This window comes from Phaseolus vulgaris, chromosome 5 (assembly GCF_000499845.2).
Source record: "Phaseolus vulgaris cultivar G19833 chromosome 5, P. vulgaris v2.0, whole genome shotgun sequence".
Classification (NCBI taxonomy): domain Eukaryota; kingdom Viridiplantae; phylum Streptophyta; class Magnoliopsida; order Fabales; family Fabaceae; genus Phaseolus; species Phaseolus vulgaris.
The window spans coordinates 13,518,874-13,590,962 of record NC_023755.2 but is presented as its reverse complement, the minus strand read 5'-3'; the positions used below and the strand labels follow the sequence as shown (position 1 = coordinate 13,590,962).

The 72,089-nt window shown below is 36.7% G+C and overlaps 3 protein-coding genes and 1 pseudogene across 6 annotated transcripts; 2 read left to right on the top strand and 2 right to left on the bottom strand.

The window, feature by feature from the left end:
- The first annotated feature begins 6,001 nt into the window (after positions 1-6,001).
- On the top strand, positions 6,002-12,998 carry LOC137835195 (uncharacterized). 4 transcript variants are annotated; one of them, XM_068643582.1, is made up of 2 exons: positions 6,002-6,140; positions 6,318-7,270. In XM_068643582.1, the coding sequence occupies exon 2, from the start codon at positions 6,398-6,400 to the stop codon at positions 7,043-7,045; it is 648 nt and encodes a 215-aa protein (XP_068499683.1). In that variant the 5' UTR covers positions 6,002-6,140; positions 6,318-6,397; the 3' UTR covers positions 7,046-7,270. The 4 variants fall into 4 exon arrangements, with proteins under 4 accessions (XP_068499683.1, XP_068499681.1, XP_068499682.1 ...); XM_068643580.1 differs by adding an exon at positions 12,738-12,998 and having other exon boundaries at positions 6,047-7,046; XM_068643581.1 differs by adding an exon at positions 12,690-12,998 and having other exon boundaries at positions 6,063-7,046.
- A 20,397-nt stretch (positions 12,999-33,395) lies between these two features.
- On the top strand, positions 33,396-33,501 carry LOC137836284 (small nucleolar RNA R71; annotated as a pseudogene).
- A 9,370-nt stretch (positions 33,502-42,871) lies between these two features.
- On the bottom strand, positions 42,872-43,600 carry LOC137833988 (uncharacterized). Its single transcript, XM_068642056.1, has one exon. The coding sequence runs from the start codon at positions 43,598-43,600 to the stop codon at positions 42,872-42,874; it is 729 nt and encodes a 242-aa protein (XP_068498157.1).
- Positions 43,601-48,791: 5,191 nt separating this feature from the next.
- Positions 48,792-49,811, bottom strand: LOC137835193 (ethylene-responsive transcription factor 4-like). The gene has a single exon (XM_068643579.1). The coding sequence runs from the start codon at positions 49,707-49,709 to the stop codon at positions 49,128-49,130; it is 582 nt and encodes a 193-aa protein (XP_068499680.1). The 5' UTR covers positions 49,710-49,811; the 3' UTR covers positions 48,792-49,127.
- Positions 49,812-72,089: the final 22,278 nt, after the last annotated feature.

Below are 72,089 nucleotides of genomic sequence, written 5' to 3'. Positions count from 1 at the left end.
TTGTTGTTGGAGAGAATAGTAGAGGTAGAGTTTATGGCACTACATATTTGGCTACTAACTTTCGTCATAGTGCCTCATCCCTCACTCAAGCCTCTATATTAGCTTCTAGTATTGATCGTGATGACCAACTAGTTGAGAATGCACAACTTAGACAACAAATCTTTGAAGCAATTGAAAAAGCAAACTAGGCTAATCAAAGGAATGCACAATTGGAGGACACAATGAGATTGATGCAACAACAATTAGCTATGATGATGGGAAGACATGTTGCAGACACTTCAACAGGTACCAGTCAGGCCCACCCCTACTATGCCGAAGACTTTGATGATCACCTCGTTCTTTGATTACCATTTCTAGTGTAAGTTAAATTACTTGATCGTTGTGTTCTATATTTCTACTTCCTTCAATTTATCTATAAATATAGTTTTTATTTCATTTTAACTATTGTTATTTTTTGGTATAATTACCTTATTTGTCGCTACATTTATGGTCAATATTCAATTTAGTATAGTGGTTTTTAAAAAAATCAATTTGGTCCCTATGTTTTTTAAAACGTATACAAATTGGTCCTTTCCGTTAAATTGCAGCTTACGACGTCAAATGTTGCTTACGTGGCAGAGAGATGAAATTGAAAGATGTGACGTGTAAAAATAAAATGTTGACATGCCAGTTAAAACTTTGAAATTGGGATTGGAACTCATTGACCACCAATTTTCTCCACCTTCCCCCACCACCCTTTTCCATTTTTCCCTCTCTCCTCCACCTTTCACCTCCACCTTCCACCTTCCAGTGCGAAAAACATTGGGCAGTGAAACACCGAGAGAGAAATCAGTGAAGCATCTCTGATCTTTGCTCGGCAAAAACTTGCATCAATTCATGATGCACGACGCTCTTGTGACAGCGAGTTCACTTGCAGCAACGTGAACAATGATCCTCCTGAAGTGTTTGGTGTGGCCGACACCGAAGCCGTCATTGGCGTCCCTGACTCCGATTTCGACGATGTAGGCACCGGGCATCGCGATGGTGGCGGGGCCGTCGACAAGCTCGCAAGCGGCAACGCAAAGGATGGGGCACACACATTTACCGCTAGCGGAGGGAGTAGCGCATGACCTTGTGGATTCGCAGCGGCTCGCAAAGCGGAACGACGTCATCGAGCGCCTACACGACGTTGGCTTTGTGGAGCATGTAGGACTTGAAGTTGAAGGCCGACTTTTCTTCCATCTGAAGCGTCTTCTCTTTGGTGAGAAGTATAGAGAGCGTGGAAGATGTGGTGGATGAATAAGGCTTATGTCTTGGTCGTTTGGTAACTGTGATGGAGGGTATGGGAATGGGAATGGGAATGGGGAAAAATAGAAAAGTTGGGGATCTGGATTTGGTGAAGCTCGAGTGTAGCCATGCGTTGAAATTAAGGGCAGTCATGGTGGGGTTTTTGAGAATCTGTTTGGTTTGGAAAGTTAGATTGGAAGGTTTGGGCTTTAGGTAAGAGGTATGTACGAGAGTTTATGCCATTACATGATTAGTGAGTGTTGGAGGAAAAGCAAAATGAATGAATGTGGTGAAAAGCCGAAACGAAGAGCGATCTAGATTTTGGAAGCACTTCCTTTATCGCCACCATGGTTGTGCCCCAGAAGAAGAATGGTGAAACCAACACCGTCCATTCCCACAGTGCTTCTGCGAGACACAAAATCGACAATGTTCAACAACCACATCAGCACCTGATTTTGACACATCATATTTCTCAATCCCACCTCTCTGCCACATAAGCATCATTTAACGTCGTAAGCTGCAACTTAACGAAAAGGACCAATTTGTATACGTTTTAAAAAACATAGGGACCAAATTGATTTTTTTAAAAACCACTATACTAAATTGAATATTGACCCTAAATGTAAGGACGAATAAGGTAATTACACCTTATTTTTTTTATAGGTACTTTCCATTGTTCCTATTGCTCGCTCACTATTATGCTTTAGGAAATATTATATCTGTTAAAGACTATTTTTCCTAATTATGTAATATTCACATAATATTCATACTTTCTTTCATTAGCACATTGACTTTAGCGCTATTACATTTTAATAATTACTTCTTATGTTTGGTATTTTTAATTTTTATATGTTTGTTTTCAGATTAATTTATGGATTTCAATTTGAACTTTTATTTTGATTAGAAAATACCAATTGCAATTACTCTCCAAGATTGGAATTCAACGATTGGATGATTGAAAATGCATAATTATGTTGGATGATATATGAAAATGTTTGGATGAATGATATTTGAAAATGTGGATGAAATCTAAAGATGTAGGTGATTCTGACATGGATGTGATTATGGGATTCTAAAGAGAAGAAACAACTTTTTTTTTCTATTATGCTTGGTCTTAGCAAGGGCCAAACCTTTAACCAAGTTAGGACTTAACCCTCGCTATATGCTTCTACATTAAGGCTAATCGAGGTTAATGTAGAGCATGAGAGCTTTGATGTTTCAAATCCATGATGAAGGTTGAAGCTGTGCTGCTTTTGGTTTGGGTTTAGTCTAGGGTGTTTATGTTAGAATGTTTTGCTTTAAATTAGAGGGGGTGAATGGTTTAAAGGGGGTTTTCGCAAACTTTTTAGGATAGAATAAAATTCTTTGCAAGAAACCAGATTTAGGAATTCAGTTTGCTAAGAACAAAGCTCAAAACAGAAAAACAATCGGTTGTTTCGCAGAAACAATCGGTTGTTTATACCAGTAAAATAGCAACAACTGAAATTAAAGAGTTTAAGGAAGAGAGAATTGCACAAACAGTTTATACTGGTTCACTCTTAACCCAAGAGCTACATCCAGTTTCTCAGAAACCACTGGGGAATCCACTAGGTAATCAAATCCAGATTACATACACACACCACAAAGAAGTGACCTTGATCCCCTCAAGACACACTTCCTTTGGCTCAGCACATACACCACCAAGAATGTTGATCTTGACAACCTCAAGAGCACACAACCCTTCTTGGCTTTACAACACCAGAATTACACTGTTACAGAGTCAACTGAAATCAATACAGAGTAATCCTATTCCACTTCTCTCTTGAATAACCAAAGCTCAAAGTTTTAAACTCAAATGCTTCAAAAAACTCTTTGAAAAACTCAAATATGTTTTTCTTTCTTGTTCTTTGTTATAAAACATTAACAAACTATTTATAGTATTCAAATCTTGGTCAAAGCATTTAAAGCAAGAGCGTATTCAGTTATGAAATCAATTAAAACTCTTTTAAAAAAATAAAACTATTTCTGTTAGGATTTCAAACAAACAATCGGTTGAAATAGCGAATCAATCGGTTGTTTGGGTTTGACAGCAAGTCAACCATCCAAAACAGTTTTCAAACTTTTTCAAAAACACCTAAGTATAAAACAATCGGTTGTTTCGACAAAACAACAAGTTGTTTTTCACTTAGTTTGAAAAACACTTTAATCTTAAAAGATTTGAAAACACTTAAGCTTTAGATTCAACAAAGAGTGAATTACAAATATAATCTACCCCAGATCCTATTCTAAAGCACCTCAGCAACAACAAGCACATCTAGCCTTCCATCAAACACAAAGGATTTAGATTCTTCAAAGCTTGAACACACTTGATTCAACAGTTTAGAATCTTTGTAAAGATCTTTCCTAGTCCCTTGCACAAGCTTGCTTAATCTGTTTTAAAAGAGAAAAGTATTTTTCTAAGCAAAGAGAAAAACAACCGGTTGAATCCTCAAAATAATCGGTTGTTTGTCACTTGACTTGTTTGAAGGTTTTAAAACTATTTTTGACTTGGTTAAATAACTGCCTAACCAATTCAACCGGTTAAAATGTCTTTTCAACCTGTTGATTGTGACATTTCATAACAGTTTTTTGAGAACTTGTTAATCTGTTTTGGAAGTGAATCAAAACTGTTTTGGCTCATAAATGCTGTCTTGAACGACTAGTTTTGAGTGCTATAAATATGGTTTTTCTTTTAAAACAAAACAAAAAAGTTTGATATCAAATACAGTGAGATTGAGATTGGTTTTGAAAGAAGTTTTTTCAAAAGTTTGCAAGATTGTTGAATAACTGTGCAAGTGGTTCAAGGTCTGATCATACAAGCTTTCTGATTCCTGTAAACTCAGGTGTAATTTGTTCCTTTCATGATTCTTGTGTTTGTTCTTTCATAAACTTGTAAGTGTGTGGAAATCCTGTAGAGTCAGAGGGTGTCAGAGGGTGTTCTGACTAGAGGTGTGTGTTTGCAAAGAGGGTGAGTGGTTCTTGTGGTTTCAAGATTACTTCTTTGTGGTTGTGTAAATTGTAATTTGTGAGTGATTACTAGTGGAACCCAGTGGTTGTTCTGGGAAATGGATGTAGCTCAAGGTTGAGTGAACCAATATAAAATTGGTTGAGTACATCTCTCTCTCACACTCCTTATAAACTGTTTGTTTTAATTCTGCTTTTGTTGTTGCTATAAACAACCGGTTAAAACGAAGTTTCAACCGATTGGAATTCTACAAACAGTTTTTTAATCATTGTTTGGTTGCTTTCCTTGACTGCTCAATCTGTGAATTGTGCTAAAACTTCATTCTCATTCAATCTTTGTGAAAATATTTTATAAACAATTCAGCCCCTCTTGTTTAAGCCAATAATTCTAACAGTTAACCCTCTATGGGTTAGAGTGAGCTGAGGTTAGCCCTTGTTAGGTTGCTTTTTTCATTATTTTTAGTTAAGGCTTGACCCTCTCTAAGTTAGATCAAAAGCTTCATTTAACCCACTAGTTAGGGCTCGACCCTCACATTTAGTTTCCAATAAGCAAGAGCTTAGACTTCGCTCTTAACTTTCTTTTAGAAGGATAAACTTGTACTAATAACTATAGACCTACACAAAAATATTAGTTTTCAACATTTAATGTACACCTTAATTGAATCTCCACACTATTTTGCATGTAACGTCTCTTTCTATACATGTTACGTTTGTGTATGGTCCACGTTAAAACATACATTCTTGTAGTGTTTTCATCCATCTCTTATTATATATACATTAATTATACTTGTATAAATTTATCTTTAAACACATGAAGGAAAAGAAAATAAAAAGGAGATTCTCCTTTTTATTACATAAAATCTCTTTTTTATTTTCTTCTCCTTCATGTGTTTAAAGATAAATTTATACAAATATAATTAATGTATATATAATAAGAGATGGATGAAAAACACTACAAGAAATATATGTTTTAAAGTGGACCATACACAAACGTAACATGCATAAAAAGAGACGTTACATGCAAAATAGTGTGGAGCTTAGCATTCAAGTAAGATGTACATTAAATGTTGAAAACTAATATTTTTTGTGTGTAGGTCTATAATTATAAGTACAAGTTTATCCTTCTAAAAGAAAGTTAAGAGCGAAGTCTAAGCCCTTGCTTATTAGAAGCTAAAAGTGAGGGTTGAGTCCTAACTAGTAGGTTAAAAAAAAGTTGTTAGTGTTAAATGTTTGCCTAACAATCCAAAATAACAAGAAAGGAGTTGAGAAAACGATTTCTTCCATTAACTCCATCTCTTTCTTTTAGTAACTCTGATTTTTTTTTCTTTTACTTTATACTTCATGCTTTAAAAAATATTCAAATTATTCAATGATATAATCCAAAATTTGTGATTTTTTTATTTTGACGATCTAAAATATAAAATTTGTAATTCAAAACGTACAATTATAATTTAAAATATGTATTTTTGGATTATATAATTCAAAATACAAGTTTTTTATTTTAAATTACATGAATTGTAAGTTATTATATTTTAAATTACACGAATTATATGAAATGAAAATTTGATATTCTAGATTATACCATTCAAATATAATTTTTTATATTTTAGATTATAAAATTCAAAATATCTTTTTTTATTTTAGATCATACAATCCAAATGGATATCTTCGGGTGCAGGAAGATATCATGGAGGTGCAGGAAGAAATTGCCAATGGAGAAACACTAAAACCCTAATACGACCCAACCCACTAGTCAACACGAAGAAACACGAATAAATCATGGAGGTGCAAGAAGAAATGGCAATGGAAAAACACTAAAACCCTAATACGACCCAACCCACTAATCAAACGCGAAACCTGAACAACCACTGAACCACGAAATTGTTACCCAGGTGCGTTCTGCTTTAATCTTGACCTAGAAACTAATAATTCCAGTGTCGTTTTTTGATCCAACCATGCGAGTGAACTAGGTTGGAGGATGTGGGAACGTAAGTTTATCCAAACGGGTCGTACAATGTTTCAAAAATCTTTACAAACTCAAGTTTCAGTTCTGTTTTTTCTGCTTTCAGGCTAAATTTATTTATTGGATTGGGAGATTACAATGGGTGTTAAACTAGATTGATTTGGCATTCTGAGAGACTGTATCACAATGAGTTTGCTTTCAAGAATAAGGCATTATTTACCTCATGGTTTGTGTAGACTAACTTTTCATCCAACAGTAGTGCGGCTTAACTCTAGTAACATAAATGCATTTTTAAGAAATTTTGGTCAATCTGCAAGGAAAGAGGAGGAGGATGTAGAGGAAGTGGAAATTGACCAAAGAAGTCTCCCTGCTGATTTTGACCCTGTTACATTTGATCCCAATGATCATCGAGGCCCTCCATCAGAAAGAGTTTTCCGGCTTGTCGATGAAATTGCATCGCTTACAGTAGCTGAAGCTGCAGAATTGGGTCTTGTTCTGATGAAGAAAATGGGAGTGAAGGAGTTACCCAATGTGGGATTTATGAAAGCAGGAGCGGGAAATTTGGCTGGAATGGCAGCGAAAGCACCAGCTGTGGCCAAGGAGGAGCAAAAGCCGGAAAAAACTGTGTTTGAATTGAAATTGGAGTCCTACGAAGCGGCTTCCAAAATTAAAATCATCAAGGAGGTTCGGGGCTTTACTGATTTAGGTTTGAAGGAGGCGAAGGATTTGGTGGAGAAAACACCTTCTGTTATAAAGAAAGGTGTTTCAAAAGAAGAAGGGGAGAAGATAATGGAGAAACTGAAAGCTCTTGGTGCAAAAGTTGTTATGGAATGATGTATGTTGTTTCTTTTTAGCTGTCTGAAATTTAGAATTTCATAATGATGGCCGAGGACACTGCAAATTTTGCTGGTGTTGTGTTAATTTTTTAGCATGAATTGGAATTTGATTTTATGCAGCTTTGCAACATTATTCTTCTGTTTCTCTTAATGGAATAAATGTTGTATTCCTACTTACAATACTTAACATTACTTAATAAATGTTGTATTCCTACAATACTCACTTCTTACAAATAAATTAGAGTTCTCTAGACCTTTTCTTGTATCAATTGAATTTTGAACCTTCACACTTGGACCATAAATCAGAATCATCAACCAAGGAAAACCTTATCTGAATTGAGTTTAGATAAACAGTAGACAGTTTAGTGTACGTCTGGTTTTCAGTTTGAAGGCCCTAAAGTAGTTGTAAAAGGTAAAGTTGACAAATAAATTAATCTCGTTTGATTTTCATTTTAAACTTAGTTTTACTATCTGCATGTTGATTTTGTTAGAATATGTATTAAATATAGGTAGTAAATCATTGTATTGGAAAACTGCTATATGGGGTACCTATATCTATACCTAGGATGCTAGTTCTGGTTTTTGATCTTTGCTCTTCCCTCTATTCATTCTGTATAAGAACATACGAGAGGTGTGATTAAGCTCTCTCAAATATAGTCTCTTCTATTTATCCCAAGTTGGTATCAGAACAGGTTAATCGGGCTTAGCTAATCTTAGTCTTCGGTGAAGTATTTGCCATTCATTGCTAAGATCATCACCATCCTGTCACAATTTCCTTTGGTAACCATCGGATCTAGAGCGGCTCTCCTAGTGACCGCCAACCTCATTGTTCCCGGAAGCAAAGTCTTCTCCACGTGCCGCCCACGAACACAGTTTTGGTTCGTCGTTGCTAGGCGCTTGACGTCCACATGCCACCTTCCTCTCATCACCAGAATGACATTGCACCTCCTCCACACCTCCTAGTCTCTTTTTCGACCGCTGGTTCTTCATTTCCAGCATGGTTGAAGGTCAAACCTATGGTTCTTTTTTTTCATTTTGCCTATTTTATTCTCTATCGACGAAAATGTTTTTTGGACTTGTTGTCTCCTTCTCTAGAATTCCTACCATTACCTCTGAAAAACTTTACGAAGTGACAATGCCAAAGAGTACTTCTCTAATTTCTCTCCAATTTTAAGTTCACATGGCATTTTCCACCAATCTACTTGTCCTCACACCCCTCAACAAAATGGTATTGCAGAGAGGAAAAATAGACATTTGGTTGAGATTGCTTGTACCTTATTGCTTAGTGCCAATATACCAGTCCATTACTAACACAATGTTATCCTAATTGCTTGTTTTCTTATTAATAGAATGTCATCTTCTTTTCTCAACAATAAGGTTCCTTATTCCATTCTTTTTTCCAAATGATCCTCTTTTTCATGTTTCCCCCTACATGTTTGGTTGTGTATGTTTGTTCATGATTTGTCTCCAGGGTTGTGTAAACTCTTTACCCATACTGTTAAATGTGCCTTCTTGGGCTATTCTCGACTTCAAAAAGGGTATTATTGTTACTCTCTTGAAACCAAGAAGTACTACATGTCTGCCAGTGTCACCTTTTTCTAATAGAATCATTTCTTCTTTTCTTTTGTCCAAGATGTTTCTTCCATCTAGCAGGTCCTCCTTATACCATTAGTTGAGTATGTTGTTCCTAGTGCTCCTAACAATTCCAATCTTGTTCAAAGTCCTCTTGAACCATCATCACCTCCTCTTATTACCTACCAATGCAAGAGTGAAATAACTAGTCCAATTATCCAAGATGATTCCTCTTCATCAAATTCTTTTCAATCGTCACTCAAGACCACGTCTCCTAGTAATGATGATTCAGCTTAGCCCACTGCCCTCCAGAAAGGTACTCGTTCTACCCGTAATCACATCCTATTTATGATTTTCTTAGCTATCACAACACAAGTTGTCTCTCCTTTCTATTGCTTTTTTATATCCATTGTCTTCTATTACTATTCCCAAAATTGTGAATGAAGCACTTGATCATCCTGAATGGCGACCAACCATGATTACAAAGATGCAACCTCTTGACCAAAATAGCACATGGAAATTAGTTCCCCTTCTGCCTGGGAAGAAGACAATTGGATGTCGATGGGTTTATGCCATTAAAATTGGCCCCAATGGTGAAGTTGTTTGTCTTAATGCACGATTAGTTGCTAAATGATACACTCTGGTCTATTGCCTGATTATAGAGACACTTTGTCTCTAGTGGCCAAAATGACTATTGTTTGTCTTTTGTTTGCCACGACAACTATTTGTCACTGGTCACCTCATCAATTTGATATTAAAAATGCTTTTCTTCATGGAGATTTAGAAGAGGAAGTCTTCATGGAACAACCTCTTGGGTTTGTTGCTCTGGAAGGGTCTGGTTTGGTTTGTAAGTAGCAACGCTCTCTCTATGGTCTCAAGCAATCACCACATGTTTGGTTTGAAAATTTAGCCACATTGTTCAAACCTTTGGACTGAAACATAGTGAAGCAGATAATTTAATTTTACTATCATACCTCCCTTGGAAAATGTGTTTACTTGATAGTGTATGTGATGACATAGTCATTACAACTAGAATATCTCAGCTAAAGGAACACTTGTGTAAACATTTTCAAACCAAGGATCTTGGAAGCCTCAAATATTTCTTGGGTATTGAAGTAGCTTAGTCAAAAGGTGTTGTATCTGTCAAAGGAAATATGTTCTAGATCCTAAAAGAGATGTGTATGATTGATTGTAGACCAGTGGATAGTCCTATAAACCCAAATAAGAAATTAATGACATAACAAAGTGAAGCTTTTTTTTGATCCATAAAGATATAGAATATTGGTGATCTTATTATTAGTAGACCTGATGTCTTTTGTAGTTGATGTTGTTAGTCCTATGGACCCAAATCAGAAATTAAGACAAAACAAGGTGAATCTTTCTCTGATCTAGAAAGATATAGAAGACTGGTTGGAAAAGTTATTGTACCGCCCTGGTGGTCGGGTGCGATGACGTGGCACCCTGCTACAGTGTAGGCGTGTTGACAAGGCGCCAGGTTGGCAGTTGGGAAGGAAGTCGGGAGGCACGTGTAGTCGCTGATTGTTAAGTTGGCGTGCTCCGATCTCCAGCTTACCAGAATAGGCGATCGCCAGTTTGAGGATGAAGTCGCCAGACGCAGACTCAGGCGACCAGGCAGTCGGAGATCGCCAGAACAAGCACATCGCCGAAGGTGAAGCAGACTATGAAGGCGGCCGGCGAGACCACAGGGAAGGTGTATGAAGACCCTAACTCGCCAGTTTCAGTAGGGATCGCACTCCTGAGTTAGCTGTGCACTGGGCAGTACCATGCATAGGTAACTTAGCCAAAATGAGAGTAGAAGCAGCGCCAAGTCAGGGAGTCTCCAGATGATGGCACGTGTACAGTTGGATGCGAGCCACGTGTCCAAGTCTGTAACTGCCAGGAGAGAGAAAATCACCAGGTATATAAGAGTTCCTAACAGATTTTCTAAGGTACGCACGTTCAGTTCATACACTTTACGTTTGCGAGTGACAGAGCTGTTTGTGAGAGAGAGATTTTGCACGGCTCCAGTTCTTAGTATTTGGTGATACCGTCACTGACTTGAGCGTCGGAGTGCGATCGGCCGCAGCGGCGCCGTATCGTTTCTTTGCAGGTTCTTGAGATAGATCCAGAGGAGGAACGGAAGTGAGAAGCGGCGCGCACGTCGATCCTTTGACGAGGCATTCTCCAGCGCTCCGGTCAACAGGCAGGATCAGTTATTTATCTTACTATTACTAGACCTGATCTGTCTTTTGCAGTTGGTGTTGTTAGTCAGTCATGAAGGCTCCTTGTATTGGGCATTGGAATGTTATCATTCATATCTTAAGATATCTCAAAAAGGCTTTAGGACAAGGTTTGCTATATGAAGATAAAGAAAACACCCAAATCTCTGGGTATTGTTACGCCAATTGGGCAGGATCTCCTAAACGCTATACTACAATTTATTGTGTTTTCCTTAGAGGAAATATTATTTCTTGGGAAAGTAAGAAGCAAAATGTAGTTGCCCCAATCAACTATTGAAGTTGAATATAGGGCAATGATGTCTCTTACTTGTGAACTTGTATGGGTGAAACAATTCCTTCAAAAACTTAACTTTTGTGATATTCAGCAAATGAAGATGCATTGTGATAACCAATTTTCTCTCCATATTGTTCCAATCCAGTGTTCCATGAGAGGACTAAACACAGAGATTGTCTCCCATCTTATTTGGGAAAGTTTTCAAGAAAAATTGTAATGAGTTTGTCAAATCCAATTATCAACTTGCAAATATGTTAACAAAATCCTTAAGGGAACCTCAAATTGAATTTATTTGTTCAAAGCTTGGTACACACAATTTGTATGCTTCAGCTTGAGGGGGAGTGTCAGAATAAGTATTAAATATAGGTAGCAAGTAGTTGTATTAGAAAACTGCTATATGTTGTACCTATGAGTTGAACCCATATTTGCTCCTGGGACTCTAATTCTTGGTTTTGATCTTTGCTCTTCCCTCTACTCATTGGATCATAATTCTATGAATATAAATATGAGAACATAAGGGAGGTATGATTGAACTCTCTAAAAAATAGTTTCTTCTCTTTATCTCATGTGATTTAAAGTTGCAAAATTGAGCATTCTAATGTATGATCCGTTGATGAAATTTTTGTTGCTACAAATGCTTTTAATCCAAACATGCACAACTTTGTCTTGAAAGAGTCATTAAAGGGGGAGTTGCACTGACAAACTCAGTAGGCAAATAAACTTAAGACAAAAGTTTACAAACTTTTAATCCAATCATAACCTTAATTAAGTTCTTATTGAATATGTACTTATGATTGGATAAGCATTTGGATTTAGGGTGCATTAACCGTGATATATCTCCCATTTTATCCAGAACCAAGGTAATGAGTAACTGGATTTAGAGTTGAATAAACAGTTTAATTAGACTCTTTTATTGGAGAAGTAGTTATTGATAAACAATTTATATTTAGGCTACATTTGGAAAACCACTATGGCTAAGTTTCTTCATACTCAAGGAAGTCAAATTGTTGAACTGTCTAGACATAAGTTCTTCCAAACATTTGTGTAGGTGTTTATCATTATATAAGCTCAAAAAATTTAAGGCTTTGTAGTACTTTTTAAATCTGTTAATTTTGCTATTTTATTATGATTTTTATGCATATTGCTTACACCTTTTACTGATAACTGTTAACATAGGTTTTTTCAGTAATGTAAACATTTTTCATGTAATACTTGACAAACTGAGGGAAATACATAACATAGGAATGAAGACAAAATAATCCTCCTGAATAAAATAGTGATAAAAAAATGGCTTTGCAATTCAAAGTGACTAAAAATGAAGCAATTGTACTACTATTGTGATCTATATTGTCTTTGGATGGAAACTCCTCCAAACTAAAATTATTGAAAGAAAAACAACCTCAAGGGTCTCAAAGATGCAACAAAAATAACCGTAGGTTAGAATCTTTTTTGCATATTTTAGTACTCAAAACTGCATGCTCTATGCTTAATCATTATGTGTTGCTTTTTCTTTGTGTTCACTGTTCTATGAATTAATATTTGACCTGTGTCTGCAGTTTCTTGTCTTGGATGAATCAGATTGAGTCTGGGATGTTTGTTTTCAGGAGGAATTGATATTTATCTTTTAGTGCTTACCTGAAAATGGACAAAACCTGTTCTTTTCTGCGACAACTACAAGTAACTTGTAAAAGTTGCGTGAACATTACCAAGAAAAGATGTATGTATACGAAGCATATGAAGGCTTTAAAACAGTTGAATCACTTAACTAACAGGTGATATTCATCCCTAAAATGCTAAAAAGGTGAAGGATGTATACTTGGTTCATATTCTATATAAGATGGATGATATAGGAATTTGGTCTGCTATGATGTTTATCTCAAAATGCATGTATCTTTCTAGATTGCATATTTGATTTTTTTGTTAGCAATTTTATTTCTGTATTATGGTTTGTTATTCATTTTTCTTCTAGGTCCATAACTATATTTTTATGTTATGCTATTGGAAAATGTTGCTTCGTTTAGCTTAATATATTAAACAACCCCGCCTGCTAATTTATTTGCTTGATACTCTAGTTTGCATTAGCTGGTTTCTGTATTGACAAGTAATACCTAAATGTCCAATATCAAAATTTTGCCTTTGACCACTTTTTTTTCAAGAAATGATTAGGCTGTTTTTTTAACTTCCCCCTCCCCACCTGCTGTGAAGAAAAACGGGTAAAAAATCATTCTCATTCTAATATTGGTATGCTGAAATTTGGCTGTACTAGTTATTGCATTTTTTTCTTGTTTGGACAATTTATAATGGACTTTATAAGTTTCCTTTATCTGATTCTGTAGTACAAAGTAAATTGAAGCTTCTTGTTGTGGAACCTTAGTCTAATTGAATCTGTTTGTAGTCTGTTGGTATAGTTTTGTGCAATGCTCAGTAATAAAAAACATTTGTGGTGTTCGTAAAAAAGTTAGCTTCAGTTTGACATTGAAAATTTGGAATTTGGAATTATATCTTGTTATTTGGCAAATGGTAGGCCTTGATTGTTAGAGAATAGATATTGGACATATATATGATTTCTTAGTTTCTATGGTATGTATGCATTCCATTCAGCCGAAAATGGAGGCAATTATTTAACATTATTAATTTCTGGAATACATTTTCTTAGTTGATGGGTGAACCAGAGCTTTATTATATGTATTTCTTAGGCTTTCCTTCTTACTCATATTAAAGCATATATACTTCTGTTATTTGAATCCAAGTTTTACATATATTGAATTTGTACCTAAGAGGCTTTGTTTGAAAGTTGTTTAATAAATTTGTGAGGGCTTTGATTGCTTATGTAATACTACATTTGAGTGTCCATTTGGCGGCTAAGCTGATTTACTGGAGACATACATTGTTACTCCTGGGTAACAGCTTATCAATAACACATGTAATCCTTCATGATTGATCCGTGGATAGAGGGCACAACACAACCCTCACCTTTGCCCAAAGACGAGATCATAAACATAGTTATCTAATTCAACTGTTAAATTGATAATTTTTTGCATTTGAAAGTTATTAAAGGTGTCATTTTACTAAATTTGACACCGGTTGCCAATTGATCCAGGTGATAAAGAGATGGTGCTAACAATGATCATTACCATCCAAATTTAGCTTACAAGGATTATGAACTCTATCCAATTAAATTATAAAGCAGTTTTTTTGTGTTTTCTCTAAATAACTTGTTTTGGAACTCTCTTTGATTAAGGGCATTTATGTGTATGTGTATGTGTCCTTCCCTCACAATGACACATTTCACCCTTTGCGGGAGTTCTTGAGCTTATAGATCTCAAGGTTTGCCGACGTTATCAACATGATTCTTGTGATATTCTTCACACCGATGAACATTCTCCCCACTGCTGTCTCATTTCAATAACAAAAGAACATAGTCGAGAAACCCATAAAAGTGAAACAGACACCATTGCTGATACCTATGCTTTAGAATAATGAATTCTGCTCCCCTCTTTTTTGGTCTGGATAACACTTTATCCTTTTTGAGTTAGGGGTTTTGTTTACGCTGTTGTAGTATATTGTCTCTTTCATTTTGAACTCAAATAACATATTCTAACTTACTGGGAAAATTGTCTCCTTTGAAAAATAATGGAGGGTTGCCACCATGTAGAATCTGAAAAGAAGACATTTTTTTTCTAAATTCTGGTATAAGGATATTAAACTCTGCCCAAGATAGCCATTTGGGCCATCTCTTTTTCGGAAAAGACATCATAAATATATTTCCAAGTAACTTATTGAGCATTTCAGTTTGATCGTGGTAGACAGTGCTGTACTTTAATTTTCTGTCTATCTATCTGGACAATTCTGTCCGAAAGTGACTAACGAAGATATTGTCTCTATCAATTTGTTGCAAACCCATGTAGTTTGACAATTCCTTTGTTAAATATGTGAGCCACATTCTTGGCTAGGAAAAGAATGTCACAGGAGAAAAAAATTGTATACTTGGAGAACCTATCTATTGTATTAAATAATATATTAGGATAAAAATATTGTTATCTCCATAGTTTTTAGAAAATGATATTTATTTTACATCTGCTCATTTTTCTTTTGTCATTCTCTAAATCAAACCCACCATGAAATTTTACAACTTTTTCTTCGGTTCAATAGTGTCAAATAGAAAAAAAGAATACTTGGAAACTAAAAAAAAATCTATATATAAACAAATTATTCTGTTTATATATTATATTTCTCTTTGTAAGATCCTTTTAATTGATCTATACTTTTTAACAAAATAACTAATACACTATTAATATTATTTGTCAATAATTTATACTATTTTTTTAAAAATTTCTTAATATTTTAAAAAATTATATTTTCCGTGATTGATTATTTCCTATAAATTAAAAAATATTTAGAAAAATAATCATATAATTAATCTTCATGTTTAATAACTTGATGGAAAATAAAGATTTTATCTTTTTGTGGTTTAATACTGATATACCTATATATAAAGAGGATTTTCCTCTTATTATTTCATTTTTTCTAATTTTATTCTTATATTTATATTTTATTTTATTATTTTAAACATATATAAAATGAGATATTTATATTTTGTCAGCAGTTTTAATTTTATATTTTAAAAAAACACTGACCAAACAAATAAAACTATTAAAATAAATATTTGGTCAATTCATAATTCCTCTGGCCATGAAACCGCTCTCAATTTAATTGAAATTTGAAATTTAAATTTGACTTACGCAGCAGTTTCCTATTTCACCATTTTTTACCTTTTTTTCAACGAAACCGCATTTTAATCACGAAACCCCATTTCACCATAATTGATCCCCTCCATTACGCATATTATATACCGATCTTACTATCATTACTTAAAATAAAAGAAAATCATATATTCAAGCATTTAATATAATTACATATTTGCTCTTATATTTACATATGAGCATAATATAAATACTCATAGATAAATATTTACAAAATAGAATAAACAAAACACATGTTCAATAGAATTGGAATTAAAATTCCAAAACACGTGCACCAACCATCTCTCCGTGGTCTAATAGATTAAAGGATCTCCATGGTCCAATAGATTAATTTAAGGGAGTGAAATAAAAAGATAATTTGAATTAAAAGAAAAAAATTGAAAAATGAAAGAAATATGAAAATTTATAAATGATTTGATAGATATAATAACAATAGAATGTTAATTAATAGTTTTAATAATAATAATATATAATAAAAAATAAAATAAAAAATAAAATAACATATTTATAAAATGTTACTTTTATTATTATAAATTAATTTGGATTAAATAAAAATTATAATTTAATTATTATTTAATAATTTTAATTTTATTCCATTTTATTATAATTGGCGGAAACATCGGTGTTCTAGCGTTTGTGTATCCGTATTTTTCTCTTCTACTTAACTTGTACAATGATAGAAATTTAACATATATAGAGAAATAATTTTGGATGAGTTGAAATTAAAAAACAAAAAATAACATATAAAAAAATGATGAATTGATTAATAAACCTTTTTTTTTTCTCCTATGGTTTGAACAAGTTTTTTCTTTTTTCCATTGGTGGTTGTGGGATCGGAGAGAGTGATGATGTTAACATTAAAATTAAAATTAGGATCCACTTGATGGTAGACACAAAAAGAATAATGGTTTTATCAAAGAATAGAGTTGATTGAAATGGGATGGAGAGAGTGATTAGAAATGAAGTGGAGAGAGTGATTGAAGTGGAGAGAGTGATTGGAAATGAAAATTATTTTATTTGATAGGTGAGATTAGGTGTGGAAACCGATTGAGGTTGAGAGTATGCTCTCTTTCTTTATTGTTACCTTAAAATAATAAATTAAGGAAAGAGTTGAGTTAGTTTGCATATAAAAATTGTCCCATAACATTAATTTAAAAACTTAAAAAATAATTTTATTTGTTAAGTAATTCATATGAAATGACAAAATACTTCATTGTACTAATAAAATGAGATATATTAAATAAGGGTAAAATCAGAAAAAATTTGTGTACACAAAAAACGGTTATATATATATATATATATATATATATATATAATTTTTGAGGTTTGATACCAATAAAAATATTAATTTTCATAAATATACAATGATCATTTATATCACGTATTTTTTCTGTAAAATAACTTAATATTATTTTTTAGTAATGATAGAGTATCTAAAATATTTTTTCTTTTTCTCAATAATTAGGATATAACACTACAAGAAAATTGTTAAATAAAAACTAATTTTAGAGACCAAAATAATTAGTCAGTATATTGACTATATTAGAGACATTTTATAAACTAAAAAATTATTAGTATTTAAAGTAGTTTCTATTATTAATAAAAAATTACAAAATAGTTTATAAATTGGTATCTAACTATTAGCTACCAAGGTTTTAGTTACTAACTACTTATGTTCTAAATTAGTCTTTTAGAAACTAATTTAGAATCTAAAATATTAGTAGTTAAAACTTTAGTAGCTAATTTAGATATCAATTTAGAAACTATTTTATAATATTTTATTAATAATAGAAACCACATTAGATAGTAATAATTTTTTAGTCTCTAAATTAGTATAACCATATCTAATTTAGTTAATATAGTAACTAATTATTTTTAGTTTCTAAATTTGGTTACTATTTAATGATTTTTTTTTAATGTAATTAGTAAAATCATGATAATGTAGTTTTAATTTTGAGAGATGCATATAAATAGAAACAAAATTTTGAATAGAAGATTAAAAATTAAAAAAAATAGATATAAGAAATGCGAAAAGTAGTTACTTATTTACGTGTCAATTTGAAAATGTGAGAGTGGGTCCAGTATAATTGTGTTAAGTTTTCACCCAGCAAAAAAATGTGCATAACAAAGAACACAAGAGAAGAAAGGTTTTTTATTAATGGATTAGGGGTCAATATGTAATCAATTAAGGTACAATATATAATCAATTAAGGTCATAACCTTTAGGGGACAATTTTTAATCAATTAAGGGCACAAACCTAATCAATTAAGAGCCAAAATTTAATCAATTATGAGCTTATAATACACTATTTTTCCATGCAAAGCCACACTTACAACCCCAATCCACATAAACATATTAATGGCCAAGAAGAGGTACATTGATAAATGCATAGAATGACCCACTCTTTCCAGGCAAATCACCTCACTTACTAAATATATAGAGTACAACCACTCTTTCCAGGCAAATCACCTCACTTACTAAATATATAGAGTACAACCATTTCTTACTAAAGGATTAAAAAACAAACATAAACATGTGACAATTTTATTAAATGTAAACATTTGAGACTAATACTTATCATACTTATCATACTTATCATAGTATATCTTACAATCATATTATCCATAAATTTTTATCTAACTAGCAACTCACATATGGTAACATATTATATACATGTATGTTGTTGTTATGTAATTGTTTAAGATGACTATTAAAACTTAATTGAACGTGTAAAGACATAAATTGAGAGAAACACTAATCAAACAAAGTACATATAAAATACAATTGGTGAACAGAGTAAGTGTACAAAAGTTCATTCTCTAAAGGTTGTAATGACTATTGTTTTGAAATTTATTCTTCCAATTTAATTGCGAACCTGATGTAATCTTTATATTGAATTATGTTATCATCTCAATAATTAAGAAAAACATATTGACTTGAAATTATTTTTCTAAAGTGTTTGGTTTTCTATATTAGATTCAATGTTTGGTTTTGTTTAGCTTGAGAAGCAAAGTTTAAGTTTAGTATTATAATAATTATCAAATATTGATATATAATAATCCTATTTATGGCTTATATTTGGATACTTATGATTATTTTATGATATCATTTTAGTAGTCTTTTTTTTTTTCAAATTTAGTTTAATATGATATTTTGCTTTTCTTTTCTTTTTTCCTTTTTAACAAGATCAAATCCTGATTCTCGCTTGAGTGAGAGAAATTATAGGGTCCATGAATCGTAAAAGAACTATTGGTCAAACAAAATATTTGTTCACATAAGTAAGTGTTGATCGCTTGAGAAGTCTAAGCAAAATAGTCTTCCTTAACTGAGTCTTGAAAAGCTTAAATGAGACTCATGACATACAAACTTTAATTCAACAATCATTAAGGTCATGGGACACTTTGTTCTTGTTGTCATTGTTGTTGTTTGATCTATGAGACACTCTACAAGTCAGTCTTGAAAAAAAAAACTATAAATATTATGAATTAAGGGTTAGACAACACACAAATCACAACCTTATACATTAGGATAGTACCTCTAATATCTAAGCACTACCCTACTTTCTTAAGTCTTTTAGTATTTTCTCTTAATGTTGGTGTAAGGATTAAGACATGGATAGCTAAGAACTCTCTTGTTAGAGATTGATGCAATCTTCTAACTCAATTGATTTATTTTCTCCTTTTAAACAAGATTGATTAATTAATTATTTTTACTTTTTTCTTAATGTTTGGTTAGTCTGATAAACTAAATCATAACTTCATAATTTTAGTTGTAGTTGGAAATGCGTTTATACATTAAGATTTAGATAAAAACTCTGATAAAACTTATCACAAGGAGCGAGGATAAGAACTATCAATCAAATTTTAAATCCTCGACCTTTAGCCTTTAGTTGGTTGGTTAATAAATGTACCAAGATGCTAAGATCTTACTTAACTAAATTAGATATTTTCTCACTTAGAAATGAGTTTAAACAAATCTTATGGATCATTAAATTAATTGTGTAATTAAAATCCTTGAATTATGGAAAACTGAATTATATGTGAAAGGTTAATGACATGAATATCCAACATCTTTTTTTTTATTCCTTTCCTTTTTACATATTTTTTTATTCCAAAACCTTAAATATATATTCTTATCTTTACTCTTATTTATCTTTAAAATTTTACTTTCATTTGGGTTTTTCAAATAATAAACTTTATAGTTAAATAATTATACAGTGTCTATTTATTATTTGTGACAATTTCTTACTGTGGTCAAACATTTAATCTGGACTAATTTCAAAATTCTAGTTGTTCACTTGCTCCTCTTCAAAGTAATACATATTTGAATGAACTTGAATAAGAAAGTGAGGACTTGCATGAACATGTTGTTGCAGGTGTTTTTCCTAATCAGAATTAACCTCCAACTGTATAAACAGTTGAACATAATTAGGTGAAATAAATGAGGTAAATAATAATGAATGGAAATCTTGGGTGAGGTTGATTTATTGAAGAGGGAAACTATTGAAAGTGTTTGATGCAGCCAAGAGACAAAACTAAAAATATGAGTACAGTATAGCAGTTAGAGTAATAGAGGATGTGTATTTTTTTTTTCTTCTTTCTTTTAGTAGTGCTATGCCACACTTCTACATTCAATCATAGCTTTACACAAAAACGTGTTCCAAACAAAATGAACAAACTTATGAAAGTGATATATGCCACAATGGCATCCATCTTAATTGGTCCCTCCCTATTCCCTAATTTCAATTTCAACCTTCTACTTTTCCTTATCCATTGCTTACATCATTCCTACATAAATTTGTTTCCACCCCAACTTTTTCTACTCTAGTGCAAATTCATAAATCAATAGGACACTCCTCAATTATGAAAATGTTTGGTTTACCTAAAGGAAAGTAAAAAAAAAATCATAAAATCAATTATTTCCCTTTCTTTACCATAAACTACATGCATTTTATTCAACTTATTTACACACAAATTGAGAAATATTGATGTAAATTATATTAGACACAAGATATTCTACTATACATATTTTGTTAAAAAAATTAATAACCCTTCTGAAACAATCTTAATTACTACTCACCTGCATAGAAAAACATATTTAGGGAAAAAACTACACAGATGCATATTGAAGTTCTAGGAAAAAGGTATTTAAAGAAAAACAAAACACACCAAAAAGCTGAACATTGTTTTCACCTAAATTATAAAAATCTTTGCATTCTAAATATTTGTTTGTATATAGTGAATATTAATTTAATAGAGAGTTCTAGAAGACAGTGAGAATATATGGGTTGTGGAGTTTGAGTTTAGAAGAGTCACCTGACAGACACTGCTCCCATCTTTTTTATATGACAGCCGCCCAAACCCTAACAAGCTCTTATCTAACGGTTCACTATCCCACACCACACCACGTGCCTCTTCTTTCACACCACGTGATTCTCTCCACGTGTCTCACAATCATTCGCCCTGTCCCTCTCTTACCAAAATACCCCCACATTTTGTAAATATTTTTAAATAAATAATAAAAAGTATTAGAAAAATGTGTTGTGGTGAGAATGTGAGAGGAAGGAATCTGTGGGCCCACGACAACAGCGGCCGCCGCGCCTCCATCGACCAGACCGTTTCACACGTGACACGTGGACCCTTCTTCTTTTGTTCCTCCTTTTCAATCTTGCAACGTTTTTTCTTCAAAGCCCGACAAAACTTTTCAATAACAAAAAATATATAACAAACTATAAATTAAAGTTAGTTATGGTGGAGCTGTGGGGGCAGCATTGGCTCCTTCACTCAACTCCTCACGTTAAGGACCATCTATTTAGAAAAGAAAACAATGGAATAATATATAAAAGTGTAGTACTTTAACATTTATTAACTTAAAAGTCAATTCTTTTCTAAATTCTCTAATTTTTTTTTCAAATAAATGTTTTCAAAAATATATAAAATAAACTCCACCCAGCATTATTTGCCAAATAGAAATCATGAGAGTTTAGTTAATTGATAACGGAATTATATTTTGTCATATTCTTTATTTAAAATAAATTTAAAGAAAATAAAAAGTTAAAAAAAATATATTAGAAAATGAGTTTAAATTGATCTTATATTTATAAGATTGACTTGTAAGATGAGTTTTGTCCAACTTATATATTATAAATTAATCTTATATGTTCTTGTATGGATCAGGAAGAGTTCTCCTTACTCGTTTGAATACTCTTCTTCCCTATGTTATTATAGGGCTCTGATTTTCGTCATCCAAAGAATATTCGGCCATGGGTATGACACATTATCTTTGGTCGTCGTGTGATCTCCAACCCACATCCTTTATGCTAAGACATGAACATTTTATATGTAAGACTAGATATTTGTGGATGGTTCAGTAGCAAGTGACACGATAAACTCAACAAACCTCATTAAATAGATTTTTATACAAAATTAAGAAGTTTAATTAAGTTTAACATATTATCACAAAATTGACTTGTAAGGTGAGATTTGTCTCTCGCTTATATATTGTAAATTGATTGAATTTGGATTTTTCTTAGATTTTTAGTGTTGCCTCTTTATTGTGGCATCAAAATACATTAATCTTGATATTTTAAAATATTTAAAAAAAAATTTAGTATATCAAAATCAGTACATTTGTTAAGAAATAATAGAGGGACAACACAAAAAATTCAACATACAACATTGAATTAAATTGATCATATTTCTAGTCGTTGTGAGATCTATAATAAAAAAATAACAAAAATTAAAGAAAAACAATAAATTATTATGATTTTCCTTTTAAGTTTTTAAATAATGAATTAAATTAAAAATAATTCAAATAAAAAATATTACAAATGAATATAATTAATTTAAATAAGGAATACAAATATGATATTTAAATAATTATTTTAAAATAATACATAGTGAGATTATTACATATTTAAAAATATTGTCAAAGTAGTTTTAAAAAAAAATTAAAATATATTAATAAGAATAATAGTATTTTAATAATAGAAAATAAGTTATTTAAATTTATACATGCACTACCTTGACATTAGTTAATATTCTAGAAGTATCATACATAATTGGACTATAATTTCTAACCTTAGGTTAACAACAATACAACTTGCTCAATATTGTGTAGTGTGGAAAACCCTAAAGTAGTGCACAATCTTTGCAGCTTCAAATTAATAAAAGGAGAATAGTATGAGATCATAAATTTAAGGGATGTTGAACACCATCCTCAATTTGTGTAAAATGAATGAAGGAAAAAAAGTGTTTTTCTTAAGTCATTATTATAAGTAGGAATGACAAATAAACTTGTCTCCGTAGATATTGTCCTAACCCGTCTCAATTTTAATGGAAAATTCTTGCATTGACTCGGTTCGGGTATGAGTATGGAAAAATACCCAATTTTTTAAATTGGATATGGGGAAGATGATATGTATGTACATATCCGCCCAATCCCTTTCCACATACCCGTCCTCATACTCGTCCCCGTTTCAAATTACAAAAATATCTCTAATTTATTAGGCAAACTAAAAAAATTATATTAACTTTTCTTTAGTCTCTAGTTTTGTTCTTACGGTTGACCTCGGGTGGACTGGATGGAGGGCTCCGCTTCTAATGGGTCTTCTCTGGCAAGTCTGGCACTCAGCTCTATTGGACAGAGGGGGCTCTACCTGGTGATTACACTCTGACGATCAAGTCAGTGAGGGCACTAAAGATATCAAATCAATTTCAGTTTTAGTATTTAGAAATAACATACCTTTTATAGATATCCCGCCAAACTCCCTACCTGGACCGAACTCCCGACCCACCTCTAGGGCCCAAACGCCAAGCGGATCTCCCCCAAATACCTGGGTCGAGGTCACGAGCCCTCTTGCGCAGTACAAGTTTCATAGCTTATTTATAGGTAATATATTTGACCATCTTTACTCTTTTCTATAATTATTTGATATTTATCCAATTATTAATTTATACTCTCATTTGATATTTATACAATTATAACTTTTTTCTTGATATTTGACATTGTTGAAAATAAAATGTGTATCCTTTTGACATTAAATACTTGATAATATCATGTTTTCTTTGTTGTGATTTTTATTTTCTTATAAAAAATTAATTAATATTTAGAAAAGTAAGGGAGTAAATATGTGTATATCTATCTCCCGATAGAATGTGAATGACACAAAAAAATTCATACCAATTGAATATCATGAAGATGGAATGATTTTTCCTTTAAGAGATGGAGATAAAATAATCAAACCCGCACTCCCTGGATTGAGATGCATAATGATGAGTTACTTTATTGTAGTTATAAAGGATGAGAAAAAATTGTAGTATTTATCAAATAATTCTTGAAATTAAAATAATATTACTTCATGTTATTTAGATGTTGAGAAGTATTCATAAATGTCTAGTTTGATTTATATTATCGACTTAGTTCAGAGTCTACTAGTCACACAGAAATAAATGCTATAATTTTTATTAAAGAAATTAATATTTTATTATTAAAGTAGAATTTTAATGTGATCAAATAAATAATTAATTTTATATAAAATGTTATTATATTATTTGTTAGCACTTAAAATATAATTAATATGAAAATATTTTGGAGAAGAGATTGATTATATGGTAATAATAGAAAATAAAAAATATTGTTATATATTTAATTATAAAATTTATTGTGATTTTTCTTATTATGATGAAAATTATTTTTTTCCAAAACAATTTAAAGTAATCTAGGAGTTATTTCTTGGATATAGAATTATTATTATTATCTGTTCCTTCTCTTATAAAATTTGAGTACCAAAATATTTTAAGATAATATTTTTATTCTTGTGTCATATTCAAAATAATTGATAATAAATGTTAATTTTGGTGTGAAAACTTGTAAAATCTCCACATTATTGAAAATTTGTTATGATTTAAAAGTTTATCTAACATTTAAATATCTATATCTATATATATGTTATCCATTATTGGTTTATTTGTATAATTTAGATATAACAATATTTCTTTTATATTAATTGCATTTTAAGTGCTAGCTTATATATTATTATGCTGTAAATAATATTGAAAATATGTGTACTTATATAAAGTTTATTCATGTTTTTTTCATTTTCTCAACTTATTTCTTCTTTATTTTCATGCCTTTTAATTTTATTTTTCTTTTCAATCAAATTTCATGTCATTAGCACAAAACTAATTTACTGGTTCTTGATACAATGAGATATACAACTTTATTATATATTTACGGTGATAGCCTCGGATTCAATGTAGGTTATTGAAAGGTGAAAATGTTTTATATAAGTTGGGATATGGCAAAGGATAGAATAATACGAAACATATCTTTTGATAGTTTACTTGGAACATTCTCTAAAATTTGTAGTGGTAGGTTATATACTATTCTATATTTATTTGTTGTTATGTTTATATTTAATTATCATTATCAATTTGGATGATAAACAGCTAATAAAAATATATGATTACAACGAAATGAGTATCAAATTAAAAAACTTTAAAGGACTTATTTAAGAGTGATAATCTTTTTGTTGTTGTTTATTTTGGTGTTGTTTATTTTAAATAGAAGTTCTACATTACAATTTATTTTTGAGAGACGACGGCTATTTTTTATTTAAAACGACAGCTTTATAGTCACATTTGTTGTACACATAGTCGTAAATACACGAGATAAGAAGACAACTATTTAGCCGCATTCTTAAATGCCATTTATAAATGTGGCTATTGCAAATAGCCGCCTTCTTAAATCAAAATGCGTCTATTACAAATAGCCTCATTCTTAAATCAAGTTAATATAAAAAATGTCACCGCATTTTGAAAGATAGTGTCTAACCCTACAACCGCATTAAATAATGGGTCGTTGTTTTAAACTTTTGTATTAGTGTAATGTGACTTGAATAACTAAGAAAGAAATGTATTTGTGAATTATTTTTGGTTTAAACTCTTAAATGATGTGAAACTATTGAACTTATTAGAATAAATTATGCAATTGAGAACTAAAGAGAAGGAGGTTCGTCTTTAAAATCAATTTTCTCAATATTTTTCAATCACAAATGTCTTTAAATAACGTCTTTAAATCATTCACAACCTAAATTTTTCGTTAAAAAACAATTTATAATTTTTCTTTTAAATATTGTTCTAAAATAAAATTGTGATAAAGTTACCTAAAATTAAAAATAGACGATACTCATTTACCATTATATTAACAATAACAACAAACTAGGGGAAACATTTACATTAAAAGATGATTTACATTATTGTTGTTTCTATAACCAAAACATACATATAACTTAATTTTAATATTAAATATAATTTATAAACATTATTGTTTTCAAATTTATCAAATCGTTTTGTTTTAAAAAAGAATTGTGATGGAATGTAAACAATATTTTAAATGTGGTTAGATTATATGTATTAATGAAGTTAAAGGTTGACACATATGTGATTAGTTTCAGTTTGTTAATCAGGACATGACGTGTATATAACATACTTAGAGGTCGACACAATGCAAATAATTAAAAATTTACATGGTTGAACCTACAAGTTTGTAATTTTATGTCTTCCTATCTTCATTGTTTGTCAAAATTCAATATTAACTTTTAATTAATATTGAATTGTAGTGTATGATGACTTTTTATGAAAAGTGGACCGCGTCGTCAGAAGTAATAATGTGTCCCTAAGGACGGATATCTATCTCACAAGGAACAATTGAATAATCAAGTAAAATGTTCGCTAAATATAAAAAAAACAATACAAAAATGTGTTGAAAGTGATTGTGTTGGCAATGATTAATTAGAAAACAAAACAAAGAATTGGTTGCTTCAAGTTGGAAAAATAGGGATTAGGTTTCATCTTTCTCACTCTTATGTATTTTGATTAGTATGGTAACATTATGTTCTTTGATTGATATTGATGCCCGCATAAAATTCATTTATATTGATTCCTCGCATATCAAATTATTAAGATGCTTCCTAAATATCGTTCCTTGCATATTTATAAAAACAACTTAGAGTCAAGCTCAAACGTTAATAGCAATTAACATTTCAAGTCTATTCCTAACACTCAAATATGTTAAGTATTATTGTTTAGGTTAGAACCATAAAATTACTTTCCGGTCAGATTTAAGATTCTATGATCAAGAATTAGAAACAAAACAACAATATCAATAATCAATCAAGAACAAAATATTATATCATATTTAAATATCACCTCAATACTTACGAGTTCAAACAGATTACTCCCAATATCAAAAGGTAGAATTAGCCACTCATGATGACTATTACACGCAAGGATGACATTAAAAGAAGATCCTGAATGTTTCCTTTTGACGGTTGCCTCCTCTAATGTTTCCTACTCCTCCTATTCTTCCAATTGAATTACAAGTCACTCAATGGTGTTTTTCCTTTCAATTTGGCACACTAGGATTGAGCCTCAAACTCCCTATTTAACCTAATTTGCTAAGGTTAGGTGACTTCCTGTGTCGCGCTGATGGGCTTGTTGATGAAAATATAAAATGGCCCAATGTTTCTGGTGCTTTCTTGCTCAAGCGAGGTATAACACGCTTAAGCGAGAAAGGCATCGATTTTTTATGTTGTCACTGGAGCATTCTCGCTCTCGCTTGAGCGAGTTGCTCCGTTTTTGAGTTGGGCTTTTTACTTTTGTGCGATCCTGGACCTTCCAACTTTCTCCTTGTAGCTTATATTATTCTTTTTTAGCCCAGCCGTCTCTATTCTTCCATATAAACCTAAAATTAACACCAAATTTGAGGATAAAATGCTCTTATTAAAATAAGATCATAAAATATGTAAAAAGATATAAATTCATAAATTAGAGATTGTTTTATATTTATTTTAGCAATTAATACTCATAAGTGTCTATATTTTAATATGAAATATTACTAAAATTAGGCACTTATCAACTCTCCCCAACATAGAATCTTGTTTGTCCTCAAGCAAAGTAAATGAATAAATTTGAATCTAAATATCAAAATAGCTTAATTCACTTGACAATAGATCAAATTAGAAAATTATGATGCTTCCAAATTCAAATATAGAAAAATATAGACACAATCATCTTCCAGGATCAAATCAAAACAAATAAATGACAATTCATCAAGGAATTCATTCTCATATGTTCACAGGTAAGTGTTTCTCTCTATTTTCCCCAAATCATAACAAATCACAGTTGCTTTTCATTTCATCTTCAAATCACAAACATATTAGAAACATGAATCTTGAGAGGATGGACTTCCAAAAAGTATTGGTTTTTCAGATAACAAGTATTGGTTTTTCAGATAACAAGTATTGGTTTTTCAGATAACAAAATGCACATCTTAAAGAAGAAGAACATACCTACAATCCAATTATAGAGAACATATATGTTATCTAATAACCATTTTCTTTTGACTTCATACTTTTCCTTGTTTTTTCTTCCTACCTTTTCAAGATTTTTAACATGATTTTTTTTTCTTTTTCTCATTAATAGGAATAAATTCTTCCTATTTTAAAATTTTTGAGCTTTCAATATTTAGAATCAACCATTCTCTTTTCTATATATATTGCATCTATGTTCTCCTTCCTTAAACATGCTAAAGTGTAGGAAAATGTATCATCAAAGGTTAGGGTGCAATAATAACTAATTTTTTTGGCTCAACAGGGATATAAAAAAAAGGAATTCTAATAAGATAAAGGTTGGCTATTTGGCCCTAGTTTCCTAATTAACACAAATGCCTCAATCATCTCCATGCTCTTTTATGATGTAACAAAAAATAAAAATTAAGCAACCACAAATGTCAGTTCATCAGTAAAACTCTCAAAACTGTTAAGGTTCACACACTCACTTATTAATTGGTCTCATTACTTTTTGTTTTGTCATTCTCTGTTCTAATCAATCATCCTGTTAGATTTTCATGTATCACAATTTTAACTATATTTGAATAGGGATTCAATCATATTTTCTTTTATAACATGTGTCTAATTCATCTCACTATTTAATATTTAAACACAAATTCTTTTTTTTCCACAATTTCAATTTTATATTCTAGTTATTTTTTATTTGAGAAAAATAAACTAGAAAAAAAAACAAATTAAAACTGAAATTTATTCAAGAAAAATAATTCAAGACATAAAACTAACAAAATAGCAAAAACAACAAATTTATTCAAAATACAAAATAAGCAAATAAACAAACTAAGCAAATAAACAGAAAACAAAATAACTGAAAAATAAAATAAATAAAAAACCTAAACAGAAAACTAAAACAAAATTCAAATAATTGAAAAGAAAAGAGAATTAGAAAGATAAAACCATATTTTTGCTCAATCCTCTCTTCTTAGGAAGTCATCCAACTTTTTGTTTAAGTATTCATCTATAGTCTTGCTTCATTTGCTGGATCTGCCCCCTGAATAATAGAACCTGTCCCCAGTCTAAAATACATAACATGCAAACTGATCGGGAGGCATATATGGAGGGGGTTACCTTTGAGAAAAAAAAAATTGTTTAGCAAAAATTGTTCGCTTGAGTGAGATTCCCTGTAAGGAACTCATTTTTTTTTGTCGTAAAACTCGTTTGAGCGAGAATTGTGTCACTTGAGCGAGATTCCCTGTAGAAAAATCAAATTTTGTGTCATCAAACTCGCTTGAGTGAGATGACTCCAAAGAGCACCCCACTTTTCGTCGTTCAACTCGCCTAAGCGAGATTGGACTCGCCTAGGCGAGAATGCCTGCAAGAAAACATGATTTTTTTAAAGGTAAAATTAAAATAAAGATAACACAAACAACATAAAACTAAAATGAGGTCTGGGTTGCCTCCTAGTGAGCACTTGTTTAACGTCATCTAGCTTGACGCCTATTTATTTCAAGGTGGACAACTCCCTTTGTTACATCCTTTTGTATAAATTCTTCCCCTACATTAAAACTTTTTAGACCTTAAAAAAGATTAAAAGTTACCTCCTCATCTTGAGCTCTAAGTTGAAGTTCTCCTTTATCAACATCAACTATGCTTCTAACAGTCTTCATAAAGGGTTTGCCAAGTATCAATGGAACCTCCTCATCTTCTTTCATGTCCATTATAACAAAATCCACATGAAATATGTGTTAGAATTAAGGGCTTAAACAAGAGGGGGGTGAATTGTTTATTAAAAGATTTTCGCAAAGATTGAATAAGAATGAAGCTTTATCAACAATCACAGACTAAGCAATCAAGGAAGCCAATCAAACAATGTAAGAGAAACTGTTTGCAGAATTTCAATCGGTTGAAACGTCGTTTTAACTGGTTGTTTATGGCAGCAGCAAAAGTAGAATTAAAAAAAAAATAGTTTATAAGGAGTGAGAGAGAAAGAGATTACTCAACCAATTTATATTGGTTCACTCAACCTTGAGCTACATCCAGTTGCCAGAACAACCACTGGGTTCCACTAGTAACCAATCACAAATTACAACTCACACAAACAGAAAGAGGTGATCTTGATACCAGAAGAACCATTCGCCCTCTTAGCTATACACACCCTTAGTCAGAACACCCTCTGACTTTACAGGATTTCCACACACTTTACAAGTTTATAAAAGAACAAATACAAGAATCATGAAAGGAACAGACTACACCTGAGTTTACAGGAATCATAGAGCTCCTATGATCAGACCTTGAACCAGTGCACAACTATTTAGCAATATTGCAAACCTTTGAAAAACTTTTCTCAAAATCAATCTCAATCTCATTGTATTTGATATCTAACTTGTGTATTTGTTTAAAAAAGAAAATCCTTATTTATAGTTCTCAAAACTAGTTGTTCTAGGCAGCAATTATGAGCCAAAATAGTTTTGATTCAATTGCAAAACAGATTAACAGGTTTTTGAAAAGCTGTTATGAAATGTGACAATCATGTTGAATCAGGTATGTTCAAGCTTTGAAGAATCCAAACCCTTTGAAGTTTGATGGAAGGCTGGTTGTGCTTGTTGTTGCAGAGGTGTTTTAGAATAGGATCTGGGGTAGATTTTCTGTGTAAATCCACTCTTGATTGAATCCAAAGCTTAAGCATTCTTAAACCTTTTAATTGAAAGTGTTTTCAAACTAAGTGAAAAACAACCTGTTGTTTTGTCGAAACAACCGATTGTTTTATACTTAGGTGTTTTTAGAAAGGTTGAAAACTATTTTTGATGGTTGACTTGCTATCAAACCAAAACAACCGATTGATATGAGCATTCAACCGATTTTTTGTTTTGGGACCATAACATAAAACTATTTTGTGCTTTGACTGAGCATTAAATGATTTTATAACTGATTACGCTCCAGTTTTAAATGCTTTGACCAGTCTTTGAAAGCAATAAATAGTTTGTTATGTTTATGTAACAAATAAGAACTGAGATTAAATAAAAGAAAAACAGATTTGACTTTTTCACTGATTTTTCTTTTGTAGAGTTGAAGTTTGCTTTGAAATTGCTTGGATCAAGAGAGTGTGGAATAGGATTTTCATCTTGTATTGATTTCAGATCTTTCTGTAACAAGTGTAATCCTTTTGTACTTTGAAGAAACTCTATGTGTGAAGCTAAGAAGTGTTGTGTGTTCTTGAGGTTATCAAGATCATCATTCTTAGTGGTGTTTGTGCTAAGCCAAAGGAAGTTTGTGTCTTGAGGGGATCAAGGTCACTTCTTTGGTAGTGTTGTAAGTAATCTAGGGTTGATTGCTTAGTGGATTCCCCAGTGGTTTTTGGGAAGACTGGATGTAGCTCTTGGTTAAGAGTGAACTAGTATAACTCTGTGTGTACAATCTCTCTATCCCTTGAACTCTTTAATTTCAGTTTATATTGTGAACTGGTATAAACAACCGATTGTTTCTGCTAAACAACCGATTGTTTCTGCTAAACAACCGATTGTTTTTCTGGTGCTGTGCTAAATTGCTTTGTGTTTTTGGCAAACTGAATTCTGATTCAAGTTTTATCAAAGGAATTTCATTCTAGACTAAAAAGTTTGCGAAAACCTTCTTTAAACCATTCACCCCCCCCCTCTAGTTTAAAGCCATACATTCTTACAAATCAACCGGTTGAAAAGTCGTTTTAACCGGTTGAATTGGTTAGAAAGTTATTTAACCAAGTCAAAAACAGTTTTTAAATCTTCAAACAAACTAAGTGACAAACAACCGATTATTTCGAGGTTTCAACCGATTGTTTTTCTCTTTGCTTAGAAAAACACTTTTCTCTTTTAAAACAGATTGAGCAAGCTTCTACAAGGGACTAGGAATGATCATTACAAGAATTCTAAACAACCTAGACTAAGCTCAAACCAAAAGCAGCACAACTTCAACCTTCACCATAGATTTGAAAAATCAAAACTACCATGTTCTACAATATGAACTTTTCTACCTTCACAAGAACATCTTCAACCACACCATAAGGATATTTGATGGATCTGTTTGCCAACCGTAGATACATCTTGGTGGGTTGAACCTGCAAATCACCTATCTCCCTTAGTATTGCCAAAGGCATTAAATTGATGCTTGCCCCTAAATTCAGTAAGGCCTTGTTTATACATAAAACACCTATAGTCAGGGGAAGCCCTTTTGAATAATGGCATTATATTTATTCTCCAGCTCTATATTTCTCTCTTCAATATAGCTCCTATTCTTTCGAAATCTCTGAAGTGTTGAATCTTGCTTGAAATTTCCTGCAAAATAATTTTTAGGGAGCAAATTGTCAAAACAATTCCTTCTCTTTTTTTTAAGGAGCCTGGGGATATAATAAATCTTTTTCAAGAACACCTCTCTCTTTATTTTTAATTTTTTCTTCCTCACTTTTTTTTTTTTTCTCTCTTTCTCATCTCTTTCCCTCTCAGTCTCATCTTTTTCTTTCTCAGCCCCTACAATTTTACCATCCCTCTCTCCTGTTATTTTACCACACTCGGCGACAATTTCATTGGAATGCTCTCTTGGGTTGGTTTGGGCATTGACTGAAAACTTGCCACTTTGTCTCTCTGCTAATTGTTTGGCACTCTGTCCCATATGAATTTCTATATTTATGACTATTGCCATATTATTCTCTTGACTGGCCATAGTGGCTTTGATGAGTTTCTCCATGGTATCTTCAACTTTATTCAGTCTTTCAGTATCTGAAGGATATAGAGGTTGTTGTTGTTGTTGGAAAGGACCTTAATTATTGAAGAAACCACCTTGCCTTCCCTGATTACCCATGTACTTTACCTCAGTTTTAAGGGAATTGTTCTGATAAGAATAGTGACCAATAGGATTATCACTTCCACAAAAATCACACCCAATTGGTTGACTCCGGCTTTGAGATGAAGAAGAACATGTAATTGTTGAGGCAATTTAGCCATTTGTGCAGTTAGTTGCTCAATCTACTGCGTCAAACTTTTATTTTGAGCCAATAGTGCATCTTTTAACAACTCTTTCTTCTGAACACCTTGTCTATCATGTTGGGCTTGATAATTAGTTGATCTTTGTGTCAAATTTGAGTCCATTCAGGAATATGCTCAGTTGAGCAATATCTTCCAACCCATGATTTAGGCATTTTTTAAGCATCATTTTGAATCTTTCCCACGTCTCACAAAAAGATTCACCTGCTCCTTGTGTGAACATAGAGATTTCAGACCTTGCTTTGATGTAACAAGAGATTGGAAAATATCTTTGCAGAAATTTTTCCTCTACATCATTCAAACTAGTAAAGCTCTGTATTTTATATGATTTGAGCCATAACTTAGCATTTCCTGCCAATGAAAAAGGAAACAAACGCATATAAACATTTTCAATATCACCAGATTGAAAGCCCCTTGTTCCCAAACATTCATAAAATATAGACAAATATGAATATGGATCTTCATGATCCATTGCTAAAAATTGATAGGTACTGATGAGAGTGAGAAAAGCGGGTTTTATTTTCAAGGCCTTGGCTGTAGCAGGTATTGCAATCCCAAAAATATGTCTTGGCCCTTGATACATGACATAATCTCCAAGTGTCCTCCTAGGAGGTGGTGCTTGCTCTTCTGCCATGTTACTTTCCTCCTGAAAAAAATTAGTGGAAAAAAAAAGAAGTGGTTGAGGATCTCTCTCTAGTATCTCTATATCTTTCTTTTGTCTTTATTTTGTTGTTTCTTTTGGCTACCCTTTCAATCTTGTTTCAAATAATAACTTTGGGAATTTGACCTCTCAATACCATACAAGACAACTAAATCAAGGCTTAGCACAAGGATTTACTAGAGTAAGAGTATTTAAAAAAAAAAATTAAATTTTTTTTGAAGATAAAATAAAAAAATTAAAACAAATATGCAATTAAAATAAAATACAGAACAAGATAAAAAAAAATAAAAAAATATAAACAAACTAAAGAAATATAAAAAAGAATTAAGAACTATTAACAAAAAATAAAAACAGTTAGAATATTCACAATATTTAGGAATTCATACTAACAAATCTAACTGTTTCCAGCAACGGTGCCAAAAACTTGATAACTTTCTATGGCAAGTGCACCGTGTTATCAGAAGTAATAATGTGTCCCAAGGAAGGATATCGATCCCACAAGAAACAGTTGAATAATGAAGTAAAATGATCGCAAAATAAAAAATAGAACAACAAAAATTGTGTTGAAAGTGGTTGTGTTGGCAATGATTAATCAGAAAACAAAACAAAAAATTGGTTGCTTCAAGTTGGAAAAATAGGGATTAGGTTTCATCCTTCTCACTCTTGTGTATTTTGATTAGCATGGTAACATTATGTTCTTTGATTAATATTGATGCCTGTATAAAATTCATTTATATTGATTCCTTGCATATAAAATTATTAAGATACTTCCTAAATATCGATTTCTCGCATATTTATAAAAACAAATTAGAGTCAAGCTCAGACGTTAATAGCAATTAACATTTCAAGTCTATTCCTAGCACTCAAATATTTTAAGTATTATATTTTAGGTCAGAACCATAAAAATACTTTCCAGACAGATTTAAGATTTTATGATCAAGAATTAGAAACAAAACAACAATACCAATAGTCAATCAAGAACAAAATATTATATCATATTTAAATATTATCTCAATACATAAGAGTTCGAACAGATTACTCTCATTCCCAAAGGGTAGAATTAGCCACTCATGATGACTATTACACGCAAGGATGACATGAAAATAAGATTCTGAATGTTTCTTCTTGGAGGCTGCCTCCTATAATGTTTCCTACTCCTCTTATTCTCCCAATTGAATTACAAGTCACTCAATGGTGTTTTTCCTCTCAATCTGGCACACTAGGGTTGAGCCTCAAGCCCCCTATTTAACCTAATTTGCTAGGGTTAGGTGACTTCTTGTGTCGCACTAATGGGCTTGTTAAAACATAAAATGGTTCAATGTTTCTGGCGCTTTCTCGCTCAAGCAAGATATAGCTCGCTCAAGTGAGAAAGGCGTCGATTTTTAATGTTGTCACTAGAGCATTCTCGCTTTCTCCTTATATCTAATTAACATATGAATATATACAACTATCTCATAATTGTATCTCAAAAAGATATCCCTCTTCATAGGGATTTTAATATATATACAAAAGTTTTAAAAAAACAAAATAAAGCATTCAAATTAAAGTTATCTCATCCTTCAGCTGTTCACAGAGGAGTTCTATTACCTGTAACCTCATTTGCTCCCGTGTAAAACATGATCATCACAGATAAAGAAACAAACCCAAACAAAAAACAGTGTAAGCTAGCTATATAAAAAAATTTCTATATAATTCCAATTTCAAATTAATAAACATAATTAATTAAGTCTCATACAATTTCTCAAACCATCAAGTGTCTATAAAAAAATCATAATTCATCTTTCACATGTCAGACTTCTATTAACTCACAACAAATAGACACATGACTATACTTTTGGAAGACTCGTGTGTTGACTTAAACTTAGAGATTTGCACCCGTCATACTATCTCAATGTGAAATCCACACAGCTATGCGCATAAATAATCTCAATATCATCTCTTCTAGTATGACAAGGTTAATTCATATAACAGGTCAAGTTAGTTATCTTTCAAACAACTTACCCATTCATATGAACCTCCTTCGACTCTCACCACCTGAATAACTTCATCTGTATGATTCCATTATCTCAAGAGAGTCAGGATATCTCCTTCTAGACAAATCCCTAGTCAATGCACATCATAAACAATCTTAACACGGTAATTTCTTTCATGGAAATACTATGTCTTGATTAAATTCATATTCTAAATCTCACAATATCCAAAATCACACAATTACATCATACCAAAGCGTATAATTTCAAATCACTCAATTTCATCCAAAATCACATAAATATCTAATTAAAGGATTTTTCAATAAAATAAAATAAAATAAAATAAAAGTCTACATAATTTATAAGTAGAAACTATACAGAAAGAAATAAACCAACCTTTTAAAAGAAAATATAAAAAAAGAATTTTTTTTTTACACAGAGTTTAGCTTGAGCGAGAATGGGTCTCGCTCAAGTGAAAATTTTCTTGCTTGAGCAAGAATCAACCCAAGAGCATCCATAATTTCATCCCAAGCCTCGCTTGAGCGAAAATGGGCCCGAGAGCACCTCTTTTTTCATTTTATTCTCGCTTGAACGAGAATTATCTCGCCTGAGCAAGATATGCAGACAAATTCTGCATAAACCTATTAGATTTTAAACCAACATTTCATTCAATTCATAAATTTATAACTCTATACATTACATTGACAGTTCCTGTTTAGAATTGTACAAGCACTCTCATTGAGTCATTCAACTATTATGTCAATCTATACATATATATGATTTCTAAATCAAAATCATTTAAAATCAAATATCCAATTCTCATCAAACATTTCATTTAACTCGATTCAACAAACTTTTCAAAATACATTCATTAACTCATTCAATTCCAAACTCATATACATTCTAAAACATCTACTATATCTACAATTTCACATTTCAATTTCAATAAATTTCTAATTTACTCAAAATAAGAAATCCTACAAACAAAAATTTGGAATTGGTGACCACGTCACCCCCACATCTAGATCTTCTAGCCTAGAGTTCTATTGAAAATTTAAACTAGCTTCCCTTACCTTTACTGGAGCAGATGCTCACTAAGAACTCCAAACCTACCAAAAGCTTCAAGAGTAACTTAACCTGCACCATAGAGTCCTGATAAAAATTCTAACTATATCACTAGGAATCTTAGGTAACAAAGACTATTCCTAAAGCTAAAAGAGTCACATGCGTAAACTTAGATCGAGACATGCATACAAGTTCAAAATTTAACTCAAAGAGAAGAGTAAAATTGAACTTACTCTTTAAAAGATTCTGATAAAGCAGTCTTGTAGTCTTTGCCACTATTCTAATGACGAACTCCAATTGTCAAACTGATGAGCGAGAAGGTTAGAATCTTAGAGAGAAGGGAGAGGAAAGGAAAATGAAACTTCTAGAGAGATGGTGGTTCTTTTGAAATGAAACCTGAATAACTGAAATTTCTATTTATATGTTCTTTTCACTTTAATAATAAAATATTTAGGTATCATTTAAAATATATCACTTCTACTCTAAGGTTAATTTCTAAATCCTTGCAATAACTACTGTGTAAGACTTTGGCATTAAAGAAAGTTGGGAGTAGGTAAACAAATTTAAATTATTGTTTATAATAAACTATATGTATTTTAACACTAATTTAAACTTATTTTGTATTGTAATATTTTATGGATGCTCAACCATTAAATAAGGAAGCAGTTGACTATGTAAGGAATGTTTAGGCCACATACTTCATTAGCTTCTATAACTCTAGGACAATTAATGAATAATATATAGGTTTAATTAATATAACATGCTTCTAATGTATAGGAAATTAGCTAAATAGATAGAAGTAGATAGGAATATATATTGGTGGATGTAAATGATTTATCAATATATATGATTTCATTAATTTGAAAAATGTGTATCTGGTTGTATGAAATATTATTACATATATGACTGGGCTTTTAAATAAACATGTTAATTAAGAGGAGGAAACTCATTAAAAAAAATTGAACGAATTTTTATATTTCCATCATAGACTATGGTTATAGTCAAAACCAAAGTTTATGAGGCACTAGGTTATGGAATAAACCATCATAGACTGCGATTTTGATTACAACCATAGTTTATGAGAGATCATGCTAGAAGCCCAGAGAAGGGTATAGACGTCGATTCTTGAAATAATTGTCGTCTATAGTATATTAAAATATTATATTATGTAACAAATAGGCTTCGGTTACTCAAACAACCGGGACCTATAAGTGTCTATAAGTCAGAACTATAAACGACTTGATCATAAATTATGATTTAAAAACTAATGTCTAAGGTAAAAAATCGTTATCTTTGAGTATTGTTACACTAATGACTAAATCAGTACCAAATTAAAAAAAAAAACTACCATATTAAAAGATCTTTAATATCAGTCCTACATCACAATTTGTTCTTAAAAAGGTGATTTGAATAACTAACAAAGAAATGTGTATCTAAATTATTTTTAATTTAAATTCTTAAATAATGTGAGAATCTTGAAAATATTAAAAGAAACCCTCCAATCAAAAATTTTAAAAAAAAGGCTCATCCTTAAAATGAAGTTTTTATTATCGCATTCAATATTTCAATTACAAGTGTCTTTAACTAACATCAGATCATCGAAAACTTAAACTTTTTTAAAAAGTTTATGAATTTTTAAAATATTATTTTTAAATAAAATTATGATAAAGTTACCTTATATTAAAAATAGAGATGATACTCATTTACCACTATCTCAACAATAACAACATACTAGGCAGGTGAAACATTTACATTAAAAGATGATCTACATTATTGTTTCTATAACTAAAACTTTCATATAACTTACTTTTAATATTAAATATAATTTAAGCACTATTGTTTTTTAATTTATCAAATTATTTTATCTTAAGAAAGAAAACTGTGATGGAATGCAAACAATATTTTAAATGTGGTTAGATTATCTGTATTAATGAAGTTAAAGGTTAAAACATATGTGATTCCAATTTTTAAATGACTAGCTTTGAGTAATGGTAAATGTTTTCGTGTGAGGGTTGGGCCTAGAGAACTATTGAGAGGATTCTTCTATCTCCTTCTATCAATCAGTCGTACTATTATCAAGCTCCCTTCCTTGCAAACTCCTTGTTCTTCCTTCCTAGCCTCGGTTCTCTGTCTTCTCGTAATCTAGACTCAGAGGGTACCTGCAGAAGACACTCTGAAGCTCAAGTTAGCAAAGATGTTCGGTACTCGATTCTCAGAGCACTGTATATGATGACGTACCTGATTCTTGGAACGTGTGCTATTTATATTACCTTTGGTGGGTTTTCCATGTTGAGTCAGGTTAAGGAGTTGGACCATGTTTAAGGCTGCATTACCTAGCTCCTAATCACAAATTAGCTTTGTTGACCTTGGTTGAGCATAATTGGACTTGAACTATTGGTCGGCCCAATAGACGTGGGCCTTAACTAACTTTAGTCGGCCCAATGATGGGGACCGAGACGTGATATCAGTCGTACGACCCTCACCGGTACACTTGCCTCCAAGGCTTGAGGATGGTTAATCTGAAGAGTCTTTTGAGAGTGATGTGTCGGTTGGATGTCTGAGTTTGGTGTGACGATTGGGGTTCTCGATGTCTGACGTGACATCAGGTGGTGTCTAACGCGTGACGTGACTCGCATTGATGAGGGTCGTACTTCTTTGATGAAGTCGGTCGGTCGAGGTTTCCTATGTCTTGGACTAGGAAGTCTCAGAAGTTTAAGGAGTGGTCTCGTCCGACCGTGGGTTCTGAGGAGCTCGAGATTCTTTCTCTCTTCGATCAACTCCCGATGGAACTCCCTACACAGAAGCTGATAACCGTGTATACAAAAACGTCTCGTTGGGCAGCCTTTAAGGGTATGTTGGTTTTCTCTAGTCTCGGTCGATTGCTTTGTTTTTTTACCAACTTAGCTTTTCGTTGTTGCAGAAATCATGGACGCCTTTAAGGAGAGTGTCGCCCAGCGTAAGGGCAGGCCGAGAATCGAGTCCCTGGCGGCCAGGAAGGGGTCAGCCGGTGTTGGCCCTTCGAGAAAGAGCAAGAAGAGGTCGAGAGAGGAGGGCAAGATAACGATGACCACCCGCTCCCCCGGGGTTACGCCGACACCGCCCCCTCCTCGTCGTGCATCGATCGACGTTGACTTGCCCCTAATTGACAACTTCAAGCGCCCGATCCCCCCTTCTGCGACCGACCGCACCATGGAGGTTTCCAGGTGTTGGAGGTGACTTACAATTTGCGAAGGGGGTGAAGATTAGCCTGCCCGAGCCGACCCGAGAGGTTATCCAGGGGTTGAAGATTAGCCTGCCCGCATGAAAAAGTTGTGGAGGAGGCCGACAACAAGAACTCGATGTTGCATGCCGAGAATTCTGAGCTGAAGGCCGAGAAGGGAGCAGTCGAGGCAGAGTTGGATAGGAACATTGATGAGACTTTGGAGCTGCTTAACCAAAGTTTCTTCCAGGTCGTCTGACAGGCTCACGTCTTCTACAACGATCAGTCACCATCCGGTGAGTTTGACCCCGAAAGCAAAGTGTTTGAGGGTCGGATCTTGCCGAGGGCCGAGGTGAGGGCCTTGGAGAGTGCAGCTCAACCTACTACGATCGAGGGTGCTGAAGGCGAAGACCATTAAGTCTTAGGCTTTCAGTGTTTTGTTTCCTTCGGCCAGGATGTGGCCTTTTATCGCTTTTCCTCTAAGGTCGGGGTGTGGCCTCCTTGTATCTTTCTTTGTGAATGAAATGGTCGCTTCTTTGCATATTGTGGCTTTTTTATTAAGTTAAGTAGTCGGTCGGATAACTTAATTGCACAAAGAAAATTGAACAAGTTAAGTAACCAGCCTGTTCGTGCTTGTAATTTGTTTTAAGGTTTCGGCAGGGTATGCTGGTTTAGGCTTCATCCAGACCAAACCGAGTCATCAGGATGTCGATAAGGTATTCTGATTAAAGCTTCATCCTTGACCAGACCATGTCTTTGGGTATCGGCAATATGTGCCAGTTAGAGCTTCATCCAGACCGAACCAAAGTTTTTCGGTATCAGCAGGGTATGTCGGTTAGGGCTCCATCCAGACCGAACCAAACTTTGTGCGGTGTCGGCAGGGTATGCTGGTTAAGGCTTCATCCAGACCGAACCGAGCTTTGTGCAATGTCGGCAGGGTATGTCGGTTAAGGCTTCATCCAGACCGAATCGAGCGTCGAAAGATGCGTGAACTTTGAATTGCAAAGAGTTGAAGAAAAACGCCTCGTTAAAACCTGTCCGGCCAAAAACCCTCCTTAGGGAAAAAACGGTTGGATGAGGAAAGAGTGCGTGAATTTTATTCATTAACTATAGTAAAACTTGATGTGTGTGACATTCCACGTTCTCTGTACAGTTTTGCCTGAGAACCACTCTAGGTGGTACGCCTCCCCAGCTGTAACTTCTCGGATGCGGAAGGGCCCTTCCCAGTTGGATGAGAACTTGCCTTCATTCTTCCTTGCATCGCTTCTCATTCTCCAGACGAGGTCTCCCTTATGAAAACTCCTCATTCGGACCTTCTTGTTGTAACGTCTTGCCACCCGAAGCTTGCATGCTGCTTCTCGAATCTTGTTCTTGTCGCATAGCTCATTGATCAGATCTAGGTTGACCGAGAGACTTTCTTCATTCAAGGTCAGATCAAACATCTTCCTTCGGACGGTAGATTCGCCTACCTCGACCGGGATCATTCCTTTGGTCCCGTACGTTAGTGATGCAAACCCACAAAGACCCCAAAACCAAGTTCACAAGAAGATCACCAAGGATGCCAACTATGAAGGGTCATCTCAACATGCAAAGGAAGACCTCATCAATAGGAGGAATGGACAAGGTCCAGAGCACTTGAGGTTCTTCCTATTAGTCTTCTTAAATATTTAGAAAATGTTGTAAATAATTTGGGCTCATTTGTAGGGGTCCAAATAGTATAAATAAGCTAGAATAAAGTGTCTTTAGCATAGTAGGGGGTGTGGGTAGCATTCTAGCTTGTTCCTAGCCCATTTGAAGGCATTTTGACCTAGTTTCTAGAAGGATAAGTCTAGAATACGGGATTGACTTAGTCAAACCCTATGGCTGCCCATTTTTTCCCTTTTTCCATTCTACCCTTTTTTTCTTCTTTTCCAAGGCTCCTAAAATCTATAAATAGGGAGGTCTACCTCATGTATTCATATGTTGAATGAAGAGTAAAATTACTATACACAAATTGTGTTAGAATTGTGAGTGGGAGATTCTCCTCCTAAATTGGTCTTATCTTGTGAGTGTTGTGAGCTTTCAAGTGGCGGCATCTGCACTTATCTTGGATTCAATTTACCATTCAAGTGGCGTGCTCCTTTTACAATTCCATATCTCCTAAGTTTCCTTTCACTCATCTCTTTCCATTCCTATTTTCAATTCCAAAATATGTCTTGTTCTTGTTCTTTAATTTTCAATTCGGTCTTTATAATTGCTCACCTTGTGTTTGCTTAAATTCTGCACCTAATTTGTCATTGATTCTCATCATTAATTGTATTTTTCCTTTGCCCTTATGGAAATGAACCTTTACATCTACTTAACACTTGTTAAGTTAATGTCCAGTGGGAATTTTCCTTAGGCTTCTCACCTATATTTGTCCTAAAATCTAAATCTAAGTAAAGTGTCACTAATCAAATGAACAATCCTAAAATCAACTCACATCAGTTAGGTTGTACGGTGTTTCTTCTGAGGATGTCTGGGGGTGCAGTGATATGCCCACGGGACTTCTAACAGTTCTTCGGTCCATCGACCTTTTGCTTTGTCAAGCCGCTTCTTTCGTTCGTTCAAGATGACTTTGTCGTTCTCTTGTTGGCGGATGTGCTCTACCGTTGCCCTTTGAAACCTAGTGATGTTGTTGTGGACCGTGTGATAGTACCTATGGAGCAAAGGCTTTTTCACTTCAAATTCTCCTTTGCTCTAATAGATCATAGCTTGGGAGTCGCTCTTGCAAGTTACCTCGCGAGCTCCCATGTCGTATGCCAAGTTCAGCCCGACAAGAAGAGCTTCGTACTCGGGTTGGTTATTGGTGGCCTTGAACCCAAATTGGAGGGCTTGGTCAAAGAGGAGGTCACCAGGTCCTTCGAGGACGACTTCTGCTCCACATGCAGTCTTGTTGGAGGAGTCGTCCACGTATAGCGTCCATCCGGCCAAGAGGTCCAGCAAAGTTGTGCGCTCAGTGGAGAAGTCGACCAAGCATTGGGATTTTATGGCACCTCTCAGTTTGTACCGGATGTCGAACTCCGAAAGCTCAACCAACCACGTTATCATTCGTTCTGCAAGGTCGGGTTTAGATAAAATTTTAAAAATAAGGTAGTCAGTTTTTACCGTGATGGAGTGGTTCTGGAAGTATGGGCGCATTCGCCTGGCCGTTAGGACTAGGATGAGGGCCACCTTCTCGATCATCTGGTATCTCGTCTCGGCTTCATGGAGCGTCCAACTGATGAAGTATATTGGTCGTTCTTCATTCTCCACCTCTTGAACTAGTGCAGTGCTCCACTTCCTCAAAGACCGCCAAGTACACCACAACGGGCTGGTCAGGTCTTGGATGACTACCGGTGATGACAAGAAGTTCTTTAACTGTTGGAAGATTTCTTCACACTTCTCATCCCAACTGAACTTAGCTTCCTTGCGGAGCTGCTGCACCATCGGCCTAGTTATCTCGACCAGCCCGGGGACAAACCTGGAGAGGGCGGTAAGACGTTCTATCAGTTGTTGAACCTACTTTATGTTCTGGGGGCTCCGCATCTCGGTGATCGTCTGACACTTGTCCGGATTGGCCTTGATTCCCCGGTGGGTTAGCATGAAATCCAAGAGTTTTCCTCCTTCAACCCCGAACGTTGACTTCTCGAGGTTGAGCCTCATGTTCGTACGCCTGATGGCTTCGAAAACCTCTTCAAGGTATTTTATGTGTTGGTCGCAAGAGTCAGACTTCACCATGATGTCGTCTATGAGCCATTGGTAAATTGCTTCAGCGTTCTTCAGGCTGAATGACATTACCTTATAGTAGTAATTGGCATCGTCCATCACGGAGGTTGTCTTCTCCTTGTCCCAGGGGTGGATGCTTATTTGGTTGTAGCCAGAGTAAGCGTCCAGGAAACTAAGGATCTTGTGGTTGAACGCCCCATCTACTAGCTCGTCGATGTTAAGGAGTAGATATGAATCCTTCGGGTGAGCCTTGTTTAGGTTCGTGTAGTCCACGCACATTCTGCATTTGCCATTCGGTTTGGTGACCATCACCATGTTGGGCAACCATGTTGTGTATCGGGCCTCACGGATGAAGTCGACCAAGAGTAGCTTCTCAGTTTCTTCCTTGGTTGTGAGCCTTTTCTCCTCACCATGGTTTCTCTTCTTCTGCTCCACCGGACACGCTTCCTTGAATACTTAAAGCTTGTGCATCATGATATCCAGGCTAATCCCCGACATATTGGATGTCGTCCATGCGAAAAGTTCTACGTTCTTCTTCTACGCGGCATGCATCAACTCGGCCTCAACAGCTGCTATGGCCGTGTTGACACAGATACTGAGTGTTCTTCATCAAGAAGAGGCACTCGGCGCAGCTCTTCTCTGACTTCCATCTTGTCCTCGATCATCCGTGGATCTAGATCCACCAAAGCGACTATATCTTCAATCGGTGTAGGGTGGTCTTCTCTTCGAGGAGACTTCTGTCCTCGAGAAGTTGTATGCTTAGGGAATCGGTCGTTGCGCAGCGTCTCCACCCTAAGGCTCTCGGCATAACATTCTCGTGCGAGTTTCTGATCCACATGCATCGTGATAATGTTTACTGACGATGAAGGGAACTTCATTGCCAGGTGGGGCGTTGAGACGATCGCCATCAGCCAATTGATGGACGGTCGTATGAGGAGGATGTTGTACGAGGTGTTAGCATTACTCACCAAGTATCGAATCTTAATTGTCTTGATGTTCATCCCCTTGTCGAAGGTGGTGTAAAGCTCAATGTAGCCTTTAGTATCGACCCTCTCACCTGCAAAGCCGACAACATGATCAACGTACGACACCCTCTCTGCCTCAGGTATCCTCATTACCTTGAAGGTTTTCCAGTAGAGGATATCTACTGAACTTCCCTGGTCCACCAACGTTTTCATGATGGTGAATTTATTGATGTCGACCGATATCACCATCGGGTCGTCCTGTCGATAATCAACACCTTTGAAAACGTCGTCAGTGAAGGTGATGGGCGACATTCTCGGTCGGAATGACACCGTATTCACCTGATGCACCGCTCTGAGGTGCTTCTTCTGGGTGTTGTTGGAGCTTCCATCGCCGACGAACCCTTCAGCGATGGTGTTGATGACTTCCCGGTCGCCTCTCCTATCGTTCTCCCGCGGAGGGTCTTCTCTGCGTGGAGGGTCATCCTTCCTGGGCTGACGTTCCGGTCGGTGGTTATATCTTGCCCTTAGAGGGGAGTAGTTTCTTCACTTTGCGGGCTCGTCCCGCTTGGGGGATCGCTTTGTGCCCCGGGCACCCTGGACGAATTGTTGTAGGTGCCCGCTTGGATAAGTTCTTCTATCCTATCCTTAAGGGCTTGACATTACTCGGTGGAATGTCCACTGTTCTTGTGGTACCGGCACTGCTTCCTGCGGTCGGCATTTTCTGGGCTTGATGCCTTATTGAGTGGAGGGATTAGCTTGGCGTTGAGAGCCTCGTCCAGGATCCTACCCCTCTCGGCCATCAGGGGGGTGTATCTTGAGAACTGGCTGCCCGAGTTATCCCTTCTTTTGTCCCCGCGATTGGCTGATCGGCCCTGGCGTTCCTTCTCCTCCTTCCCCTTCTCACTGTTGGCCTCCGCTCGGGCCTGGTTGCGAAAATCTCTCAGTTCCTCCAACTGCATGTACTTGGCAGCTCTCTTTTTGAGCTCGTCCAAGCCAGCGGTCGATTGCATGCAGAGGCTATCAGCAAACGGTCCTGGACATAAGGTCGTCAGCATGTGGTGCATGGCCACGTCTGGGCTGAGATTTCGAATGCTCATTGCCACCTTGTCGAACCTGTCGACAAAGGTTCTCAAAGACTCTCCCTTCTCCGGCGGATACCAACCAGGGCAATGGAGGTCAGGTGGTGCGGTCGGATCGGGGCAAACTGCATCTCAAACTTGGACATCAGCATCGCAAAGCTGTCGACGGAGTTGGGAGGGAGCTTTGTGAACTAGCTAAGAGGTCCTCCCTTCAACGACCTGGGAAACACTCGGCACAGGATCACATCGTCCGAGGTATACAGGCTCATGTGTGTAGTGTACGAATCCATGTGCTCATCTGGATCGGTCGTGCCATCATAGTGATCCATGTTGAAGCCTTTCCACTTTTCCGGCAGTGGAACCCCAATAATGGAATCAGTAAAAAGGTGTCGACGCATAGAATCCATGGTACCGGTCATGTGGACCATCTTGTTAGGATAGGACTCACCATCCATCTCCTGAGTGGGGGCATTGTCCTTGGTCTCCTCATCCGCTCTCAGGTTGGGAGGGGAGGTGAACAACCTACCAACAAGATTAGTTGGCACAACGGACCATCCTCCCTCGATCAACTTCCTCTTCATATTCTTGTTCTCCCTGCTGAGAGCTTGGATTTCCTGCTTACTTCTTCATTCCTTCTTCTCAGCTCAACCATCTCTCTCTGCAGAGACAACAACAGCGTGGTTTGGTCAATTTTAGTCATCCTCTCGCTTGTCATGCTTCGAGTTGATACCATCTACTAGCGTCAAAAACTCGATTTCACACTGTACTGGTAAGAATCGTACGACTGATATCATGTCTCAGTTCTCATCAATGGCCAACCGACACCACAAATCCAATTATAGTTAAGCAAGTTAGTGAAGTTAATAAGCAATCAAGAGTTAGGTAATACACTTCTAATATGACTTAAGCTTTCTAATCTGGCCCAATAAGAAAGATACGTCATGATCTGATTACCATGCGTTGAATACTAAAACTGACTTGAACGTCAGAGTGTCTTCTACAAGTACCAACCGAGTATGGGTTATGAGAAAATCGAGAGGTGGAACAATCTAAGGGAAGGAAAGAGTTTGCAGAAAAAGGAGTTAAAGTATAGACCGACCAAAAAAGGATAGGAGTATATAATTCTTCCGACCAAAAAAGATAGGAGTATATAATTCTTACGACCCTAACCCGATTATACAACAATAAATACAATAATTTAATAGTAGTATACGAAGTTTTAACACAATAATACATTAAGTTTTAACAATAAGTAGGTCAAATACAAAGTTTTATGGCTTCAAATACAGTATGTGCGTGTGTTTCAATTTTAATTAATGTGCCGATTTATTAGATAAGAAATGGTATAGATTACTGTTATCCATTTTTTTTCATAATCTATTTTTTTAAGGAAGTTGTCCTTTCAAACTTTATTAGTTAAATATCGTATACTCTTTTTTTAATTCTTATAATTTCAATAAATAGAAGAACAGCAATGATTCTATCGCTTTCATTTTATATTAGAAGCATATTTTATCATTTACGCACAAACAATTATTTCGAAGAATACAGGGATGAGATTAAGAGTCCATTTTTTAAGAAAAAAAATGGTTCACCTTATAAAACAATTTCAATATTTATTTTCTTCATTAGAGATAAAATTCCATGACCAGTCATCATTCCTTTTAATTTTATTTAACTACAAGTATACGCCACTCAGTCATAGATTCCTGCTCTTTTAATAATAAAATTTATTATATACGATAAGATTGTGGAATTTTATAATAATTATTTTTAATGTATTTTTTAATGAATCTATAGCGTAAAAACTTATATGATACATAAAAATAATTTTCTTTTAATCTTATTAAAGGGTATATGTTTAGAAAGTATATGAATAATTAAAAATATTATTGTTGAGGCCAAAAAAAAATTGATTGATTGTTATTGTAGTTAGTTGGCACAAAGTGGTTCTTTGATTATGTATGTATTGTGAAGCAATGATGGAAAAAGGTAAAAAAAAAAAGAATTGGAAAGGACGAAGAAGAAAGAGTGGGAAAAGGTGGAGACACAGGAAAGATGGGGGCGCAGAAACATCACGTGAAGACAACATCAACTCCGACAGGCACATAGTCAACACGGAATGCCCACGTGGGACCCACCGCCAGACACGCTCACTTCTCATTCGCTCTTTCTTTTTACGCAGCGTTTTTGCCGTCGGTGCCGCCTGCGCACTGCATCCCATACAACAACAATGCATGAATGCATTCTTAGTACCAAAATAAGAAACAATGAACCACTCTCTTCACTTTATAGTCTGTGGGCCCACTCTCACAGCCGTAGGATTAAACATGGCATTGAGATCCGCGCCGCAACGGGATAAGATAACCCTCTCATCTGCACCTCCATTTAATCAAGTACCCACGCTCCTCATCATATCAAATCCCTCAAAAACCACCTTTTCTCTCTTTTCTTAATTTCCCTCTTTCAAATCGAATCGGATTCACCGGTTACAGGGATTGGATCGCAAATTAATTATTATTATTATTTATAATACTATCTGGATTGATCATATTTTCAATTGCTATGTAATCACGTTTCCTCTCTTTAACTTAAGTCTCACTAATCCAATTTGGTTAACAAAACCTGCAACTAAGTGGGACCCCTGCTGACACCACACAGCAATACCAAGGTTTAATTTATCATGATTTTAGGTAGAGTTAATAGAAACCACCACGACAAAAGCCTAATCAATAGCACAACAATGCCGGCGACATGTCTGTGATGTCAGATCTCAACCAAATCCAACAACAACAGCCAGGATCAACTGGAAAATACACAAAAATCACTACGCACAAATGGACAAGGTCACCATAAGAATGCCAGTTGTTGATAGAAAATTCTCAAGACAAATAAAATGAGAATATTATATATGTGAAGTTGTGAGAAAATGCAGAAACAACATGAGATACTACTGTGGATGAGTACTCAGTTGCAAAAAAGCAAAACAGCGTTTGCTATAAGTCTTCGTCATAACATATTTACAAAACATCCTGGTTATCTTTGCCACGAAAGTCAACAAATCCGAGCATGATGATGTCAGCTACCACTTACTTTGCTCATGCTGTCCATTCAAAATGGGTAATACCTCACACACATGCTTTGAAAAAAAAAGGGTGCAAAAAATTGCGAAAAACGAGATCTATTCGTGAGGAGATTCTTCAATCACGCAACCTCGGGAAGAGGAGGCACGTTGAGATCGAGATCCAGGAGCGCACGTCGCTCGGAATTTGAGTCGCCGCGACGGAAATCGGAGACCGGACGTCCGAAGCCACACGTGTCGCGGCGGCCGACGGCGGCCACGGCGTCTGCACGCGCGAAGGCATCGAAGAAGAGGACCGGACGTGCCACTGGCAGGACCGCGGCAGACAGAGGGGTGAGCGTAAGGTCAAGGAGCGGCGGCGGCGGCGGAGAGGAAGAGTCGAGCGTGCTGCTCTGGCTAGGGCTACGCGCGTTGTTGTTGTTGCTGCTATGGTTGTTTACGAGAAGCTCGGAAGGTGTGGGGAAATTGGTCTTGGCTTTGGCGCCTCGGAACTCGCGCGCAGCGGTGTCGTAGGCTCGTGCGGCTTCTTCCGCGGTGTCGAAGGTGCCAAGCCAGACGCGGGTTTTCTTGCCCGGGTCGCGGATCTCGGCGGCGTAGCGGCCCCAAGGGCGTTTCCTGACGCCTCTGTAGCGAATCTCTTTGTGGGCCTGTGTTGGGCTTGGACCGGGTCCGGCGAGTGCGGTGGCTCTGTCCCTTGGAGCCATTTCTTTGTAATTCAAATATACCAGGTTTTTCTTTTTTCCTCAACGGGGAACACGAACAGAGAGAAAAGTGAGAGGAGTGAGGATGCGTGTGGGATTGAGACAATGTCTGAGGGAAAGAAAGGGAGTTGGAGTGGTTTTATAGCCCAGATGGAGAGAGAGAAAGCACACCGTGTGCGTGCGTCTTTAATGCTACGCTCCACTCACGCGCGTCCTCACCACATCACTTCCCTTCCCTCTCACCTCTTCATGCTTCTCGCCACTCCCCTCCTGCCACCTCACTACACACTTTTTTTTCTCTCTCATTTTTTCGATTTATAAATGATTAAGAGTATATTAAACAAATAACTTAATATTTTTAAGAGAGAAATTAAAAACATATAATGAGGAAATTAAAAAAGTTGTTAATTTTATAGAAACAAAGAAGGACATATTGCGTTGTGTGTAGCCTTTTCATATTTTTCTTTTCCATTCTATCTTTAGTGAGTAATAAATTAATGATAGTATGATTTTAACGTATTCTCTAGCTAGCTTTGAAATAAAGTTTAACGGCACCAAAAGGTTTAATTCTCGTGGGTAGCTGATAGATGATGTGGCAAAACGTAAATGATTATTTTTTTCCTCTTTTGTACACTCTGCACTTGAATAAATATTACTTTTTTTTTCCTCCTTCCAGTCTTTATGGTAACTTAAAAAACAACACTCAATTACTCAATTATACTTTGTTTTATTTCAATAAACATTATTTCAAATCAATTATAACGCACCAAATCCTAAATAAGCAAAAATAAGTTATGAGAAAACTTAGGTATATGGATACAAATTATACAGAATTTCCATTTTTCTGCTAAATTTTAAGAAAGGGACTAACATATCTTATTGCATCGTATGCTCCTAAGGAGAAAGAGGAGCAGAGATAAAAGGGCCTCCATTAAAACCCGACAGCGAGAGGAGAGAGAAGAAAAAAAAATGAAGCGGTTACACGTGTAGGAAAAAAAAGTGGTGAAGGAAAGAAGTGGAGCGCGTATCCGAACGCTCCCCACACGTGGGTGGTAGCACCTCTAAAACATTTGGCGCGGTCAACGATGTTCGTTGACTGCACTGTGTTCATTCATGCACTAGCGCATCATCATGGTATGCTCCATAAAGCGCCGCGCCGCCCCAGCCGCGATAGAGAGCGTGGTGGCGGGGCCCACCGTCAACATTAATAATTGCAAAAGGAGGGCCCAACGGGGCCACGTTGCTGCCTCCAAAGGATGACACGTGGACCTGACACCAACAACTACCGCAGAGGCGGCGTTTTCCCTGATGCCGTTTGCATCTCTGTGTGCCGTGCTAACGGAGCGGTTGTCCAAGGTAACGGCGTTGGATGGAGACGATTATTACAGGGGACATTTGTCGGCACGCTCCGCCTCTCGCCGCGTGAGATGGATCAGGATCAGAATCAGAGGAATAAACGAGAAGAAGCGAATGTGTTAAAATCCGTCAGATGAATCAGACGGTGGAGATGGGGTACACTGAAACCGTGACACGTGGTGCTTTGGATCCCTGGCGGGAGACACGCTTGTGCATACGCCACCATCCCAAAGTATCTTCATGTATGTACTGCCGTCCTTCTTTTCGCTTCCACCACATATATTATTAATATTATTTTATTTATTATTAATTTAATATTATATTCCTCAACTTTTATATTATAATATTCAAATACTTTTTTTTTCTGCCAACAGTTTTTGTTTATCTCTTCTAAAGTGTCAATAAAAAATACATGAGTCTAGAAACCCACAATGTGTGATCCTCCGAATCTCATGAAAAGTAAGAATACAAAATTAGATAATCTTATTTTGTTATTTGAAACAACCGTGAACATATGTTGCTACTGCTACAGTCTCTTATTTAATTTTAATAGATTTATATTGATTTTATTAATAGTCTTATCAAAATATTTTAAGTTATTTTTAGTATTTATTTTTAAAATAAAATTATCAAACATTATTTAATATAAATATAAAATGTTTGTATAATACTAATAATAAATTAAAAAGTTAAACTGATTAAAATGTATTCATAAATTTATTCTTCAGTGTTTTGTATTTTTTATTAATTAATAGTTTCATTAAAATAATCAGACAAGTAAGATATTATGCTCTAACTTTTAGTTACAAGTTATTTTTTATTATTAATTTGCTTTTTAAATTTTAATTTTTGTATAGATCTAAAAGTTAACAAACTCGTGTAACTTTTGAACAATTAGTATTTTCAGTTAAAAGAATTGAGATTTAAGTAGAAAAAGATGATTGAAAGAAATACGCAATCAATGAAAAATAATCTCATCACTTTTTAAACAATTTAATATATTATACTGGTTAGCATCACTTTTTAAATAATCTAACATAAGATTTAAGAAGAAAAAATAATTGGAAGAAATATCATTGGAAATGATATTATAAGGTTTTAAATATATTAATCTGTTTAACATTATTCTTGAAAGTATTTAAAGTCTACAAACAATTTTGTTTTATGAAACTGGCCGAGTTCATATGAGTACGTACAAATATTTTTTTTTATAGAAGTAAATTGTAAGGAGAGAGAAAGTGGTACAATGAAAATGATATATAAATATTTATATTATTAAAGTAAAAATATTATATAAATAGAAATTCAGTTATTTAGGTTTTATTTTAAAATAATCACTATTTCTTTAAAAAAAAATTTCATTCTTCTATTTTCTTACTAAGATTCGGACTTCCTCGCTCATCAGTTTGACGATCGGAGTCTGTCATTACACTCTTGATAGACTTTATTTTGAGCTTGCATCTGATGTTTTTATCTTCAGGATTAGTCTCTCTTAGCTCAGGGTTCTAGTGATATAGTTAGATTTTTTATCAGAACTCTAGTGAGCACATGCTCAAACTCAGAAAGGAAGTTAGTTTTAACTTCAAATAGAACCCTAGGTTAAAAGATCTGGATGTGGAAGTGACGTGGATCTGGATCTGGATGAGTAATGCAAGGTATTGTTTGAAATAAAATGTGAATATGTTGATTTTGATATGGATGATTTATGGTAGATGTTTTTGTTTGAATATGAAAATTTGGTTGATTTGTATAGTTGATACAATGTCAGTTACGCTTGAAGTGAATAAGTTATTGAAATTGTTTTTGTTTGACTTGAATGATGAAATTAGGCAGAATTATGCAAATTTTTCTGCATATCTCGCTTAGGGAGATAATTCTTGCTCAAGCGAGAATATAATGAAAAAATGGGGTGCTCTCGGGTCTGTTTTCGCCCAAGCAAGAAGGAATATTGCTCAAACGAGGCCTGAGATGAAATTTTGGGTGCTGTTAGGTTCAATCTTGCTCAAACAAGAGAATTTTCACTTGGGCGAGAATGGGTCTTGCCCAAGTGAGCAAATTTTCGCTCAAGTCAGTAAAAAAACAAAAAAAATACATAAAATTTTTATTTTTTCTTTTGAAAGCATAGTTTATTATTGCTTATTGTATTTAAGTGAAAATTCTAATTTTTATTTAAAAATATGATTAAAGGAACCCAGTCATGTGTTTAAGTGAATTTTGAGATATATTTGGATTGTTTAGAAAGTTTAAAATATAATGTGATTGAATGGTATATTGATGTGCTAAATGAAGTATGCAATGAGGTGAAGTGTGATTGATAACTGTCGTTTTGCTGTCAAATTAATATGATTCTAGCGTAAACTTGTCTAACACTAGAGAGATGATAGTATAATTGTGGACAAATGTCCCCAAGTCGTCTTCCAACGAATCCAATACTAAAATCAGTTGATCATGATTTAAAATCTATTTGCAAGCAATAAAAGTTAGCAATAACATTAAAGATAAAAGGGGGGTTTGAGATAGTTGTGCAGAAAATATAAAAGAAATTAAAATAGCAAATAAAAAGCGGTTGATCCCCAAGTTCTTCCACCATTGAATTCTTCACAGGTTCTCTAAAGATTAATCTTTTCTCAATCCTCCAACAGAGTTAAACCAGATTGAACATGCGTCAATCTAATTCAACTGAAACTCACCAGTAAAACATGCGTCTACTAGTTTAATCAATACCCACTTTGTTCCATGTGTATACTCCATGAGAATGCTTACCTCCTCTCTCTTGAATCATGCGCCCAAGAAATTAATTAGAACAATGTGAACTAACTAAGAAACCAAAGTTTAAGACAAGGAAGACTCTCAATCATGCGTTCAAGTACAACCGCTCACAAAAACCAGTTTTCCAGGAGATTAGACAATAAAAACAATTGTTATAGAGAATTAAAAATCGAAACTTTTATTGAACAAAACCTCATAACTCAATGGGAAATTACAAAGGAATCAACCAAAAAGGTTTAGCCTTCTATGCGGAGACAAAACAAAAGGATTACTAAGAAGAAAATAAACTAAGAAAACCCTATGAAGCCTTTTTCCCTTTCTACTTGATGCTTATGTCCTTTTATAGGCTTTTCTGCTCCAAGGATCTTGGAAAAATATTGCAGTTTAAATTTTGTAAATAATTTCCACTTTCCATAATTCTTTTTATTTTGCAGAAGATTTGCTTCCAATTCTGTTTCTGGAATCTTGTAGCTTTTATTTTCTCCTTCTTCTCCTCAAAATTTGTTTTCTATTTTGATTCAAAGAAGCAACTTGGACTTTTGCATATTTGGCCCATTCACAAAGGTAGATGCTTCCTCCGGATAATCTATTCTAAAAACACAAAATTAACAAAAATAATAGTTAAGGCCCAAATAAACCCAATTATAAGAATATTAATTAAAACAATGAATTTATTTATTATTATAGTCCAATAATACATGATTAAAGCTATTGAGTGTGAATAAATATATGCTCATCAGTGATCAAAACGTAGTATTTCTAGGAAAGAAAATATCGTGTTGAGATTGTTATTAAGGTGTATTATTTTGTAAGTATCCCATTAATGAGACAATCCTGACTCTATTGATATGATGGAATCACATAAATGAAGTTATTCAGTTGGTAAGAGTCAAATGAGGTTCATATGACTTTGTTTGCGGTTTGAAATATAATATGGTCTTTCAGGTCATATGAATTTACCCTGTCATATGAGATGATGAGATGATGAGATATTGAGATTGTTCCGACCTCAAGTCCAAGAGATAGCATCATTAGGGTCAATCACCGCATCCGAGGTATTGTCCGCTTTGGAGGTCAGTGCTCTGTCACGATTTTGTCCTTAAAAGGCGCCTCGGTGAGTTGAGGAAGGAGGGAGTATATAAACTGCCCTTGGCCTCGACTCCTGAGCGATGTGGGACTATATTGGTGTACGGGCATGATCGGGCAAGTCACAGGTGAGTACCAGGCCAAGGATCCGCAGATGGCCTCGTACTTAAGGTATGTCACGCTCTTAAGGGAGACCTTTCCCGTGTTTGAATTGGTACATGTCCCGAGGGAACAAAATGCTAGAGCAGACCTACTGCCCAAGCTTGCCAGCTTAGGCAAGGGAGGTTGCCAGAGGTCAGTCATTCAAGAGATCCTGAAGTCACCCAGAACCACCGCAGGTTGTGCGGGAGAGGTCCAACAAGTGGAGACTTTGGAGGGCGGAAGAAGGGGGCACCGATTGTTGATGCAAGAAATGCTAAAGGTGCCCAAGGTAAGCGCCTATGGCTTGTTGGGAGAGGAATCGTTGAACGTCTGTTAAGTTGACATGGGCGAAACCTGGATGACACCATATCAGTGTTACCTTGCTGATGGCATGCTCCCAACAGAGCCTGTAGAGGCTAAGATGATTAAGAAGCACTCAAGCAGGTATACCCTGGTAGATGGAAAATTGTTTAGACATGGCTACACACATCCGATCCTCACCTGCGTAAGCGGGGATCAGTGTACACGCATCATGGCAGAGCTCCATGAAGGCATCTGTTGAAGTCATGTCGGGGGACAAGCTCTCTACTTGAAGGTTGTTCGGGCGGGGTACTATTGGCCGACAATGAGAGAAGACTGCATGAAGTATGCACATTGATGTGATCAATGTTAGAAGCACGTTGATTGGTATCATGCACCCCAGAGGAGTTGCAATCTATACACAGCCCCTGGCCTTTCCACACTTGGGGGATAAACATCTTAGGTCCATTCCCACTAGCGATTCGTCAGAAGAAGTACCTGGTGGTGGACATTGAATACTTCACTAAGTGGATAAAAGCTAAACTAGTTGCGCAGATAACTGCCCACAAGGCTCAGAACTTTGTGTGGAAGAACATTGTTTGACGTTTTGGGATTCCAAAAGTTCTAGTGTCGGACAACGGCACCCAGTTCGCGAGCCAACAACTATGCAAGTTGTGCATAGAGTTAGGCATCAAGCATGTGTTCGCCTCGGTAGAGCATCCTCAGACGAACGGACATGTCGAATCCGCCAACAGAGTCTTGCTCAAAGGCTTGAAGAGGAGGTTGGAGAAGGCTAAGGGGACTTGGGCAGAAGAGGTACCTCGAATCTTATGGGCCTACCATACCACTCCACAATTTACCACGAAGGAAATACCCTTCAGTTTGGTATATGGATCGGACGCCATGATCCCTGTGGAGATCCAAGAAAACTCGTCGCGATTCCAGAACTTCGTGACAGAAGAGTCTAACGAAGGGAGGAAGGTGAACTTAGACTTACTCGACGAGGTGCGGGAGCAAGCACGCGTTAAAGCTGAAGCCTTGAAGAGAAGGGTAGAGCAGAAACAGAGGTCCAAGCTGAGACCTTGGCAGTTCCAAATTGTCGACCTGGTAATGCGAAAAAGTTCACCCATACCAGTTGGAGAACAAGCTGTCCCCCAAATGGATTGGCCCATTCCGTGTGGTAGAGGCACTCGGAAACGGAGCGTATAGACTCGAGACTATGGAGGGTGGAGCTATACTCCGAACGTGGAATGGGGCCAACCTCAAGTTTTATTTTAGATAATGTATTTTTGCTAATCTTTATGAACAAATTGAATAAATTAAGGGGACGCCCTTTTTCCCTCACAGGGGTTTTTTTTAATGAGGTCTCCCAATGAAAAACTGTTCTTGGAAGATGATTTGCCAGAATACTATTAACACGGAAGAGGGCGACTTGACTGGTAAGTTATCCGAGTAAGCGCAATGTGTGCATAATTGACAGTTAAACAAGGTCGCCTATCCCTCTGGTAAGATTCTGGGGCATAGGTGACTTGACGACCATGCTATTTAGATGGGGAAACCTTTTCTCAGTAAGATTCTGAGTCTAAGCACCCTGAATGGACTTAAGATTATTTATCCGAGGGCAGGTAAGCTAACCTACCTCGGTGTTCAAGAGTAGATTTGGTGTGTAAGCCGATACTCAAGTCAGATACTCCAAGTAATAAAAGTTATTTAAAAGTAGACTTGGTGTGTAAGCCAACACTCAAGTCAAATGCTCCAACTGAAAGGCCTTAATAGAGTAGACATGGAGTGTGAGCCGACACCCTGGTCAGATATTCCAAAGGCAAAAAGTTACGAAAGAAATGTCGATAGGCAGAATACCAGGTAGGATGACCTACCTTGGTAAGGCGCCTAAACAGACATCCTATGCGACTTATCCCAAGAAAGACGATCTTTCCTTGATAAGATTCCAAGCCTAGGGGTGTCGAAGTTCATCGCAATTCAGATGGGATGACTTTTGCTTAGAAAGACTTTGAGCTCAGGTTCCCAGAATCGTAGTTAACCATAACTAAAATTGTTTGGCTTAAGCTGGGAAGGATGACCTGGCTCGGTAAGATTCTGAGTCTAGGCACCCCAAGCATGTACCATGAGGCAGTACGCTCTCCCCTTAGTAAGATTTTGAGTCCAGAAGGTACTGAACCATAATTAACAATAACTAAGAGCACACAGCTAAAGGTATAGAGAGCAACCCACCTCGGCGTTGGTGAAATAATCGGAGCTCGGACACTCTATGGAAAAGAACAAAGATTAACCTTGTGGGGTAGCAATGCACCACGAAGGTGCTAAGATTAGACTTGGTGTGTAAGCCAACAGTCAAGTCAAATACTCCAAATAAAGAAAACCATTAAAGAGTAGACTTGGCGTGTGAACCAACACCCAAGTCAGATACTCTCAGCCATTGAAGGTCATTCAAGGGCAGACTTGGCATAGAGATTGGCCCCAAGTTAGATGCTCAAGTCACCCCTAGCCTTGGGGAAGGATGCGTAAAGAAAGCGAATAAACCTTCTAAGTGCACAAGTCCTGCGCGACCAAATTGAAAAACCAAATCCCTTGCTCGTGTAGCTAGTCAATGCTCGAGCAAGTGAGACATCCTTCGCAGTTAGAAGGTACAAGTCATCCATGAGATAGCTTCGTCAAGAGCACTATGATTTACCATGCTTAATCGGTGTATTACATTGATAAGGTGGTTGATTATATTATTACTAGTTGATTAAGTTATGATAGTCATGTTTACCGAGACATGTATTTTTGATACATTAGTCGAGGTATCACAAAAACAAGCAAGTTAAATAAATAAAGGTACTAATATATACAAAGGTTTAAGAAATTGTTCAAAGAGCTGCAAAAGACAACTAATTACAAGAAGACTCGACACTATACTCTTCCTCGTCCACTAGACGCCCATCTACCACCTTTTTCCCCAAACCAAGTTGGGAGAAATCCATCTCTGGGTAGATTCCCGAGGCCTGTGCGACAGCGTCTTCAAACCCCGCCATAAATGAGTTAGCAGCATCGTCAGTGAGAGCTTCCCTTTCTCGCACCTACTCATCCTTTTGGATCAACTCTTCGTCCTTCTTGGTTAGCTCCCCCTTTAGTCTCTCCACTTCAGTTTGGAGCTCCACGTTCTTGTTGGATAACTCAAGGGCTTCCTTGGACTTCTCAGTCAGAAGAACCCTAGACTCTTCCGGTGTTCGCTGAAGCTCTTCGTGGAGTTTGGTTGTTTCTTGCTTTAGGCCATCCATCTGCTGTGAGAGCTTATCAACCTTGTGGGTTTCCTCCTTGGCTGAGCCTTTCCACCCCCTTAGTTTGGAGATGGCCAGGCAGTTCGCAGCCAAGGCTTGCCACAATTACCTCACTGCTTGCTCCACCAACTGGTCCTCCTCCAAGCTCTCAAGTTTTTCTTTGGCCTGGGCAGATAGCAAGGTCTTCTCGAGGAAGGTAGGGGCATCCAAAGTAGGATCCCACAGTCCTCCCACTGCGCACTTGCACCCACGCTCTCCTACACCACTATGTCGCGAGAAGGAGGTGGGCTAGGTAAATGAGCTTGAGGAGAAGGAGCGCGACCATCTAAAGTAGAGTGTTCAGCGGGCTTAACGGCAACGTTTCTTCTCCGCTTGAAGACAAACCCATAGTAGGTTTCTTCATCATCAGAAGGGACAACCTCAACCACGGTCTTGAGCTTCAAGTCTTTGGCAAAAGATGCTTGGGCAACTGCCTTCATCTTCTTGGCCCTAGCAACCAAGTCCTTCTTGTTGAGTTTACCCAGCATGTTGTCTGCAAGAGAACAAAGGTAGATCAGCAAACAAACACACAAGTTAACATCAGTAAGAGCAAGAGAATGAAGGATACCAATATATGCTTTAAGTCTCACTAGGGAGAACTCTTGGCTTATGAGGGTGGCTGTGTCAGAAACCACCTTCAAACTGGAGAAGAAGAGACACACCTCTCGTTCCTGTTGAGGCATGTCTTCCAAGCATCTAGCGCCTTGGAACCTTGGTTTCTCAGTCCAATACAAGGGAAACCCGTCTAGAAGAGTTGGTTCCCTCTTGTTGCAGCGGATTTTCAGGAATTTGCCTTTGAAACCCTTGTAAGATTGTTGGAAGAGTGACAACAAGGCTCTCCCAGCTACCCCATTGAAGGACACCCACAACTGGCGACCTAGGCGTTTGGCCTTAAAGAAGTGCAAAAAGATCACCACTGATGGCAGATGGCCGAAATGGGTGCAGAGAATGGAAAAAACCCGAACAAACGCCCAACTATTTGGATGTAGCTGGGCTGGGGCGACGTTTATTTCGGTGAGAAGTTCTTTTTCGAAAGGTGGAGGAGAACTTTTTTGAAAACGGTGGTGTAGAAATAACAAAAAAGACCATATGGGTCTGAGGATTCATCACAGCAGATCGGCTCATCCTCCCTACAGGGTACTAGCTTAAGGCCTCTATTGTTTTCCCTAACAAAAATACACTTTTTGGGACGTTTGCTTTTCATATAAAGCATTATTTGCTCGTGGGAGGTGTACATGGAGGTTTCCTCTATAAGGGTATCAGAAGCCTAGGGGTATATAGTTCGATAATCCATCACACATAGTATCTAAAACAAGAAAATAAGACAAGCACAATACAGGCACACATTCAGGCAATGAAGCAACACGCATTCAAGAAAACAACGAAGCTAAACAGAGATAGCAATCAAAATCGAATGAATGCAAAACAGTCCCGGAACAGTCAATATGATCATGATGAAAGCATTAAATGATACCAGCACATAGCCATGAATCAGGGTACCTTGTTTCGAAGAACGAGTTGAGGCGAGGAGGTTGCCCAGGGTGAGGAACGAGGTCCATAGAGTTTGAGTGAAGGCACGAAAGCTTTGTGAGAGGAAGATGGAACAGTGAGAAACGACGAAGTATTTCGAACGTTATAAGACATAGTGTTGGGAAGAGCAAGCGACAAGTTTCCAGTCGTTGATGAAAGGCCACGTGTACGCTCGTGATGGAGTGTGGTGAAACGTCCACTCAGAAACACTTCGTGCGTCGCGTTGCATGCACCACTACCCACAAGACACGTAAGCCACCAAGGGCGAGCAAGTGGCCTCTTCACTGAAGCAAGCTCAGCTCGAGCCTGGGGGCTTGTGTACTGGACCAGAGCACTCAGAGCTCAGTGCTCACTAGTCGGAGCTCAGCATCTGCCTCAAACAGGTTAGCTTGGATTTTGGGCCAAGTTGATGGGTCATGTGATTGGGTTCAAGACGTGTGTGTGTTAACTCTTTTCTGTATACTTAACGTAACCCTTCGTGCGCAAGGCCTAGGCGGTCAGCAAGGGGTAGTAATGGGCCTAGGGGTGCGCTTATTGTGTGATCCTGCCGACAACTCGAGCGTGGAGGAATCGCTTACGCGACTGTGTTACTTGCAATATCACCCTCAGAACCTTCTCTAGGATCTCCAAACGCGACCTGCAAAACACACAGACGGCGCCTCTAGCGGCCGTTTGCACTCCGACGATCAAGTTAGGTCACAGAACCACCAAAAATCAAACTGTGTAGTAATGTGTGTAAAAAAACAGTGTGTGTGTATTTCTCTCTGATTCTCCTTTTATCCCTTCTCCTGTATCTGCGCCTAACAGAATTCCGCTATGCCTCTCTGGCATGTGTCAGGATCCTGTTGCGCTTTTCTGTGGCAACGTACCTCCAGAATCAGTAAAACGTGAATGTCTGCGCGTGTCTGCGCTTGTCTATACCTTTAACGGTACGAAGTGCACCTTTGTCTGGACCGCGCCCCTCTCAGATGATGACACGTGGAGGCATGCAGCTAACCACACACGTGCCACTACTTGAGGGGCTCTAGCGCTTCTCTCTGTGTGCCTAAGTTATTCCCTTGCGGAGTAACTTAGCGCATTCCTTTTATCTGGGCAAATCGCATACTCTCAGGAGAACGCCAGGTGTGGCTGGTCTAGGCACACTCACCAAGCATTGCTCTCTGGCGTTGACGATTTCCCCTTCACGATGTCATGCACATAATGGGTTGAGGGAGTAACCAATCACTGACCGGTTTGCTAGATCCCTCAGGCCACTCTCATGCACGATTCTCTGATATATGTTCATGCGAGGTCCGTGCGTAACGCTCTCGCTGGGAACCTCAGTCCCAGCTTAACTGCGTGTAACATGAAACCCCGATGACCATGCACTCGATGACTGATCGGTGCCCTATTGCTTCTCGCGTTCTCCCCCAGGTGTTCATCTGGGAACTGATCTGTCGGTGACCGCCTGGTTACTGACCACCGATCACCGTTCTGGGTGATCTGTCCCCTGACTTCTCTGCCGACTGATCTGTCTGTGGCCACTTGGCTACTGACCACCGATCACCGTTCTAGGTGATCTGCTCCCTGATCTCTCTGTCACCCGGTCCACGTGTCACCCCACGAGTGGCCCACGTGATCATCTTCTGCTGACGTCATCAACTACCGATGACCGACCGGATCACAAGCCCCTCAGTCTCGAGCTGTGAACTCGTTCTCAGCGAAGAGACTAAGTGATCGCGCCCTCGGTCCACGCGACTACCTCCCTTAATCTCGCGACACGTGGGCGCATCAATGGCCAGCGTGGAGTGTCGCTAGCGCTTCCCCTCTTTTCAAATAGGCGCGCACCTTTACTGTTTCTTCATCTTCTTCAATCAACTCCCAGACTCTCTGCAAATCCCCTCTCTGCGCTTCCACCTTTCTTCCAGCTTTCTACCTTCAGAACTTTCGCGATCACTCAAAGGTATGGTTTTTCTTCTTCCTTGGTCCATTTAGGTTCTTTTCATCGATTGCATTCGTCCCTTTCATCATCATGCATCCATCTTCTCCGTTTTTCCTCTTCTCGACCCATGCTAGGGTTTTCGCATTCTTCACTCCGCTCTCCGCTTCTCCCTCTTCCTCTTCCCACTTGGACCTTTCTTTCTCCTTCCCCTCCTCTGTTTTTCACCGAACTATTCATCATTCCCTCACCTTCCATTCATTTTGACTCTTCACTTTTCCTCCACTGCAGCTATCTATCAATGGCTCGCTTGAAACAAACCGCTCGAGTCATCGCCTCGTCTTCTGGTGCACAGCCTTCCGCAAGTGCCCCAGCTCCACCACCACCTGTTGCAACCTCCTATCACGACAACGCCAGGGTCTATGACTGGGCTCCCCTGGCGTTGCTCGCCGAAACCTATACCTTATTGCCGCAGGGGCACCTAAAATCCCTCCTGAGCAGCGACCCGGATGAGCCCTCTTGCGCCATCGATCGGGAAAATGACTTCAACATCCGCGTCTGCATTCCTCCTCGGGGGATGCCCATCTGCGCGGACGATAGGGCCACCAATGGGGTGCCCTTCACCTTCATCTACTTCGCCATCTTCAAGAGGTTGAAGTTGCGCCTGCCCTTCACCTTTTTCGAGAAGGAGCTGATGATGGAGCTGAACGTCGCACCCTGCCAACTCCATCCAAATGCCTGGGCCTTCATCCGGGAATTTGAGATTCTCTACAATTACTTCGGGCTTAACGCCTCCGTGGACGTGTTTCTCTATTTCTTCGAAGCGAAGAACCCTGGGGACAAGTCCTGGGTTTGTCTGAATGGGGTTGCTGGACGGGTGCTCTTGGGCCTGTATCAGCAATCCTTCAAAGATTGGAAAGGCAGGTTCTACATGATATCCGCCACCCCACAAAGTCCAACATTGCTCGAGGGGTACCCCCTCTACTGGGTTCCTAGGGTCGAGTTCAAGAAACCCCGGGATCTCGAAGCCATGGCCCCCCACGAGCGCAAGCTATGTGGGCTGTTCCTGGGGGCCAAGTACAACTCTGCCCTTCTCATCAAACATGAGTTTGATGTGTTGGCCTTGAAAAAGTACATAGGTAGGCTCTTCTTCTTTCACCTCTTAGGATACTTGCACATTCTCATGCATGCTTGCACACATTTTGACTCACTTGCATAACTATGCCATCTAACTCTTCTTTTTCCCTTCGATGTAGATATGATGTCAGGGAAGGAAAGGAGGAAAGTTTTGCTGGAGCTTGCCAGACTCCAGGGGGCCAAAGGGACTGGCTCCTCTTCTTCCACCATCGAGCCTATCGCAGCCCCTCCTCTCTCGGTCGCGCCAGCTGAAGGCCCCGAGCCAGGAAGGAAAAGAAGGAAGCTGGTGAAGGCCTTTCCTTCATCTGCTGCTGCTGCTGCCGCTGCTCTTGCCCCTTCAACTGAAGAGGAGAGCTCTGGCTCTCCTCTTGTTCACCGCAAGAGGAAGCTTCCAGCTGTTGGGGGGGCCTCATCTCTTCAGCCTTGGGAGATTGAGGTAATGGAGGTAGAGGAAGGTTCACCCTCGCCCCCCTCTACTCAACCTGCCCCAGTGCCTACGTGCTTTCCCTCTCCCCAACAACTGCCATCCCCAACTCCCCGATCGCCTTCTCCTTCCCCAGCAGGCCAACCACTTGGTCAATCCACTCCACCTGCTGGGGGCGACTCTGCTCGCTCGGGGGATCTTCCGGGACCTTTCGTGTTGCCACCACCACTGCCAACCTCCGCCGCCACCGCTGAAGGTGGGGGGGCCAGCTCTCGACCAAGCGGCTCTGGAGCAACCAATGAGAACTTCAGCCGAGTCATCGCTCTGGTTCGACAGCTCATTTGCAGCTGGGAGCTCATCGAGTGGAACGGGGAGGAGGTGGACATGCACCTGGCGAAGCAGATAGTGCTTTCCCTGGAGTTCTCCACCCAGCACCGCAAGCAGCTAATCATGGAGAAAAGGATCAAGGAGCTTGAGCATGACAAGGAGTCACTGCAAAGTGACTTTGAGGCTGCCCAAGGATCCGTAGAGCTGATGAGGGGTATGGTGGAGAAAGCCAGGGGAGAGTACCTAGCGCAGGTCCAAGAGACCATCAAGACTGAGATCTTGATGGGGCAAGCCATCAATGCCTTGGACTGCGAGCTGCGGGGCAAGGTGACCCACCTGGAGGCCGAGACTTCCTCCTTACGCAAACTGAACTCACAACTGGCGGGGGATCTCGAGTCTGCCAAAGAAACGGCCACCATTGGGGAGAAGAAGCTTGAGGAGGTGGTGAGCAAGCTGTCTGAGGCAAAGGGCCTATTGGAAGAAGCTGCTTCTTCCATTGCTTCCCTTACCGCCGAGAAGAATGCTGCAGAGGCCTCCAATCAAAAGCTCGAAGTGGAGAAAGCTGACCTTATGGGCGTGGGCGCTGAAGCGCTGGCCGATGGGTTCGAGCTGGCCCTCGAGTAGATCAAATGCGTTCTTCCGGATCTGGACCTCTCCTAGTTCAGCATCTATCACGAAGTGGTAGATGGAAAACTCATCCCTCCTCCTTGAGCTCTTCCTCTTTTTGTAATTTTACACCTTTGCACCATTTATTGCACTGGGAACTTGTATAAACTTTGTTGCGTAATATATATTAGTTTCAGCCGCATACCCCTCTCTTCGCATACGACTAATTGTTAACTAACTTAGGTTTAGCGCGATCTTGCACTCTTTGATCTTGGCCTCTACTTGATCGCGACTAGTTACTCCCTTAGCTTTGTATTTAACGATTCTTGTGCATAGCTTTGCACTGGACGACTGACTAAGCGTAATCTGTCTGCCTCAGCTCGTTGTGTAAGAATTCGTTTGGAAAAGTTTCCTTCGACAAGGCAAGACTGATCAGTCATCGTTCTTCAGGCAGCGTACCCACCAACAACTCATCAGTCATCGTTCTTCGGGCAGTGTACCCACCGATAACTCATCAGTCATCGTTCTTCATACTTCACCTTGCTTCTTTGTCGCTCTAGCGCCAAGTGCATAGAGGACATCGATCGTCAGAGGTGATACCTTGTTTGGCGAAATTTGCTCAACTGCGTGAACTCAGCAATACTGGAACTTGACCCTCCATGTACCGCTTTTAACTCGAGCAAATTGTTTAACCTTATAACAAACTTGGCAAATTGTTAACTCAAGGTAAACTTGAGCAACTATCAACTTTTCGGTGATGACGTACAATAAACTTGTGAACTTAAGGCAACAAATCTTAACAGGAAATCACTTACTAGGCAGCAGGTCCTGACTCAAACTAGTATTAAAATACAGTTTACCTGATCTGCCAAGTGAAATCCCTCCTACTTCTGCCATTGCCCGGAACTCTTCGGATCTGGTACTCGCCGCACAACCCCTTCACTGTCTCAACTTTCACGTCATAGGGTTCTGGCGATGTTGCCTTTCTTCTTTTCATGACCTGATCATTGTTCCCTCATCTGGGGGTAGAGGCGCCTTCCGGATCCTCCTCTACCTCCCTGAGTTTCGGACCAATAATCTGGTCTTACTGGGTCAGTATTGACGCTTCACTTAAAGGGGAAAAGCATTTTCTTTCCCTTCCCACCACTTGAGGTCACAAACACCCCTGACCTTTCAGCTCATCTTGCCTGAACTCACTCTAAGGTGAGAAGGACTTTTTCTTGCCTAAACTCACTCTAAGGTGAGAAGGACTTTCTCTGGTGCCTCAACTTGCCCAGGGTGTACATCTCCACCCCCCCTGGATGCACTGAGGACTTTTAATCTTGCCTCTATCTGCTGGTGCAGAGAGGTCCTTTAATCTGTTCTTGCCTGCACTCGCACAAAGTCGAGGAGGACTTTATCTGGTGCCTCCACTTTGCCCAGGGGTTACATCTCCTCTTCCCTGGATGCACTGGGGACTTTTTAATCTGTTCTCGCCTGCACTCGCACAAAGTCGAGGAGGACTTTTATCTCTTTCTCGCCTCAAGACGCGCGAGGGCGTTGAGGTCTTTAATCGTTGCTGGTGCCTCCGATCGCCGAAAGACGATGAGGACTTTAAAACTTTAACTGTGCCGCCGATCGTCGAAAAGCGATGGGGACTTTAAAACTTTTAACTGAGAGCATGCAATATGATTTTACTGTTGCCCTAGATCACATACGAGTAATAAGGCCTTTTTCCTAAAACTCTCGAAACCATAAGCATGCAAACATAGAAGCTTTAAACTTTGAAAAACTCTTCTTTATTGGGTGGCCTCATTAAAAACCCTCCTTAGGGAAAAAAGAGTGCCCCCTTGAAATTGTTTTAACAGAAACTTTTCGAATCTCTTCATATTCGTCTTTACTTACAAGGCTTTAACTGTAATACGACTTGAGATGTGTTGCGTTCCAAGTGCGAGGAATCGCCCCTCCTTCTAACGTCTCCAAACGGTAGGCGCCATTCCCGAGCGCCTCGGTTATTCTGAATGGTCCCGTTCATTTGGGCGACAACTTGTTCTGCATCTCGTATTGATGGGCCTTCCTCATCACCAGATCGCCGCTTCTAAACTGCCTTGACGTTACCTTAGAGTTGTACCTTCGCTCAACTCTTCTCTTTACCGCTTCGGCCTTCACTCTCGCCTCCTCCCTGACCTCATCCAGCAAATTCAGGTTCATTCTTCTTTCTTCGTTCGAGTCTTCCGCCACGAAGTTCTGGAATCTCGGCGAGCTTTCCTGGATTTCGACTGGAATCATCGCGTCGCATCCATAAACCAAACTATATATGTAGTGTCTTTGAGAACATTTAAATAAAACACACTGCATATTCTATCATTTTATAGTGTCCTTTATAAGAGAACAAGACATGACATGCTTAAATTTTGGTAGTTTAAACAATCGGAATCTAATGCAAGATTAAAGATATAATTGAAAACTGTAGGCACCAAATACCAAATCAATTTAATAAAACTTAGAGTCCAGTTAGAAGTATAATTCCAAAGTTCATATTAAATAACAATGATTTAAAAGGAGCTATTACAATTGCAATCATCTCATAGCCACTATGCAAACACTATAAGAAAACAAGTAATTAGCTTCTACATATTTGCGTGGGCCAAATGTGGACGCATTTTTCGTCGACCAAACCCACGCAAAACAGATGCAAACTTTAAAAAAAATTATAATAATAAAATTTTAAATTTTTGAAGGTTTAGCCCACGCTATGCCTTTGAAGCTAAGCCCCCGCTACTTAAACGTTTTGAAGGTTTAGCCCACGCTATGATTTTAAAATTAAAAATAATAAAATTATAATTAATTTATTTCAAAACTTCTAGTTTTTGAAAAGTGCTACTGAACTCGAATATGAGCCTGAGAGAGCCCACAAAACTGCTGAGCGTACTGAACATTTCTTCCTCCACTCCTTCTTCTTCTTTGACCATGACCGTGATGGTGACCGTGCTTCGACCGTGAATGTGCGACCGTGAACGTGCTACCATGAACATTTATCCTCCACTGCTTCTTCTTCTTTGACCATGACCGTGCATCGACCGTGAATGTGCGACCGTGAACGGTGAGTTTCGCATTTCTTCCTCCACTCCTTCTTCTTGTTTGATGACCGTGAACTTAATCTTTGTGTAACCCTAGGTTCTTGATGTAGGTTTCCCATATACTTGCTTTTTCTTACAATTATGATGCTGATTTGTGTAACCCTAGGATGATTTTTCTTCTTACATGTTGATTTAAGAGGATGCTAAGTTCTCAAATGATTTTGATGCTAAGTTCCTTGTAGGTCATTATGATGCTTTATACAGTGAATAATTTGTGTAAAAAGAGTATAAGTGAATACACATTGGATTACTGAGGGAGTTAGGAGTAACAGTGGTCCTTTGCGTTATTCGAATTGTCTGTGGTAGGCAGCAAGAATCAAATTCCCCTCAACACCTTTCGAAAATGATTTCTGCTATTTTAATATACCTTTTAAAGTTTGATTGCACTCCAGCGTTTTTCAGTTTCCACGAAGTTTCAATAATTGACGCTAGCTAGCTACCATGGCAATTCAGAGTTTTTGTCCCAAAGCACATTCACAAATTTTGTTCCAAGTAAAATTTGATTCGTATAATGCACATTTAAAATGTGGTTTTGATTTTTCTATCAACAAGAAACAATATATACATAAGAATCTCTTCATAGATGATCTAACCGATATAAAAAAACCTGAAACAACCTTACAACACAACACTTTCCATCCATCTGACTTTTCAAAACTAACAGTTAATTTGTTTTCCTTTCAATATTTGCTTGCTACAACACATATCTCAAAAGCTTAAGATTTATATGTTAAGTACTAAAATGTTCTTTACGAAAGCATGAATATTGCACATATGCAGCAGACCTTGAACTGAAATTCAACTTTAAGAGGATAAGAATTCAAATCTCAAAACCCATTAGGGTTAACTTAGTGGTATAAGGAGTTTAGTAGATAGTTAGTGTGAGATTTTAGGTCAGCCACGATTGCTGAAAACACTATTCAACACATTATATATGCAAGGTATCTATTTGTGTTGAAACTGATGTGAAGGTATTGTGGATGGATGGAGATGATGGAAGACCAAAAACTGACTGAAGGGGAAGACCAAAGCTAGTCAATAAGGGGTATTGAATTGCAGTAGGTCTCAACAATGCTTCTGGTGAGTAATGGGGTGTATATTGTCCTGTTTTTGGTGTTTTGTAGCTGTTGGTTGGGGTTCTGGTTTTGGTTCCTGTGTGGGACGATTTTTGGTAGCTATGTGGGATGGTATTCTAGGTTTGTATAGAATGTATTTGCCTTGTGTAGGTGGTGTTACTCATGGAAGAAGTGAAGGAAATGGACAATTGTGCAGTAAGGAGTATTTATGGATAGATTAAACAATCTCTGGTGATTTTTTTTTTAATATAACAATACTTTATTTTATTTATTCTTATTCTAAACAGTGACAAACGTATTAAGAAATGTCTATAGAAAAATACTAGTTGCAAACGTATTAAGAAACATAATCAGTATATTTTTAATATAATTATATTATAGCTAGAAGATATTTTAAAGATTATTTTTAATTTTTTCGTGTCTTTTCCTTCCTCTTTTTTATCATTGGTTTATGTGGAAACAAAGAGAGATAGAAGGTAAAAAAGAGCAGTGATTAAATTAACTTTTGGTCTTCGCCTTCTGAACTACGTTGGAAGTTGTTGCTTCCCCATAAAGTTCTTTCTTTGTTGGATTTGGGTTGAAGAAGAAAATAATAAAGATTGAAATTAACAAACAATGGGTTGGGAAGAACCATTTTACACTCTCTTAACCTACTCATTCACCCTCCTTTCATGGTAAATCTAACACTTTCTCTTTTCTTCATTACCAGTTATTTCAAAATTTAGCTATGATCAACCAAATGTAACCCTTCTGTTTCAGTTTTCTTAGTTCTTATTGCCTTACGTTTGTGTCTGTTTTGTTTTTCTTGCATGTGCTGGACTCCGTTTAGCTTTCTTTGTCCATTGTAAGTAGCTGCTATCAGTACTCGTAAATATGACAATAATAAAGAAAATACCCCATTTTGTTGTTAAATTACATTACCCTCTAGCATAAGAGATGTAAGCGATTGGTGTTTTCTGAAAGTATAAGAGATGTATGTGTTCCTATTTTTTTTTTCAGGTTTGTTTCTGTTCGTGTAATGGAGAGTGACTCCCGTTCCAGCAACCAGCGATGCCTTGCTTTTTGGGTTTTGATTTCCTTGTCAATGATCATGGAAAGGGGACTTTCAGTGTTATTGAACTGGTACTTTTTTTTGCTGAGAATTTAATTGATAATTTGAGAAAATCTAAAGTGTATTTATTTTACATTAATCATTAAACTCGCCTAATTGTTAATCATTTTTTTTGTCATTTTTTATTAACTCTTATACTGTCATTCCATAGTTTCCTCTTTGAGGCTTTAAACTCCAACATTTTCTTCCATAGAGCATATAACAAGTCATAAAGTAATGTGATAACACTCACTTCTATAGAGTACAAGTGGTCATTGAGCAATATGATCACAATCACTTCCATAGAGTACAACTGGTCTAAAACTTTCCTTTAAGCTTCGTAGGTACTTTGTGATCACAAATATTTTGAGTTGAAAATCACTTTACAAGTCAAAACTGATTTCACACCATTGTGATATGGTATGATAGTTTTGTTTGATAATTCTTATATATCACTACTCATAGAGCGCTGTTATATTGGCTAATAATTTCATCACTACTATATACATATATTCTATGCAGAAAAATGGGTCGAAGATGGATGTATGAACGACTTGATCCTTCAAGGAGACTTAGCAAACAATTCATTACACATATTTAATAGAAGGTTGTCTTGTTCTATCATACGTCCTCATCCCTTGATGAGCTACACTCTTTCCATTTTAATTTGATCATGTTCCAAAGCCTAAAGGATTTTCAAAACCTACGAAACAGACTTTGACAGACACATTGAAAAGGCTAATTTATAAAATGATACTGAGACACTGCATATATATGTATATATATATATATCCCCATGTATGTATATATATAGAGAGAGAGATAGACTCAAATGAAATGAATAATGTACATAGAATCTAAAGTGATAATCAATACTTACTCCTTGTATATTCATCTTCTTATAATAGTAAGCCTCAAAAGAATATTAGTGAGTACTCATTATTTTGCAATGAAAGAACTGTCTCTTTATAAAAGAATCTCAATAAGATTAAATTATAACTTAGAAGAAAAGGTATATTCACCTTTCCAAATCAACTATTTTTTTCCTATGATAATGAGTTTTACTAGAAGAGGTGAGAAGACATTAGTAGTTTGATGTGCTTCAAAGTGGAGGTGCTAACGAGGAGTAACTGTTGAAAATGTATTTGCCAATATGGCACTTCAAGAAGGAGAGGTGTCTTTGCTTCATAGTTCAAAGCTTATTTCATCTTCTGAAATTTTTAAGTTGAAGGTATTATAAAAATAGTTTAGTGGCACATGCATATTTTCAGAGAAAAATATATCCTTGGGAGGGTCATTCATAGTTGCTCAAAATTGCCAAGAGATCCATTTACATTCGGATGAAGCATAACACATCTTCATCTCTCAAGAAATGGAGCATGATTTGTCATGTTTCTTTCTTAAAATAGTGGTTTTTTAATGGTGTTTCCCTATATATGCTGCAATGTTTGATTTTCTTTACCATTCATTTGTGTTCTGATAGTGTATTTGTGTATTATTTGTGTTGACAGACTACAACAAAGAAGAAAATTTCTTCTGCTTTCTCATTTCCTGCTGAACTTGATATGCGGCATAGAATGTATGAGCTGTCTCAGTTCGACTTGGTGTATGACTTGTCAGCTGTACTGATTCACAAGGGAACTGGTGCTAATAGTGGTCATTACATTTCTCATATTAAGGATGTAAACACTGGGCAATGGTGGGAATTTGATGATGAGCATGTTACTAATTTGGGTTGTCATCCATTTGGCGAAGGGTCTTCAAATTCTACCTCTAAATCCATCAAGAATGATGCAATTCATTCTAATTGTTCTCAAGCGATAGTAGCTGACAGTAATGGAAATGGTTTACATGCCTCTCATTCAAAATCTTCACTAGTGGAGACATTTTTGTCTAGTGATGCGTACATGTTGATGTACCATCTTAAACATACAAAAAATGTTGGTGAAATTGGGAGTGTAATTTGTGGTGCTAAGCATGATGAAAGAGAGGGTGTGGAAGTTGCTTTGCAAAATGGTGCTTCTTTTGCATCTCATCTTTGTAATGAGATTCAAAATTTCAATGCCTCATATGATGAAGCTTGTCAGGAGTACAATAACAAGAAAGAGTTGGAATTGGGTCGTATTACTGGAAGGACACAGGAGCTTCGATCTGTTTTAGCTGAAGCTCCTGTTCAACCACTGG

Bases quoted from the DNA above. Each gene is read 5' to 3' on its own strand.
- LOC137835195 (XM_068643580.1), top strand. From the start codon at position 6,398: ATGAGTTTGCTTTCAAGAATAAGGCATTATTTACCTCATGGTTTGTGT.
- LOC137833988 (XM_068642056.1), bottom strand. From the start codon at position 43,600: ATGGTGCAGCAGCTCCGCAAGGAAGCTAAGTTCAGTTGGGATGAGAAG.
- LOC137835193 (XM_068643579.1), bottom strand. From the start codon at position 49,709: ATGGCTCCAAGGGACAGAGCCACCGCACTCGCCGGACCCGGTCCAAGC.